This window comes from Arachis stenosperma, chromosome 3 (assembly GCF_014773155.1).
Source record: "Arachis stenosperma cultivar V10309 chromosome 3, arast.V10309.gnm1.PFL2, whole genome shotgun sequence".
Taxonomy (NCBI): domain Eukaryota; kingdom Viridiplantae; phylum Streptophyta; class Magnoliopsida; order Fabales; family Fabaceae; genus Arachis; species Arachis stenosperma.
Genome location: NC_080379.1, coordinates 80,707,302 through 80,779,390, shown reverse-complemented (window position 1 = coordinate 80,779,390; position 72,089 = coordinate 80,707,302). Strand labels below are relative to the sequence as shown.

Genomic DNA, 72,089 nt, shown 5'->3' with positions numbered 1-72,089 from the left:
CTCTATACTGTGACATAGAGGATTCCATATTTTCTTGTTCTCTTCTCTTTCATATGAGCAGGAGCAAAAACAAAAGCATTCTTGTTGAGGCTGACCTTGAACCTGAAAGGACCTTGAAGTGAAAGCTAAGAGAAGCTAAGGCACAACTCTCTGTAGAGGACCTAACAGAAATCTTCAAAGAAGAAGAACCCATGGCAGCCGAAAACAACAACAATGCCAACAATGCAAGGAAGGTGCTAGGTGACTTTACTGCACCTACTCCCGACTTCTATGGGAGAAGCATCTCTATCCCTGCCATTGGAGCAAACAACTTTGAGCTTAAGCCTCAATTAGTTTCTCTAATGCAACAAAATTGCAAGTTCCATGGACTTCCATTGGAAGATCCTCATCAGTTTTTAGCTGAATTCTTGCAAATCTGTGACACTGTCAAGACTAATGGGGTTGACCCTGAGGTCTACAGACTTATGCTATTCCCTTTTGCTGTAAGAGACAGAGCTAGGATATGGTTGGACTCACAACCTAAAGAAAGTCTGAACTCTTGGGAAAAGCTAGTCAATGCCTTCTTGGTAGAGTTCTTTCCACCTCAAAAATTGAGTAAGCTTAGAGTGGAAGTCCAAACCTTCAGACAGAAGGATGGAGAATCCCTCTATGAAGCTTGGGAAAGATACAAACAATTGATCAGAAAGTGTCCTTCTGATATGCTTTCTGAATGGAGCATCATAGGTATTTTCTATGATGGTCTGTCTGAACTGTCCAAGATGTCTTTGGATAGCTCTGCTGGAGGATCTCTTCATCTGAAGAAGACGCCTACAGAAGCTCAAGAACTAATTGAAATGGTTGCAAATAACCAATTCATGTACACTTCTGAAAGGAATCCTGTGAACAATGGGATAAATCAGAAGAAAGGAGTTCTTGAGATTGATACTCTGAATGCCATATTGGCTCAAAACAAAATATTGACTCAGCAAGTCAATTTGATTTCTCAAAGTCTGGCTGGAATGCAAAATGCACCAGGCAGTACTAAGGATGCTTCATCTGAAGAAGAAGCTTATGATCCTGAGAACCCTTCAATTGAAGAGGTGAATTACATGGGAGAACCCTATGGAAACACCTATAATTCTTCATGGAGAAATCATCCAAATTTCTCATGGAAGGATCAACAGAGACCTCAACAAGGTTTCAACAACAATAATGGTGAAAGAAATAGGTTTAGCAATGGCAAGCCTTTTCCATCATCTTCTCAGCAACAGACAGAGAATCCTAAGCAAAACCACTCAAAGTTTCATGACTGAGACAAGGTCCTCCATTAGAAACTTGGAGGCACAAGTGGGACAGCTGAGCAAGAAAATTACTGAACTCCCTCCTAGTACTCTTCCAATCAATACAGAAGAAAATCCAAAAGGAGAGTGCAAGGCCATCAACATGGCCGAATTTGGAGAGGAGGGAGAGGCAATGAACGCCACTGAGGAAGACCTCAATGGACGTCCACTAGTCTCCAATGAGTTTCCCAATGAGGAACCATGGGAATCTGAGGCTCACACTGAGACCATAGAGATTCCAATAGATTTACTTCTGCCATTCATGAGCTCTGATGAGTATTCTTCCTCTGGAGAGGATGAGTATGTCACTGAAGAGCAAGTTGCTAAATGCCTTGGAGCAATCATGAAGCTAAATGACAAGTTATTTAGTAATGAGACTTGGGAGAACGAACCTCCTTTGCTCACCAAAGAACTGGATGACTTGTCTAGGCAGAGATTACCTCAAAAGAGACAAGATCCTGGGAAGTTTTCAATACCTTGCACCATAGGCACCATGACCTTTAAGAAGGCTCTGTGTGACTTAGGGGTCAAGTGTAAACCTCATGCCTCTCTCTGTAATGGAGAAGCTAGGGATCTTTGAGGTACAAGCTGCAAGAATCTCACTAGAGATGGCGGACAATTCAAGAAAACAAGCTTATGGACTTGTAGAGGGTGTTCTGGTAAAGGTTGAAAACCATTACATCCCTGCTGATTTCATAGTCCTAGAGACTGGGAAATGCATGGATGAATCCATCATCCTTGGCAGACCCTTCCTAGCCACAGCAAAGGCTGTGATTGATGTTGACAGAGGAGAATTGATCATTCAAGTGAATGAAAAATCCTTTGTGTTTAAGGCTCAAGTATACCCCTCTGTCACCATGGAGAGGAAGCATGAAGAGCTTCTCTCAAAACAGAGCCAAACAGAGCCCCCACAGTCAAACTCTAAGTTTGGTGTTGGGAGGCCATAACCAAATTCTAAGTTTGGTGTTGAACCCCCACATTCAAACTCTAAGTTTGGTGTTGGGAGGTTCCAACATTGCTCTGAGCATTTGTGAGGCTCCATGAGAGCCCACTGTCAAGCTACTGACATTAAAGAAGCGCTTGTTGGAAGGCAACCCAATGTTATATTTTATCTATTTTTCCTTTGTTATTTTATGTTTTTTGTAGGTTGATGATCATGGGAAGTCACAAAATCATTTGAAAAAGCAAAAACAGAATGAAAAACAGAAAGAAAACCAGCACACCCTGGAGGAAGATCCTGATGGCGTTTAAACGCCAATAAGGGTAGCAAATGGGCGTTTAACGCCCAGTCTGGCACCATTCTGGGCGTTTAACGCCAGAAAGGGGCACCAGACTGGCGTTAAACGCCAGGAAAGGGCGAGAAGCTGGCGTTAAACGCCAGAAATGGGCACTAGCCCGGCGTTTAACGCCAGAATTGGCACATAAGGCAATTTTGCACGCCACTTGGTGCAGGGTTGAATTTTCCTTGACACCTAAGGATCTGTGGACCCCACAGGATCCCCACCTACCCCACCACCCTCTCTCTTCTTCTTCACCCATTCACCAATCACCTCAACACCTCTTCCCCAAAAACCCTTCACCTATCAAATCCCATCTTTCTCTTCACCACTCACATCCATCCTTCATAAAACCTCACCTACCTCACCATTCAAATTTAAACCACTTTCCCTCCCAAAAATCACCCTCCCATAGCCGAACCCTACCCCTCTCTCCACCCCTATATAAACCCATCTTCACTCCTTCATTTTCACACAACCTAAACACTACTTCTCCCCCTTTGGCCGAACCATAAGCCATCTCCATCTCCTCTATTTCTTCTTTTTCTACTCTCTTCTTTCTTCTTTTGCTCGAGGACGAGCAAACCTTTTAAGTTTGGTGTGGTAAAAGTATTTCTTTTTGTTTTTCCATAACCATTTATGGCATCCAAGGCCGGAGAAACCTCTAGAAAGAGGAAAGGGAAGGCAAAAGCTTCCACCTCCGAGTCATGGGAGATGGAGAGATTCATCTCATGGGTGCATCAAGACCACTTCTATGAAGTTGTGGCCTTGAAGAAAGTGATCCCCGAGGTCCCTTTCAAACTCAAAAAGGGTCAACTTTGATCAAAGGTTGGACCAAGTCCTCACAGTCATTTGTGAAGAGGGCGCCCAATGGAAGAAAGATTCAAGAGGGAAGCCGGTTCAATTGAGAAGGCATGACCTCAAGCCCGTAGCTAGGGGATGGTTGGAGTTTATCCAACGCTCAATCATTCCCACTAGCAACCGGTCCGAAGTTACTATAGACCGGGCCATCATGATTCATAGTATCTTGATTGGAGAGGAAGTGGAAGTTCATGAGGTTATAGCCCAAGAACTCTATAAGGTGGCGGACAAGTCCTCTACCTTGGCAAGGTTAGCCTTTCCTCATCTCATTTGTCACCTCTGTTATTCAGTTGGAGTGGACATAGAAGGAGACATCCTCATTGATGAGGACAAGCCCATCACTAAGAAAAGGATGGAGCAAACAAGAGATCCCACTCATCATGAAATCCCTGAGATGCCTCAAGGGATGCACTTTCCTCCACAAAACTATTGGGAGCAATTCAACACCTCCCTAGGAGAATTGAGTTCCAACATGGGACAGCTAAGGGTGGAGCACCAAGAACATTCCATCCTCCTCCATGAAATTAGAGAAGATCAAAGAATCATGAGAGAGGAGCAACAAAGGCAAGGAAGAGACATTGAGGAGCTCAAGCACTCCATAAGACCTTCAAGAGGAAGAACAAGTCGCCATCACTAAGGTGGACCCGTTCTTTAATTTCCTTGTTCTTTATTTTCCTGTTTTTCGAAATTTCATGCTTATGTTTATCTATGTTTGTGTCTTGTGATCATTAGTGTCTTAGTGTCTATGCCTTAAAGTTATGAATGTCCTATGAATCCATCACCTTTCTTAAATGAAACATGTTCTTAATTGAAAAAAAAAAGAATTGCATGAATTTTAAATTTTATAACAGATTAATTATTTTGATGTGGTGGCAATACTTTTGTTTTCTGAATGTATGCTTGAACAGTGCATATGTCTTTTGAATTTGTGGTTCATGAATGTTGGCTCTTGAAAGAATGATGAAAAAGGAGACATGTTACTGAGGATCTGAAAAATCATAAAAATGATTCTTGAAGCAAGAAAAAGCAGTGAATACAAAAAAAAACGAAAAAAAAGGGAGAAAGAGAAAAAGAAAGAAAAGAAAGAAATAAAGTTGTGATCCAAGGCAAAAAGAGTGTGCTTAAGAACCCTGGACACCTCTAATTAGGGACTCTAGCAAAGCTGAGTCACAATCTGAAAAGTTTCACCCAATTATGTGTCTGTGGCATGTATGTATCCGGTGGTAATACTGGAAGACAGAGTGCTTTGGGCCACGGCCAAGACTCATAAAGTAGCTGTGTTCAAGAATCATCATACTTAACTAGGAGAATCAATAACACTATCTGGATTCTGAGTTCCTAAAGAAGCCAATCATTCTGAATTTCAAAGGATAGAGTGAGATGCCAAAACTGTTCAGAGGCAAAAAGCTAAAGCCCCGCTCATCTAATTAATACTGATCTTCATAGATGTTTTTGGAGTTCATTGCATATTCTCTTCTTTTTATCTTATTTGATTTTCAGTTGCTTGGGGACAAGCAACAATTTAAGTTTGGTGTTGTGATGAGCGGATAATTTATACGCTTTTTGGCATTGTTTTTAGTATTTTTTTGTATGTTTTAGTTAGTTTTTATTATATTTTTATTAGTTTTTAGTTAAAATTCACTTTTCTGGACTTTACTATGAGTTTGTGTGTTTTTCTGTGATTTCAGGTATTTTCTGGCTGAAATTGAGGGACCTGAGCAAAAATTTGATTCAGAGACTGAAAAGGACTGCAAATGCTGTTGGATTCTGACCTCCCTGCACTCGATATGAATTTTCTGGAGCTACAGAAGCCCAATTGGCGCGCTCTTAACGTTGTTGGAAAGTATACATCCTGGGCTTTCCAGCAATGTATAATAGTCCATACTTTGCCCAAGATTTGATGGCCCAAACCGGCGTTCCAAATCAGCTCAAAATTGCCCAGTGTTTAACGCCGGAACTGGCACAAGAATGGGAGTTAAACGCCCAAACTGGCACAAAAGCTGGCGTTTAACTCCAAGAAGAGTCTCTACATGAAAATTCTTCAATGCTCAGCCCAAGCACACACCAAGTGGGCCCGGAAGTGGATTTTTATGTCTTTTACTCATCTTTGTAATTCTTAAGCTACTAGTTCCCTATAAGTAGGACCTTTTACTCTTGTATTTGGAGACATATCTTGGTAGTTATCTTTAGTCTTATGCTATCTTAGATCATTTGGGGGCTGGCCTCACGGCCATGCCTAGACTTTATTCTTATGTATTTTCAACGGTGGAGTTTCTACACACCATAGATTAAGGTGTGGAGCTCTGCTGTACCTCGAGTATTAATACAATTACTATTGTTCTTCTATTCAATTCAGCTTGTTCTTATTCCAAGATATTCATTCATACTCAAGAACTTGATGAATGTGATGATTATGTGACTCTCATCATCATTCTCACTTATGAACGCATGACTGACAACCACCTCCGTTCTACAAGCAAACAAGGCTATAATGTTTATCTCTTGGATTCTTTAATCAGAATCTTCGTGGTATAAGCTAGAATTGATGGCGGCATTCAAGAGAATCCGGAAGGTCTAAACCTTGTCTGTGGTATTCTGAGTAGGATTCAATGATTGAATGACTGTGACGAGCTTCAAACTTGCGATTGTGGGGCGTTAGTGACAGACGCAAAAGAATCACTGGATTCTATTCCGACATGATCGAGAATCGACAGCTGGATAGCCGTGCCGTGACAGGGTGCGTTGAACATTTCCACTGAGAGGACGGGACTGTAGCCATTGACAACAGTGATGCCCAACATACAGCTTGCCATGGAAAGGAGTAAGAAGGATTGGATGAAGACAGTAGGAAAGTAGAGAGACGGAAGGGACAAAGCATCTCCATTCGCTTATCTGAAATTCTCACCAATGAAATACATAAGTATCTCTATCTTTATCTTTTATTCATATATCATCCATAACCATTTGAGTCTGCCTGACTGAGATTTACAAGGTGACCATAGCTTGCTTCATACCAATAATCTCCGTGGGATCGACCCTTACTCGCGTAAGGTTTATTACTTGGACGACCCAGTGCACTTGCTGGTTAGTTGTGCGAAGTTGTGATAAAGAGTTGAGATTGCAATTAAGCGTACCATGTTGATGGCACCATTGATGATCACAATTTTGTGCACCAATCTTCATCCTTTCATAATAAGGGTCAACTTTGATCAAAGGTTGGACCAAGTCATCATGGACATCTGTATGGAAGGAGCCTAAAGGAAGAGAGACTCCAAAGGCAAGCCGGTTCAACTAAAAAGGCTTAACCTTAAGCCTGTGGCTAGAGGATGGTTGGAGTTCATCCAACGCTCTATCATTCCTACTAGTAACCGATCCGAAGTAACTGTGGATCGGGCTATCATGATCCATAGCATCATGATTGGAGAGAAAGTGGAAGTTCATGAGATCATACCTCTAGAACTGTACAAAGTGGCTGACAAGCCCTCTACTTTGGCAAGGTTAGCCTTTCCTCATCTCATTTGTCACCTATGCAGTTTAGCTGGAATTGTCATAGAGAAAGACACCATCATTGAAGAGGACAAGCCCATCACCAAAAAGAGGATGGAGCAAACAAGAGAGCCCACTCATGGACCTCAACAAATGCATGAGGAAGTCCCTCGTCAAGAAATCCCTGAGATACCTCAAGGGATGCATTTTCCTCCACACAACTATTAAGAGCAACTCAACACCTCCTTAGGAGATTTGAGTTCTAACATGGAGAAAATAAGGATGGAGCACCAAGAGCATTCCATTATCATCCATGAAATTAGAGAGGACCAAAGAGCCATGAGGGAAGAGCAACGAAGGCAAGGAAGAGACATTGAGGAGCTCAAGCACTCCATAAGATCTTCAAGAGGAAGAACTAGCCGCCATCACTAAGGTGGACCCGTTCTTTAATTTTCTTGTTCTTATTTTTCTATTTTTCGATTTTTATGCTTTATATTTGACTATGTTTTAGCTTCATTACATGATCATTAGTGTCTAGTGTCTATGTATTAAAGCTATGAATAATTCCATGAATCCTTCACCTTTCTTAAATGAAAAATGTTCCTAATTACAAAAGAACAAGAAGTACATGAATTTCAAATTTTATCTTGAAATTAGTTTAATTATTTTGATGTGGTGGCCATACTTTTTGTTTTCTGAATAAATACTTGAACAGTGTATATTTTTTATAGTGAAGTTTATGAATGTTAAATTTGTTGGCTCTTGAAAGAATAATGAAAAAAAGAGAAATGTTATTGATGATCTGAAAAATCATAAAATTGATTCTTGAAGCAAGAAAAAGCAGTGAATAACAAAGCTTGCAGAAAAAAAAAAGAAAAAAAAAGAAAAAGAAAAAGAAAGCAGAAAAAGCCAATAGCCCTTAAAACCAAAAGGCAAGGGTAAAAAGGATCCAAGGCTTTGAGCATGAATGGATAGGAGGGCCCAAAGGAACAAAATCCTGGCCTAAGCGGCTAAATCAAGCTGTCCCTAACCATGTGCTTGTGGCATGAAGGTCCAAGTGAAAAGCTTGAGACTGAATGGTTAAAGTCGTGATCCAAAGCAAAAAGAGTGTGCTCAAGAACTCTGGACACCTCTAACTGGGGACTTAAGCAGAGCTGAGTCACAATCTGAAAAGGTTCACCCAGTTATGTGTCTGTGGCATTTATATATCCGGTGGTAATACTGGAAAACAAAGTGCTTAGGGCCACGGCCAAGACTCATAAAGTAGCTGTGTTCAAGAATCAACATACTAAACTTGGAGAGTCAATAACACTATCTTAATTCTGAGTTCTTGTAGATGCCAATCATTCTGAACTTCACAGGATAAAGTGAGATGCCGAAATTGTTCAAAAGCAAAAAGCTACTAGCCCCTCTCATCTAATTTGAACTAAGCTTCATTGATACTTTGGGATTTATAGTATATTCTCTTCTTTGTATCCTATTTTGTTTTCAGTTGCTTGGGGACAAGCAACAATTCAAGTTTGGTGTTGTGATGAGCGGATAATTTATACGCTTTTTGGCATTGTTTTTACATAGTTTTTAATATCTTTTAGTTACTTTTTAGTATATTTTTATTAGTTTTTATGCAAAAATCGCATTTCTAGACTTTACTATGAGTTTGTGTGTTTTTCTATGATTTCAGGTATTTTCTGGCTGAAATTGAGGGACCTGAGCAAAAATCTGATTCAGAGGGTGAGAAAGGACTGAAGATGCTGTTGGATTCTGACCACCCTGCACTCGAAGTAGATTCTTTTGAGCTACAGAAGCCCAATTAGCGCGCTCTCAATTGCGTTGGAAAGTAGACATCTTGTGCTTTCCAGCAATATATAATAGTCCATAGTTTGCTCGATATTTGATGGCCCAAACTGGCGTCCAAACGCCCACTAGAGACCCTTTTTCTAGCGTAAAACGCCAGAACTGGCACCAAAGCTGGAGTTAAATGCCCAAACTGGCACCAAAACTGGCGTTTAAACTCCAAGAAGAGCCTATGCACATGAAAGCTTCAATGCTCAGCCCAAACACACACCAAGTAGGCCCCGGAAGTGGATTTCTGCACTATCTACACTTAGTTACTCATTTTCTGTAAACCTAGTTTACTAGTTTAGTATAAATAGCACTTTTTACTATTGTATTGATATCTTTAGATCATTTTTGAGACTATCTTTGGATCACTTTTGATCTCTTGATCATGTTTTGGGGGCTGGCCATTCGGCCATGCCTGGACCTTCATCACTTATGTATTTTCAACGGTGGAGTTTCTACACCTCATAAATTAAGGTGTGGAGCTCTGCTGTTCCTCATAAATTAATGCAAAGTACTATTATTTTTCTATTCAATTCACGCTTATTCTTGTTCTAAGATATTCACTCGTACTTCAACCTGATGGATGTTATGATCCGTGACACTCATCATCATCCTCCCTTATGAACGCATGCCTGACAACCACCTCCGTTCTATCTGGGAGAGCTTGAGTGTGTATCTCTTGGCCTCCTGGTTCATGATGCATGGTTGCCTCTCCTAACAATAGAGCCTTCCATTCCGTGAGATCAAAGTCTTCGTGGTATAAGCTAGAATCAATTGGCAGTATTCTTGAGACACGGAAAGTCTAAACCTTGTCTGTGGTATTTCGAGTAGGATCTGGGATGGGATGACTGTGACAAGCTTCAAACTCGTGACTGTTGGTCGAAGTGTCAGTGTGCAAAAGGAAGGGTAGCCATGCGGGAAACCGTAGCGGGCATGCTTTCACTGAGATGACGGATGGTAGCCATTGATAACGGTGATCCACCAACAAACAACTTGCCATGAAAGGGAGTACGCATGATTGGATAAGGACAATAGAAAAGCAGAGTCTCAGAGGGAACAAAGCATCTCCATACGTTTATCTGAAATTCCTACCAATGAATTGCATAAGTATCTCTATCCTATTTTATGTTTTATTTCTCTTTTAATTATCAAAACCTCATAACCATTTGAATCCGTCTGACTGAGATTTACAAGATGACCATAGCTTGCTTCAAGCCGACAATCTCTGTGGGATCGACCCTTACTCACGTAAGATATTACTTGGACGACCCAGTACACTTGCTGGTCAACTGCGCGGAGTTGTGAGAGAAGTGTGAACTCACGATTTCGTGTACCACCTTGACTTCTAAGTGTTTTATTTTCAAGCTTTTTGCCTGATACAAAAACACCAGAAGTGCTTAACAACTTAATTGTCATTGGCACTTAGAGCCTTCAGATTTCTCATTCTTTCCCTTTTTTCTTTCTTGCCTTAATTTGCAATTGCTTATTCAAGGTTTTCATGATTTCTAAAGATTTCACAAAATGTCCTAGATGAAAACTTCAATTAAATACAATCTAATGCAATTGAGCAACAATTAATCATACTAGCCTTCCAATACTTGTATGCACATGCTAAGTTCTTCTTAAATTCCTTGTTTGTTTATGATCATGATACTTTATTGCATATGAATTCACAAAACTCAAGTTGGTAGTCATACTGGCACAGCAACATGTTAGAAATCAGTAATCAAACTATGCTTATTCATAACACACATGCATACAGAGAGGATAAAGACAATCATGCAATTTGCAGTGCTGGAAACAAACGAAAGAAAAAGGAACTTTACAACCTTGTAATTCATCTTCTCTATTGTTGTCATTTTCCTCCCATTCTTCTCCTTTTCCCTTGCCAAACACAGAATGCTTGCTTATCCTCAAGCAACAATTAGAACAATGGCTATGGGGCTAAGATGGATCATGAATGTCTTATACAACGAAATGTTAGTAGTACATGTGTTTTAAGCAACCAAAATTAAAGATAACAATCAAGGCACGGGAAATAGAGACATTGTGATTGCAGAAATAAGAGGGTGTGCACAATACAATGCATAAAAGATAAGTGGCACACCAAACTTAGTGTGACACTTTCACTTGGAACTGATGTAAGTATCCAGTAAAGATTAGACGCAAATTTTGTTGCATAGCAACAGCAAACTTAGAATGCAATCCTATGTCAAGTTATTTGAACTAAAACTAAACAAAGGGAGCTGTTACATGTTAAATACAATCACCAAGCCAAGAATCTGTCATGAGTAAGAATTTCTTGGTGAGGTATTTAACAAAACCACAAGCATTAAAAATAAAGAAATAACTAAAGTAAATAGAATAACAAAGTGTCAAACCAAAAGAAAAATAACACTGCAAAGGTATTATGATTATGCAGACAAGTGGTGTTGTTGGATTTATTTGCACAGAAAATTAAGTGGCACACCAAACTTAGAAACTTAGTGTGGCACTTCCATGTAGAATTGATGCAATCATCCATAGAGATTGAAACAGATTGTTGCCGGGCAACACCAAACTTAGAATGTAACCATATGCCAATTTATTGAATTTAAACAAAGCAAAGAAAGAAAACAAAGCAGAGAAATGAAATGTTACCTAAGGTTGGGTTGCCTCCCAACAAGCACTCTTTTAGTGTCATTAGCTTGACATGTTGTTCTTCACTTTCTTCCTCTTCTTCGAGTTTGTTAAGAGTAATGACCTCAAGGGGGGAGAAGATTCAGCTAGTGTCCTTGTCTTGGCCTCTCCTCAACAAGCTTCCTTTTGTTAATGGCTTGATTGAGCTTGCTTGCTGGATCAGGGACAGGATTGGTTCTCTTGTTAGTTGCCTTCACTTCTTGGATATCAATACTTGGTGGTTGTGTGATGGTTATAGCATTATTTTCATCAAAAGCCCTTTGAATTGGTGGTTCAATGAGCCCTTCATCTATGTAATTCACTACTTCACTTGAGTTTGGATTTTGTTGATTGTCCTCCTCACTTTCTTGTTCTTCCACTTCCTCTTTTACATTCAATATTTGTGTTAATAGCACTTTCATAGAAGAGGTTTGTTGTTCTTCCCATGATTTCTTCATCTCTTCTTCATATCTTTCAATCATAGATTCAAGTGTCGAGCATCTTTGGTTCAGGAAAGTTTGTGAGGGTTGTGAGTTTTCATGTTTCCTTGTCATCTCAAGTGGCTTCGGTGGATATGCAGGTTTAGGTTCAAATATTTCCACCACCTCTTCCTTCTTCACTGAAAATTCACTTGACACAGTAGCCTCTTCCTCTTGCTCTTCTACTTCCTCTTTCGCATCCACCCAGTGGTCTTTATCTTCCTTGCTTACCAGTTCTGAGTGTTTCCTTATTTTCTCCAAGTGCTCATCCATCTTATTGCAGAGGGTTTCTTGTTCTTTCCAAGAGTCTATGGATGTTTGTAGGTATTGTTCAAATGCTAGCTCAAGAGATGAAGATTGAGAGTGATTTTGCTGACATGGATATATTATGGTGAAGTTGTGTTAAGGGGTGTAGAATGAATTTTGTGATTGGTGGCTGAGTTGTATGGATCATGGAGAAAATTTTGTGTTGAGGCAAAATCAAGTGATGAAGAATTTTCAAATGAGAAACTAGAAGGTGAGGTTGGACAATTTAGTATGAATGAACTGAAGGTTTGCTCAAGTGATGATGGCTCTTGATTAATGGAGTATGACATATTGGATGCTCTCTGATTTTTATCCTTCCAAGCACAACTTGAGGAATTGTGGAACTCATCACAGTATGGATCATCTTGTTGCCTTGGTAGACAATTTTGCATGAATTTTTTGAGAGTATACTCCAGTGAAGATGTCTCTTGATGAAAAAAGTATGGATCATCAAGATTCCTTTGATTTTGACTTTCCCAGCCACAATATGAGTGGTTGTTATAGCAGTACGAGTCATCTTATGGTTCTGGGAGGTGTTCATACTCTTTCAATTCTTGGTGATACTCTCAACCACCATCAGAATAATGACTTGAATCATTTTGTGGTGGTGGAAAGTATCCCATATGATTCTCTTGCTCATCTTGTGGTTCTGAGACATATCTCCATGGATTGGAGTGTTCAGGATCTGTAATTTGTTGGTGATATTCCCAGCCATCATTAGAAATTGGTGATGATGGGTAATATCCCGTAAAATTTGTTTGATCACAAGAAGAGTTGAACTCCATTTACATTTTGTAAAACATAACACCAGTGAAAATTAAAGTTCATGTCTCAGAGAAGAATTTCTTAGTGAGGCAATAATTCAAACACCTTGGTGTCAACTTAATACAGAAAACAAAAACAAAGAAAATGCTTAATCTAGACTTCTCACCCACTTAATCATTGAAGTTCTAAATCAATCCCCGGCAACGGCGCCAAAAATTGATGGATGGAAATTTGATTTCCACACAAACTCACCGGCAAGTGTACCGGGTCACATCAAGTAGTAATAACTCACAAGAGTGAGGTCGATCCCACAGAGATTTATGGATCAAGCAATTTTAGTGGGTGATATGTCTAGTCAAGCTAACAGTAATGAATTGGATGGAATTGAAGCAACACAAAGTAAATTGACTGAAAATTGTAAATGGCAGAATGTAAATTGAACAGAAGCTTAAATGACAAAAAATGTAAATTGCAGTAAATGTAAAGGGGATTGGGCGCTAAAAAATTAAAGAGGAAGTAAATCTAAGCTTGGAACAAGTGACAGAATCTTAAATGACAAGGAAAGTAAATTGCATCAATAGAAAAGGGAATTGAGGTGCAGGAAAATTTAAATTGCTTAGAAATGTAAATCAAGCTCACAGCAAACTCATGTAAAATTTCTGAAAGGAAATTAGCAAGGAGGTAGAGAATTTAAATTGCATAGAAAGCAAACTCAGCTCAAGAAAATTGTAAAAGTACAGAAAAAGAAATTGCAGAAGAGAATTGTAGAGATTGAAAGTGCATAAGCGAAATTGAATTCAGTGCACAAAAATAAAAGTGTTTACAAGAGCTTTCTATTCTACTCCTACTCCTACTGCTCTCTAGCAGAGCCAGCCTTCTTAATGAAATGAAATTGATGCCTTTATATAGGCTTTACAAAAATGAAAATGAAATTGAAATTGAAATCAAATTACAAATTAAATGAAATTCCTAATCTAGTTTGTTCTTATGCCTTTGAATCATGTCAATGGGCTTTGCTTGCTTTGGGATTTCAATGAAATGGATTGATTTGGATTTGACTTTGAATGAATATGGATCCGGATTGGTACTTGATGGCATGGGTTAGAGTGGCTTGGTTCACTCCCAGGGGAGCGCTCAGTTTGGAAAGTGAACGTTGCGTTCACTTCCTTTGGGCGTGCCATTTTGTGCGTGCTTGGCCTCTATGAGCGTTCACAATTTTGAGCGCTGCGCTCCCTCAATTGAGCGCTAGGCTCTTTATCCCTTGGAGCGTGCTTTCTTTCCCTTGGTGAATGCCCGAAAATGCTTGCTTTTGTGAACGCTAGCGTTTATTTAATTGAACGCTCTTCCTTGTCTTGCGTTCATGGCATTACTAATAAGTGCTTTCATTAATGCCTTAGTATTAATAATATTATATGCATGCTTCCATGGTTTTAATAATAATACTAATGCATTAACGTTGCATTCATTCAATTCATTCTCAATTAAATGCATGCATGCTTTATTAGTTAGTACTGCCATTTTAGCGTTCATTCATGGATTGGCTTTGCATGCTTTTAACGCCTTTGGCAAAGAAGATTTAATAATGCATGCATTCATTGGCTTTGTTAATTAATACCGCCAATTATGCATTAACGTAAGCTTTCATCCATTGGCATTAATAATTATATGCTTCATGCATGCATTATATTACTTAGTAATGCATGATTTGCCAATTGCATTTCATTCATTAATAATGCCATTGCATTGATATTGCATGGTTCATGGTGGCATTATTAATTAAATCCATGCATAAGGCATTAATGCATGCCATGGCTTCATGGCCATGGGCCACGCTTTTTAAAAGCGTAGCCTAAGATTTCAAAGCGTGCTCAATCTTTAAAGCTTGTCCAAAATTCCTCTTTTCTTCTTTTTAGTTTATTTTGTGCTTTTTTTTTTTTGCTTTTTTTCTTCTTATATCCTACAAAGTTTATAAAATCAAAAGATCAAAGAAATATACCATTTGAGTACAAAAGAATGCAATATTTAAGCACTAATTATCAATTTCTTGTATGAAAAAGCATAGAAAAACATGACATGATGACATGTCATCACAAAGTATACACAATTATATATTGCTGGAAAGCTCTGGAAGTCAGCTTTTTATAGCCCTTGAGAGCGCTTCATTTGGACTTCTGTAGCTCCAGAAAAGCTTTTCTGAATGCAAGGAGGTTAGATCCGGACAGCATCTACAGTGTTTTCTCTGTCTTTGAATCAGAGTTCTGCTCCACCTCCTCAATTTTGCCTAAAATTGTACATAAACACAAAAAGTTATAGTAGAATCTAAAAATGTGATTTTAACATTAAAACCTACAAAAACATAATAAAAACTAAATAAAAACTACTAAAAACTATATGAAAATGATGTCAAAAAGCGTATAAAATATTCGCTCATCAGAACACCAATCTTAAACTGTTGCTTGTCCCCAAGCAACTAAAAAAAAGTAGGATAAAAAGAAGAATAAGATACAATAAATTTTAGAGTTTCCACCGAAGCTCAGTTTCAATTAGATGAGCGGGACTTAGTAGCTTTCTGCTTCTGAATAGTTTTGGCATCTCACTATATATTGAAACTCATAAGTGTTGGTCTGTTTAGGAACTTAGAATCCATATGATATTATTGACTCTCCTAGTTTAGTTCTTTTTTACTCTTGAACACAGCTTTTAGAGTCTTGGTCGTGACCCTAAGCACATTGTTTTCCAGTATTACCACCGGATACATAAATACCACAAACACTTTAATTGGGTAAACCCTTTCGGATTGTGATTCAACTTTGCTAGAATCCCAGGTAGAGGTGTCCAGAGTTCTTAAGCACACTCTTTTAGCTTTGGACCATGACTTTAACTGCTCAGTCTCAAGCTATTCACTTGGCACCTTCACACCACAAGCTTATGGTTAGGGATAGCTTGGTTGAGCCGCTTAGGCCAGAATTTCATTCCTTATAGGCTCTCTTAACCATTGATTCTCAAAGCCTTAGACCCTTTTACTCTTGCTTTTTGCTTTAAAGGGTTATTGGCTTTTTGCCCTTGCCTTTTGGTTTCAAGAGCTATTGGCTTTTTTTTCTTTTTTTTTTCACATGTATATATATATATTTTTTTTCTTTTGCAACATGCTTTTTCTTTTTCTTTTTGTTGTTTTTTCTTGCTTCAAGAATCAATTTTTAGATTTTTCAAATTACCAACAATACTTTTCCTTTTTCATCATTCTTTCAAGAGCCAACATTCTTAATTTCAATTTCAAATATGCAATGTTTATTCATACATTCAAAAAATTAAAGCAATGCCACCACATCAAAATAATTGAACTATTCTTGTTATATAACTTGAAATTCATGTATCTCTCAATTCTTTTTAAATAAAATTTTCTTTTAAGTAATGGTGAGAGATATATGGAACATTTTATAGCTTAAAGAAACAGAAGGAAATGATCATGCAATAAGAACAAGAGAACAAACAATACAACATAACAGAAAATAGAAAAATAACATAAGAAAAGGAGATTAAGAGAACGAATCCACCTTTAATGATGGCGGCTAGTACTCCTCCTTGAGGACACAATGTAGTGCTTGGTCTCTTCAATGACACTCCTTTGTTTTTGTTGTTCTTTCCTCATAGCCCTTTGGTCTTCCCTTATTTCATTGAGGATGGTGGAATGCTCTTGATGCTCCAACCTCAATTGCTCCATATTAGTGTTTAATTCTCCAAGAGAATTATGCAATTGGTCCCAATAGCCTTGAGGATGGAAATACATCCCTTGAAGTATCTCAGGGATCTCATGTTGAGGCAGGTGCACAGGCTCTTGTGCATGCTCTCTAGTTTGCTCCATCCTCTTCTTAGTGATGGGATTGTCCTCCTCAATCGAGATATCTCCCTCTATGACAATTCCAGCTGAATTCCATAGATGATAGATGAGGTATAGGAATGCCAACCTTGCTTTGGTGGAAGACTTCTCAGCTATCTTGTACAATTCTTGAGGGATCACCTCATGTACTTTCACCTCACTTCCAATCATGATGCAATAGATCATGATGGCTCTTTCAATAGTAACTTCTGACTGGTTGCTAGTGGGGATGATAGAGCGTTGGATGAAATCCAACCATCCTCTAGCTATGGGCTTGAGGTCAAGCCTTCTTAGTTGAATGGGCTTGCCTTGGGAATCCCTTTTCTACTATGCTCCTTCCACACAGATGTCTAAGAGCACTTAATCCAGTCTCTGATCAAAGTTGACTCTTCTAGTGTAAGGATGTGGGTCTCCTTGCATCAAGGGCAAGTTAAATGCCAACCTCACAGTTTTCGGGCTAAAATCTAAGATTCTCCCTCGGACCATAGTGCTCCAATTCTTGGGATTTGGGTTCACACTAATGTCATGGTTTTTCGTGACCCATGCATTAGCATAGAACTTCTGCACCATTAAGATCCCAACCTCTTGAATGGGATTGGTTAGGACTTCCCAACCTCTTCTCCGAACCTCTCTTTGGATTTTTAGATACTCATTCTTCATGAGCTTAAAAGGGACCTCAGGGATCACCTTCTTCTCTGCCACTTCTTCAGATAGACTTGCAAGAAGAAGATAGCTCATGAAAGTCGGGAACAAAGAATCGAGCATCGAACCCTCACCGAAAGTGTATACACTCTAATCGCTCATGTGTTTAAGGGTTGATTCTCTCAATTCTCTGCTAATCTTGCTTTCTAAGGCTTGCTCTTCATCTAACAATCAACAAAGATTTAATGCATAAATACACATATCAAGAGGTCTTTTAAGGGTTGTAATGGGGTTAGGGTCAAGGTAGGACTGTATTCGGTCAAGTGGACTAAAATCTGAATCTTTGGTTAACCTAAACTTCCCACCTAACTTAAGACAATCCATGTAATCAGAATATAAAGTCTAACTACCCATTAACTATGTTTTCCACATATTCATGCATCCCAAATTGAGTACAACTCTTATGCATTGCTACCAATATTTACTTTGGGGCATTTTGTTCCCTTTTTATTATTTACTCTTTTCCTTTTCTTTTTCTCTTATTTATTTTGTTTTCTTTGTATTTTTTTTCTTTTCTTTTATTTTTCTCAATAGATATGATTAAGGCATTGAATGCATAAACATGTCCTCAACATTCTTTGCACATTTTTACAAAAAGTATACAACACCCAATTCTCAAACCGAATGTTCCTAACCCAATTTCTCCACACTCAATTCATGAGCACTCTCACTAGTCTAAGCTAACCAAGGATTTAAATTAAGGACATTATTGTTTTCTTCTTAGAGTTAATGATGTGCTAAAGTAAAGAACAAAAGGGGTAAAATAGGCTCAACATTCGTTTGCAAAGGATAATGAAAGAGTAAGGCCATATGGGTATGTAAGCTCAGTGAAACAAAGGCCTCAATCACATGCGTGCATGCATACATCAAACAATGGAAATATAGAATCGAGCAAGACAAATATCACAATTTTAGAGAGAACAACACACATCAAAATAAAATATTGGTTGATAAGATGCAACCAATCAAATAGGCTCAAAATCTCACTGGTTTTGTGTATTCGACCTCTAAAACCATGTTCCAAAATAAATTTCTTCAGGCAAGTTTAGCAAAAATTTTAATTCAAATTTGAGAAATGCTATAAAAAGTTTCTTGAAAAAGAATTCATCACTTGAACCAAGTAGTACATACATGCAAGCAATTAACTACACATTCAATATATCATGCAATGCAACAACTCATTTAGCAAAGAAAATTAAACATTGGTATTGAGACAGGAAAGTAACTAACCCATGGAGATCGGTATCGACCTCCCCACACATAGAGATTGCACCGTCCTTGGTGCATGCTAAGATGTGCAAGTGGATAGGTTGCTACAACTGATGCTTTTCTCCAAAGATTGTGCAGATGGACTCGTCTGTTGCCCCATTGAGAAGCTTTTCCTTTCCCCTCTTGGTGGCCGTCCTGAGGGAGGAAGAAAGAGAAGTAGTCTCAAATGCAGATAGCTAAAAATCAGAAGGAAGACAGTCCAAGTGATAATGAATGCCAAAGGAAATAAACAATATCTTGAATGCATGGTAGCTACAACTTGCACATGGGACACCAGTTAAAATCATGGTGGCATATGATAACAACTCGATGCAAGATGGTTAAAAAAAGCAAGTAACAGCATGAGAAGCATAGTTCAAGCATCAGGAGCATCATGAATAGTCACATGCAACAAAATAATGAGCACCTTTATGTGGACAATTGATGACTAATATACTCAATATACATATATTTCAAGGGTTGTGAAAAAGAGGCATTAAGGTGCAAGAATTAAATAGAAATAATTCAAAATGTAATGAGAGCTTTTTCACAATCACTTGGTGTGCAATTTAAAAATAGGAAGTGAAGAAATTAATCCAAGCATATATGAGACCCAAATTAAAATGTCAATTGTCAAATCAGACCTCATAATATCCACAAGCTAAAATATAGCAAAATAATGACCCAAATAAAGCTCCAACACAAACATAAAAATGCAAGAGAAAATAATAAAAAAAGGAATTAAAAATAACAAAGCTAATATAAAATTAAAAATAAATAAAATAGTCAAATGCAATAAAGATAATAATAATAAAAGAGTAAAAGGGAAGAAGAAAAAGAAACCTTAAAAAAATAGGAGAAGAGGAGTAAAAAGGGGAGAAGAAAAGGAAGGAAATTGTAGCTGCCGGAGTTGGGGTCTTTGGTAGTAGTCCGCCGGTGGTGGTGAGAAAAGGGAGGAGGTAAGAGGAAAGAAGTAGAAAGAATGAAGAAGAAAGATGGAAGAAGAAAGGAGGAAGAATTAGGGTTTGAAAAAGAAAAGAAGAGTGAAAGAAGAAGATTCTGGGCGGCACGCTGGGTTTAGTGATGCGGCACATATGACGCGCATGCGTCGCCCACACATACGCGTGGGAGGGTCAAAATCCAGGTGACGCGTAAGCGTCAGTCACGCGTACGCGTGACCACTAGTTGTGCTAAACGCACAACACCAGCACCAAGGCAGCACAACTCTCGGTCAAATCACCCATTGACGCCGATTTTTACCCCACGCGTACGCGTGGGTTGGCTTGTGCGTGAGGCACCGTTCCTGCGTAGTTCCAGCGCAACTATCTGCCTATTTTTTAATTTTTACGCACCTACATATGACACGTACGCGTCATAGACACTCACGCGTGGATGCATTCTTTTTTTTTTATAACATGAAATAACAGGCTAGCTAAGTAAAACCAGACTTTATTAAATAAGTAAAACCACAACATAATTGAATAAACCTAACTAAAAAATATAACTTATTAGCAATATAAATAAAAGATAACATAGGAAGAGTTTACGATGGTGGGGTATCTCCCACCTAGCACTTTTAGGTAAAGTCCTTAAGTTGGACATTCGGCGAGCTCCTTGTCATGGTGGCTTGTGTTTGAACGCATCTCGAAACTCGTACCAATGCTTGGACTTCCAATAAGCTCCAATATTTTCAAGTGAATTCACCAAGCCTTGATGAGATCCTTCACAAGCTTTGAGCTCCCAAAGTTGATCTTCTTGTATGCCGGGATCCCAAATCTTGTTCCTACACCCGTCTTGAAGTGCATCATCATTGTTCCAACCGGGTGGCAAGCAGTCTGAATTCTCAATGAAATACCAAACTCTTCTCTTTGATCTAACCAATGGATCACTAGCCCAACCCTTGCATCTAGCTCTTGAAATCTCAACCTTGATGAGCCTTGATTTGCAACTCCAACCACTAAATATCCTTCTCTTGCGCTTAATTCCACAAAGCTTCCTAAGTTGTCCATCCGTTTCAAGCATACCATACTCAAGTGGGATAATAAAGCTAATAGAGATAAGTTTTACCCACTCAATTGAAGGAGTAGATGGCACCCTAGGTAGAGAAGTCTCCAACGATCTTGACAAAGCATATTCTACTCCCATCCAACCTTTTCGAACGGCTTCCATCTCCACATCATTCTTCAACTCAATCGGAGAGGGTTCTTCAAACTCACGGAGTTCATTTGCGGATGTACATTCATCACTATGAGGGCTTGCTTCATGATCATTATCACCAAGGGAACTTCCTTCTTGATCTATTCTATCCAATTCTTCATAAGGAACATGCCTTGGAGGTTGTGCACTACCCTCCTCAACATCGATTTCAAGCTTCTTGGAGGAACACTCTACAACTCTAGATTCCCATGGAGGTTCAACATCTCCTAAGTCTTCGACCACTTCTTCCTCTTCAACAAGTACGGCTTCCTCCAATTGTTCTAATACAAAGTCACATTCCTTACTTACCACCGGAATTTCTAGTTTCTCTTTCATGCTACGTTCTTCATTAGATTCGCCACATGTAGCCAATGAAGTTCCTTGAGTGTTGAAATGCATTGAAGATAAATTATCACCTACCTCAGTCAAGGTAGCTATGAACTCTAATGTCGTCCTTTGCATCTCACTTTGCTCTTGAGGAAGAACACCAAGAGTGTCATCCATTGGAGATTGGGGTGGATATGAGGGTTCACTACTTGGGAGGAAAGGTTCATGATAAGAGGATAGTTCATCTTGATAAGGATGTGGCGGTTCAACACTCTCCATCTTTTCCACTTGTTGCACAACATAATCCAGTCCCTTATTCTCAAGTTGAGATTTGTAAGCCATGAGAGCTTCGTGTGCTTTTTGGCTTCCTTCTCGCTCCATTTGATGGATGGTTTCTTGAAGTCGATCCATTGCCTCCTTAAAATGATCCTGTGGCTCTTGTCCCGCTTGGCTAACATAATTAGGATCATATGGCTCTTGGATTTATGGATATAGACATGGTGTATATGGAGGTGGTGGCTCTTGGGAGTAACTGTATTGGAATTGGGGTGGTTCTGTGTATGGCTCGTATGGCTCATAAGGCTCTTGGTATGATGGGTAGGGATCAGGGTCATATGGGGGTGTTTGGTAACACGGGGCTTATGAGTAAGGTAGTTCAAAACTATGTTGAGGAGGGAGTTCATAGGTATATTGTGGTGGGTATTGATTGTGACGAAGAGGTCCACCATAACCATTGTCTTGGTATGCATCATAGAACGGTTGTTGATAGTACATTGGATGTGGTTGTTGCCAAGAGGGTTGATCAAATCCTTGTGGCTCCTCCTATCTTTGACTGTCTCATCCTTGCTGCAAGCCCTCATTGTAATCTACACTTTCTACAACATGATTATAACCAAACTCATAGCCAAAAGAGTGAGAATTCATAGTAACAAAAGAAAATAAAAACAAAAACTAATAAGAAATAATGAAAATAAACTCCTAAACCAGAAACAACTAACAAAGAAACAAAAAGGAAAAAATATTCACAATAACAAATAATAAGGTACACATTTGCAAGTCCCCGACAACGGCGCCAAAAATTGATGGGAGAAAAATGTCGGTAAAGATTTTTCACAATAAAATCGTGTTGCAGGTATAGTTCTAAACCAACAAATCAACCTTAATCAAATTTAAAATGTTTTTCACTTAAGCAAACCCAATAAAATTAACCGAAGTATTAAACCTCGGGTCATCTCTCAAGGAATTGCAGGGAAGGGTTTATTATTCGTTATGATCAAGTATATTTTTGGGTTTTTTGAAATAAGGAACAAGAAAATATAATGGCAAGAAATTAAATTAATAACTAAGAAAACTCTTAACTAAGATTGAAAATTAAAAGTCATGTCCTCGTTATCGTCATCAATTGTGATGGTAATTGTATTTTGCTTTCACTTAGTTAACCTCTACAATGAAGGTAAGTCAAGTGAGGAAAATCAACTAAGGTTCACAAGTCCTAATCAAAGACTAGATTTAGTAAAGACTAAGCCAATCATCTATTTTCAATTATCCTTCAACAAGAGAATTTGATAACTCTATAGTCTCAACTACTCAATCTAAGTCAAGAATATAAAAAACTAATTTAAAATCCAACCAAGCATTTTATCAAACACTTGGAAGGCATAACATAAAAACATAGAAGAGTAACAAGGAATATTAAATTTAGACAACCAATTACAAACATCAATAACACAAATTAAAGAAAGCAATAATAACCATAGAAAATATAAATTGCATTAATATGGAAATTGAATCTAACATGAAACATTCATAAACTAAATTGTCAACATAAAGTTATCAACAAGGAAAATAAATAAACTAGAATGCTAGAACAAATAAAAGTAGAAAAGAAACTAAATTAAAGGAACATTGAACCTGAAATTGAGAAGATATTGAAAAGAAAATCCTAAAACCTAGAGAGAGAGAGAGAGAGAGCTCTAGAAAACTACATCTAAACCCTAAAGTGTGAATAATGAGAAGTGAATGAATGATTCCCCCACTCTGCAGTCTCTAATCTTCATTTTCGGGATTGAAACTAGGCCAAAAATAGCCCAGAAATCACCCCCAGCGTTTCCTGATATGTGCAGCACGTGGCTCTGTCACGCGTACGCGTCGCTCACGCGTATGCGTCGCTAAACTTTCGCAAGGTCACTGATATACCCATATTTCATGGTTTATCTTGTGCTCAATTGAGTAGTTTTTATCAACTCTTTACCCACTTATTCATACTATTTGCATGGTTTTACATTTGCCTTCCTAATTATGTGCTTTGATTGAAAACATGTTTCTTTGGACTTATATTTGCTTATTATTATTCCTCTCTTATTACCATTAGATGCCTTGATATGTGTGTTAAGTGTTTTCAGATATTATAAGGCAGGAATGGCTTGGAGGATGAGAAGGAAGCATGCAAAAGTGGAAGGAATACAATAAGTTGGAGAAATTGCTAAAGCTGTCCAGCCTGACCTCTTCACACTCAAACGGCTATAACTTTAGCTACAGAGGTCCAAACGACGCGGTTCTAGTTGCATTGGAAAGCTAACGTTCGGGGCTTCGATTTGATATATAATTTGCTATAGCTGCCTCGACGCCAGATGACGCGAACGCGTGAGTCACGCGGACGCGTGACCTGGCAGGAACGCAACCCGCGCGGCCGCGTGAGCCATGCGGCCGCGTTACTTTTCCGCGACCTGTACGGACCAGAAAGCGCTGGAAGTGACTTCTGGACTGCTTTTGACCCAGTTTTCAGCCCAGAACACACAGATTAGAGGCTATAAAGTGGGGGAATGCATGTATTCATAATTATTCACTCATAATTCACTTTCCATGATTTAGATTTAGTTTTGAGAGAGGTTCTCTCCTCTCTCTCTTAGGATTAGGATTAGGATTAGAAATCAGGATTTTTAGAAACTAGGATTTAGGACTTCTCTTGATTTTTAAGAGTGACTCTCGATTCAGGTTCAATGTTCTTTTTTATTTATTTTTCCAATTAAATTTATGAACTTTTCCATGTTATGATTTGAATATTTTATTTAATATAATTGAGGTATTTCAGAATTGTGCTTGCTTTCTTTTTATTATTCCCAATCTGAAGATATTGTTATTCTAGTAGATACAATTTTCTTTCCTTTTGGTCTTGGTTAAATAATTGGTGACTCTTGAGTTATCAAACTCATTGTTAGTTGAGAATTAGAATTAATTCATCCACTTAACTTACCTCCATAGTTAGAGGTTAACAAAGTGGAAGAAAAATCCAATTCTCATCACAATTGATAAGGATAACTAGGATAGGACTTCTAGTTCTTGTACCTTGCCAAAGGTTTATTTTACAGTTATTATTATTTTATTTTACTTGTCATATAACATATTCCCACCTTACTTCCATAACCCCAATTTTACCTTTTTCATAACCAATAATAAGAACATACCTCCCTGCAATTCCTTGAGAAGATGACCCGAAGTTTAAATACTCGGTTATCAATTTTAAAAAGGGGTTTGTTACTTGTGACAACCAAAACGTTTGTATGAAGGGATTTCTGTTGGTTTAGAGACTATATCTACAACACGACTGTTTTTATGAAATTCTTTACTGGCAAAAATCCCAACGTCAGTCACGCATACGCGTGATCCACGCGTGCGCATCACCTAACTGCATGGCAACTATGGCAAACTTTATGTCATTTTGAAGCGCCAGATGTTAGCTTTCTAACGGAACTAGAACCGCCTCATTTGAACTTCTGTAGCTCAAGTTATGGTCGATTAAGTACGAAGAGGTCAGGATTGACAACTTTGCAATTCCTTCATTTCTTCATGAGTTCTCCATTTTCACATGCTTTTTCTTCAATCCCTCAATCCAATCTTTGTCTTTTAAATCTAAAATCACTTAAAAAATATATCAAAGCATTGAATAGAATCAAGGTGAATTAAATTTAGCTATTTTAAGGCCTAAGAAGCATGTTTTCAATCATAGCACAAAATTAGGAAGGAAAATGTAAAACATGTGAATTACATGAATAAGTGTGAGAATGATAGGTAAAATCCACTAAATTAAGCACAAGATAAACCATAAAATAGCAGTTTATCAAACCTCCTTCCTGGCATTGAACGCCTAGTGAGGGCTTCCTCATTGGCGTTCAGCGCCAGTCTCTTGGCCAGTTTGGTCGTTGAACGCCCAGTGAGGTCTTCCTTATTGGCGTTCAACGCCATCCCATTCTCTCTAGATTCGGCCTCATCCTCTATGGTGATGGCCTTGCACTCTTCTCTTGGGTTTACTTCAATGTTACTAGAAAGAGTGTCAGAAGGTGTCTCAGGGATTCTCTTGCTCAGTTGACCAACTTGTATCTCCAAATTTCTAATGGAGGACCTTGTCTCAATTATGAAACTATGAGTGGTTTCAGAGAGGCTGGAGACTAGAATGGCTAAGTAAGAAAGACTTTGCTTAGGAGTCTCCATATTCCCTTGGGAAGATAGGAATGGTAGCCTGTTGTTGAACCTATCCTGGGTTATTCCACCTTAATTGTTATTGAAACCTTGCTGAGGTTTCTGTTGGTCCTTCCATGAGAGGTTAGGATGATTCCTCCATGAAGAGTTGTAGGTGTTTCCATAGAGTTTTCCCATGTAATTCACCTCCTCCATGGTGGGTTGATCAGGATCATAAGCTTCTACTTCAGAGCAAGCTTCCTGAGTGCTGCCAGCTGCAGCTTGCATTCCAGTCAAATACTGAGAGATCAAACTGACCTGCTATGTCAAGATCTTGTTCTGAGCCAAGATGGCATTCAAAGTGTCAACTTCAAGAATTCCTTTCTTCTAAGAGATTTCATTGTTCATAGAATTTCTCTCAGATGTGTACATGAATTGGTTATTTGCAACCATCTTAATGAGTTCTCTTGCTTCTGCAGGCATTTTCTTCAAGTGTAGTGATCCAACTGTAGAGCTTTCCAATGATATTTTGGACATCTCAGACAGACCATCATAGAAAATTCTTAGGATAGACCATTCTGAGAGCATGCCAAGAAGACACCTCCTGATCAGTTGCTTGTATCTTTTCCAAGCTTCATAGAGGGATTCACCTTCTTTTTGTCAAAAGTTTTGAACTTCCACTTTGATTTTGCTCATCCTTTGAGGAAGAAAGAATTTGGCCAAGAAAGCATTGACCAGCTTTTTCCAAGAGTCTAAGCTCTCTTTTGGTTGAGAATCCAATCATATTTTAGTTCTGTCTCTAACAGCAAAGAGAAAGAGCATAAGTCTGTAGACCTCAGGATCCACTCCATTGGTCTTAACCATGTCATAAATTTGCAAGAATTCAGATAGGAATTAATGTGGATCTTCTAGTGGAAGTCCATAGAACTTGTAATTATGTTACAAAAGAGAGACTAACTGAGGCTTAAGCTCAAAATTATTAGCTCCAATGGCAGATACAGAGATGCTTCTGCCATAAAAATCAGAGGTAAGCATGGTGAAGTCACCAAGAACCTTTCTTGCCTTTCCTTCATGATTAGGCTCGGCTGCCATGTCTTCACCTTCCTGTTCAAAATTTTTTGAAAGGTTTCTTCCGGAGTAGTGTGCTTTAACTTATTGTAAGCTCCTCCTTAAAGTCCTCCGAGGTTCAGGATCAAGATTAAAGAGAGGCTTTTATCCCTATACCTGGTCATAAATAAGAAAACACAGATACAACAAGAAAGGAAGCTTCTATGCCAGAGGACAGAGAATTTCCAGTGGAATGTGAGGGATAAAAGAAAGAAGAATGAAGATAGAAGAATGAGAAGAAGAATTTCGAATAAGAGAGAAGAAGAATTTGAAAATTAGAAGTAAAAAGATAAACAAGAATTAAAATATTTTTGTTTTTATTTTATTTATTAATGCAATTCGAAAATAGAAGCTAATTAATTAAAAAGATTTAAAAATTAATTGATGAATTTTTGAAAATATAAGAGAGAGATAGAAGAGAATTTTTAAAAATAGGAGAGAGAAAAATTAGTTAGGAAGTTTTGAAAAAGAAAAAAGAGAAAACAAGTAACTAAATACAAAAAGATTTGAAGACAAGATAAGATAGAAATTAGAAACGATTCGAATTTAAAATTTGAAATTTGAAATTAATTTTGAATTTTGAATTTGAAATTCGAATTTTGAAATTTGAATTTTAAATTTTAAATTTTATATTTTAAATTTTGAAATTTTAAATTTTGAGTTTTGAATTTGAAAAAAGATAAGATAAAGATTTGAAATATAGTTGATTTTTGAAAAGGTTTGATTTAGAAATTTGAAATTTGAAATTTAAATTTTTGAATTTTGAAATTTGAATTTTAAAATTTGAATTTGAAATAAGATAAGATAAGATTTTGAATTTTAAAGAAAGATAAAAAGATAAGATAAGATTTTGAAAAAGATATGATTTTTGAAAAGATTTGATTTTGAAAAGATTTGAATTTTGAAATTTAAAACTAAGATAAGATAAGATAAGATAATGATTTTTTTAAAATTAAAATTTAAAAAATTGGTTGTAATTTTCGAAATTGCAATTAAAGATAAGAAAAGATATTTTATGTTTTTTTACTTTTTAATTTAATGAAAAAAGAGAAAAACAACAAAAAGACACCAAAACTTAAAATTTTTAGATCTAAGACACCTATTATGCGAAACTTTTAAAGAAAAACACAAAGGGACACCAAACTTAAAAATTTTAAAATCAAAACAAAAAGAAAAACAAGAACACTTTGAAAATCAAGAAGAACACTAAGAACAAAACTCAAAGAATTCAAAGAAAATAAGAAAATGCAAAGGACACCAAACTTAAAAATTTTGAAAACCAAAGACTCTAAATTTGAAAATTTTAAAGAAAAGACTCAAGAAGACACCAAACTTAATGATTGACACTAGATTCAAACAAAAAACACTATTTTTAAAAATTAAAAAAAAACTCAAGGAAATTTGAAAATTCAACAAGAACAAAACCAAGAGACTCAAACTAAAAAGAAAGATTAATAAAGAAAAGAAAAGATTTTTGAGAAATTTTTTTTGAAATTTTTGAAAAAAAAAAGAAGAAAATAAAAGACTCAAACAAAATTAAAAACAATACCTAATCTAAGTAACAAGATAATCCGTCAGTTGTCCAAACTCGAGCAATCCCCGGCAACAGCGCCAAAAACTTTGTGGCACGAATTCTCACACTTCGTACAACTGAACCAGCAAGTACATTGGGTCATCCAAGTAATAGCTGAGCGAGTCAAGGTCGATCCCACGAGGATTGTGGCTTGAAGCAAGCTATGGTTATCTTGAAGATCTTAGTCAGGCAGATAGAAGAAGAAGGTATTTTGTTTAATCGCATCAAAGGAAATAAAGAGAACTTAACTAGGTTGATATATTTGCAATGATAAGAAGATGGTTAAGGCTTGGAGATGCTTTGTTCTTCTGGTTTTACTGTCTGCTTCAACTGTGAAAAATTTCTTCTATGGCAAGCTATATGTGATCAACGCCGGTTGAGAGGTCGCCAATGCTCTTTCAGATCTGAACCCCAAGATTAGTGTGGATCCATTCTGATTGAGGGTGAAGCTTCTGCAGTCCATTCTCCTTAATGATCCTACTCAAAATTCCATAAACAATGTCGAATCTTCCGAATCAGAGAATGTTGCGCCTTTATGTTCTAATCTCTACCACAAAGACTCTAATCTTCCCATACCTCGGCTGAACTGATGTCTCGAGAAGTCCCCCAATGAAGTTATGGATTAGCCGTCTAAGAGATGTATAATCAAGCTAGTGGTTCATCATTGTCTGATGAAAGACGCACTCTAAACCCATGTAGAATGAGATAACCTTGTTCCAGTTCAACGCATTCATAATGATGAAGAACGAAGATACATCTTAGAATCGAGAATCAAACACGAAATGAAAAGAAACAGTAATACTTTTATTAATTCATAAAACTCAGCAGGGATCCTCCCCTCAACCTAGGAGGTTTAGAAACGCATACTGATAGAGAATACAATATGAAAAATGTGTAAAGTGTATATGTTCCCCAAATAGTTTAAAAATTCTCAAATAAATACTAGACTAATGACTAAGGATTACATAAGAAAGGTAAAACAATCTTTTAGTGTCAAAATCCACTTCTGGGTTCCACTTGGTAAGTGTTTGGGCTAAACTTTGATGATATCCACATGCTAGGAGGCCTCTAGGGCGTTGAACGCTGGCTAGGGGGTCTTTTATGAGCATTCGACGCTGGTCTTTTCTCCTTTGGGCGCAGGATGCCAAAATAAGGTGGGAGGCTGGCGTTGGACACTAGTTTTGGGCCTTCAATTCTGAAGCAAAGTATAGACTATTATACATTTCTAGAAAGCTCTGGATGTTAACTTTCCAAAGCCATTAAGAACGTTCCCTTTGGACTTTTGTAGCTCCAGAAAAGCTCTTTCGAATGCAAGGAGGTTAGATCCAGACAACATCTGCAGTGCTTTCTCTGCCTCTGAATCAGACTTTTACTCCAGCTCCTCAATTTTAGCCAAAAATTACCTGAAATTGCATAAAAACACAAAAAGTCAAAGTAGAATCCAAAAATGTGAATTTTGCACTAAAACCTATAAAACTTAATAAAACTTAGACAAAACATACTAAAAACTATATGAAAATGATGGCAAAAAGCGTATAAAATATTCGCTCATCAGTGACCTTAAGGCTGCTGAGTCAACTATTCAAGTTATAAATATCTTATACAGATAACTATGAAAGCTAGATATATTAAAACACAAGTAATAATATATATAGGAATAAATATATATGAGTTACTAATATAAATGATATTAGTACCATAATGATTAAAGATATACAATGAAGCATTAGCAAAGTTAAGTTCACCAAAAAATACCGATATTTACTCATACCGGCAATTTTTAAACTTAATAATAACATTAATTAAACTTTATTTTAATCAAAGCGGGTAATAATAATAATAATAATAATAATAATAATAATAATAATAATAATAATAATAATAATAATAATAATTTTATCTTTTTTCGAAATATCTCATATAATAAAAATTATATAAAACTTCTAATTAATTTAAACTCTAGTTATCATAAAATCGATTATGTATAATACCTTGTTATAACAAAATTATATAATAATCTTAATTAATCCAAATTCAAATAATAATAATAATTTTAAAAATTAATTTAATATTTTCTTATTAAAATAGTTTCTAATAAATAGTTCAAACTAATTGAATAAATCATAATTCGTTTAAATTTCAATAATCATAAAATTAATGTAATTACTTTTTAAATAGTTTTTAAAATATAAAATTTAAAACTTAATAAGATAAACAAAAATTTATTCATATTTTAATTTTAAAAAAAATACGGGAAGTTACAAATTGCATCGGACTCGTCAGCCAAGTACATCCGACTTTTAAAATTGTTGAGGTGGTGTCTCAAGTCGGTTGTTCCGTCATAGAGGTCCATGTTGGGACATTTGAAGTTCTTAGAAATCTTAGCTCGCATGATCTCATCAATGAACGGATCTTCTCCTCCAAGAGGGCTTTCCTTCCAATCCATCCAATTAATCCGACTTTGAAGGTCGACCTCTAGTTTCGAGAGCTTTTCTTCCTGCTCTCTTTGTCGTTGTACCTCTTTTTGCAAATATCTTTCAACTTCTCTTTGTCACTCAATCTCCTTCTCAAGTTGCTTTAATCAGTCATGGTGCTCGTGCACAAGTTTCATGATCTCTATTGAATGAGGGGCTTTTCATTCTCGGGTGGATGAACGTCCGAATGGATTCTCCACGGTAGAGGATTTCCTAATGTACCCTCTCCGTGTGGACTACTCGCTCTTTCATGTCGTGGAGGTATCATGAGTGCTCGATTATCATTGTGAGGTTCTGGTTCTGACTCAGACGCCGTGTGGCCATCTTCGAACTGATTGTCCACCATGATTGGGTGTAGACTTTCAGGTCCCCGACAATGGCGCTAATATTTTGGGAGTTACCTGAAATGGTAACTTGGGTCTAAACGTGAGGTTCACAATACCTTTAAGGTTGAGTCCGACGTCTTCGGATGCTAAGGTGCCACCATCCAACGTCGTAATGAAGGTGGGGGTGGTACCTGCAAGGGACTCTGATACTTAAGTTAGTAAGGGTTTAGCAGGAGTTTAGTAAATTGGGTTCTGAATATACCTGAAGGTGTTAGTGTATTTATAGTAGAAAAGATATCTACCTTTTACAAGAGTTCCACTTTTGATGGTGAATGGCCATTCTCCTTTTTTTAAGAAAGTTATTTAGATCTCCCTTCTAAATAAATAAAAGATATCTTAAAAGTTAGTTACTTATTTAAATAAGTAAAACTGAATTGTTGTTGTTGCGCCCGACCTTTATGAGGTCAGATAGGTATAAATAAGGCTAGCTTTCTTGGGTGAACTTTTATTCATTTTGGGTCTGACTATATTTTTGGATCAGGTATAAACAAAAGATTTGCATGATTATGATTATAGAAAATACCATAGTCAACATGCCTAAAAAAAGCGGTATATTTAATGTGCACAAATTGGTTCAGATCGGTATAATGCATAATCATGTTTGTGAAACATGAATTATAAGTGGTGGTGGTATATTTTATTATCATTGGATAAAAATCATAAATATTTTTTACTAATAAACAAATAATTTACAATGGCTTATAAGAACTCCTTTTAATAATATGTATATAATCAATTTTATTTATTGAAAGAGTTCTTGATCTTAAAATAAATATGTATAAATTTTTAGAGTTGTATCACATTGTGTAAGTTGTCAAAAAAATCATTTTATGGTAATAATTTTATTTTTGGAGAATAAGAGTTTTTTTATTTCAACTTTTAAGTACAAATTGAATGAGAATTTAGTTGTTCAAAAATAATTTCTTTCCTTCCGAGTTGGTATTTGTATTTATTTAATGTTTCATGCTCTAATTATTTTGCAAAAAGGTTCAACAACTCATATGGAGGATACTATTTAGAGTGGCATAAAGTGAAAGTTATAAACAACACTAATTAAACAATTGATATGGAGGATATTATTTAGAGTGGCACAATATATTGTTATTACTTTTATAGGCAGTATTATTGTCTTTCTATTTTTAAATATTATATAAAAATTTTTCATTAAATAATTAAATAAATACATAAAATTTATTGTCTTAATTATTATCATGACAAATAATAAATTAAATATTTTTTATTTTAATTCAAAATTTTGGTGGTGAAAAATATATTACCATAAAAGATAAGATATATTTATGAATTTATTAGTAACGTTGCTGTGTCCTATACGGGATAAGGATAATACATAAAATTATATAAATTTTTTATTAAATTTAAATAAAAAATATACATAGTAATTATTATTATAAATATTTTACAACTTAAAAATATTAAAAATAATAAATATTTATTTTAATCAATTTAAATTTATTGAATGGTCATCTCATTTGTCCGCTTAAGTAAGTATTTGGAGTTTGAATCTCGCCTTGTGTGTATTACAATCCATTAGTTAGGCTGCATTTGTTTACAGAGACAGGACACTGAGACATGGACACAAAGACACACAATCATGTTTGGCAAAGGAGACATGGACAGAGACAGTGTATCCAGAGACACTGAATTAGTGTATTTTGTGTCCATCCTGACAGAAAGGACACAGGGATACTAACAACGGATACAACTTATTTTTCATTCTTTCTTTCATTATTTTTGTTAATTTTTCATAATTATATTTTTTTATTATTATATTTTTCATCTCAAATTTTTCGAATGAAAAAAAATGAGAATAAATTAGATTTTTATAATTTGTTCTAGTTTATCACCAAACAGAATATAAGAACACAAAATTTTGTGTTTCTGTCCATCAACGTCTTGTCCTGTTCTCAGAAACAAACGCAACCTTAGCGACAGACCCTTAATAAATAGAGCATCAATATGTGGTGGATTAATTATCGACTTGCCAAGTTAGGAAATCCATAGAAAAAAATTGTATTTGTCTTTAAAATAGATTAATTTTTCATTAATAAAAATACTTATGAATTTTTGTCTTTGCTGAAATTTACTTGGGACAATTTTATTTATTGCTATCGTATTCATTCTTGAAATCAAAATAATATGATCAACATTCTTGAAATCAAAATCATTTTATGAAATAATTTTTAAATTTTCAAATTCATAAACTTATGTCATTACAAAAGTTATTAGATCGATTAATATTTTTTGGTAATATGGTGTATCGAAACACCATCATTGAGTATTAGTTAGTGTGAAAAGAAACTGATAGCAACTTTTGTTATTCAATATATAATTTATTCAATTGAAAAATAAATTAATATGATAATGAGGACTCAGGGGAGCGTGAGATTCCTATTTAAAAAAAATGTCCCCGTTCTTTCTCCATCATTGCAAGTTCCTGTTTAATTACCCCTTAGAGAACGTAGATCTCTTCGGGTATCTACGAATATTCTTTGAAAATTTTTAAAAAAATTAACACAAAAAGACATAATATAATAAATCATAAAATAATCAATTCAATATAATTCAACACAATTTATAACATATTCGTTATGAAAAATAACATTTCAAAAGGAGAAAACATAAAAAAAATAATCTAACATAATAACATAACATAATTTTTTAGGACGATACTGAGTGACATAGTGACGGACTTGATGAGAGGTAGAGAAAGTGAGTTAGAGAGAGAGGATCAAGGCTGAGAATGAGTCTGAAAGAAAAAGAAAAAATTCGAATTGGAGACAGAAATTAGGATTACTAAATTCAAGAAATAGATTTACGTATATATAAATTAGAATAAATTAATAATTTTATATTCGCGAGTATTTAATAAGTTTCATGGGGCGGGTACTTATGTCCGTTCTCCTATTAGGAGTGACAAACGGAAAAGTCCGTCCTGTCTCGCCAAAAGCCCGTCCCGCCTAGTAAGACGGTCCTGAATTTTTTCCCCGCCCGCCTAATGGTAGGCTAGCGGGATCTCCTTTTTTTATAAGGCATTAAATATTAAACAATATATATAATTTCACAACAATTTCAATAAATTTATAATTTCTAAAAACATAAAAAAATTATAATTTTTAAATTCATGTACATTAACGTCTTTATAATTATAAATGTGTAATAAATATAATTATAAATAAATTTTTTTTGAAACAAAATAATAAAACCAGCATTGTTCAAAGCAAAACAAATATTATCCAAAATATAATTTAGAACTTCTTCAATTATCATCTTCATCATTTTGTATATTAATAACATCATAGAAATTTGTAAAAAAATGGCTCTACCAAAATAAAAGTTTGGCCCAGCAGGAAAGCCTGCCCCACCCCGGCAAAGTCCGCCAAATCCCGTGGATTAGGCGGTGCAGGGTAGGCGAGATTTTTAAGTTTGATGGCCATAAATTTCCAGCCCAACCCGCATTTTTTAGCGGGTTATACGACCAGCTCGACAGATTTCGACCCGTTTGCCACCCCTAGTCCCCATTCATTTTCGCATGGCAGGTCGTGAGGATTTCAGGAGTCCTCATCTAGCTCCAAAATGCGAGTAATCACTGCAAATACCCGTTTCGGCTGTTTTTGTGATCATCCTTATTGCTAGCATTCATTGGTTCGTGACGTGGAGCTATTCTAGCCACTCAATAAATTCTTAGATAATCAAAGTTTAGGTTATCTCATTTTTATAAAGTTACATGTATCCTTGTTATAACAATATTAATAAAAGATAAATGGATAAACACTAAACTATTGTTTGGATATAAGATAAAAAATAAAAGGAAAGAAAATGGAAAGAAAAGTATATTTTTTTGTGTGCTGTTTAGATGAAAAAAAATGAATAAAAAAAAATAGAAGAAAAAATTTCTTTTGCTTGAATGGAAGGAAAAGTAAGAAGAGAAAAAATTAAAATAGAGAAAAATTATATTAATGTTTTTATATATTATATATAAATTATATTTCAAATGGTAACTCTGTATTTTTATCCATGTTTGCACTTTTGAATTAGTTTTCTTCGCAACTTTGAAGAGAAAAAATTTTACGTGAGTTTCATATACACTTTTATGTTTTTCATTCAATTTCTTTGTTGAACTAAATAATGAAAAATTGATTTTTCCATCCATTTTCTTCCCAACATGTTATTTCTCTACAAATTCTTCTAATCTAAACAATGCATAAATATGTCACATTTTTTATATATATAACAATAACTAATATCACATATTAGGCTAATTTACGTTGATAAATCAAAGTCTCCCTAAAATTATCTGAATCCCCTAAATCCAATAACGTTGCCTAGTTGTCTCCATTTAAATCGAATTTAATGAATTCGAATTAGGATAATAAGTAATAAATCTAATTTATATTTAATAATTTACCTCTAACTTATGGTAAAAATGTAAGATATGATGCCAAAAAAACCAAAGCGTCGTAAATTTTTTACTAACAAAAAAATATATTTTTTATTTTTTAGACATGTATCTATATTTTTAAGTTATACATTTTAATTTATATAAATTAAAGATAATTAAATGTAAAAAAAAATACTGATTAATAAAGGAATAAAATTTAAGATAAATATGTCATGAACAAATTGAAATAAAATAAAGACTTTTAATTATGATCATTAATTATAATTACATATATTTACTTCAAGATTTATGCTTCAAAAACACAGTATATTAATATTTTGTATTTTTATTTTTTAATTTTATACTATCACAAACATTAGTTACTCTCCAATAATGATAATACTTTTAAAAAAAATAAACATAACTAAATTATCTTAGAATTATATAATAATTTTCAACATAATAAAAAAATATACAATTACCTAAAATATAATATTTGTGTAGTAACTGAAATTTAATTCTCAATATAAAATAATATATAATATCATTTCATAATCAAATAAGTGTTTAATCGAAGAATTTAATATTTATATAATAATATGACAAAATAAATTAAAGTTTGAGTTTAATCATAACAAGCGTTCAAGTTTAAATTTTTATAAATTAATTTATTTGTGTTAAAGTGAAGTGCGCAATAAAAAATTCATAAAAATTTCATATATTGAAGTAGACAATAATTTATTTGTAAATACAAAAAGTGTATTGAATAAGTAAGAAATTATTTTATTTTAATTTGGTCCATAATTCACATGATTTGAATTTAGCTCAATATATATGATTTGATTTGATTTGATTTAATTATTAGTTGAAAATATCTCAGTTGCCTATTTTATTCATAAATTTATTATTTTAATGACTAATAAATTAATCAAATTAATTAATTAGTACACACAATGAATTTGGATTAATAAATTTAAAAAAATAAATTAAAAATACTAACAGAATATTAAAATAAATAAATTAGAAAATACTACAAAATCAAATTGATATAAATTATAATAAATTATATAATATTTAAATATTTAATCAAATTAATTAGTTGATATAGTTAATTTATCGTAATAACTTATAGTTAATGAGTTAAAAGAAATAAATCAGAAAACATTCTCAGAAGCATGCTACATCAGGTTCATCATTAAGTACAAAAGTTCGATTTTTATATAATAGAATAGATAAATTTAAATGCGTAATATTATTCTTATTAAAATTATCTAATTATATTTATGCAACTTAAACTTTTAGAGAAGATTATTAATGACATCTTATTGGTCAAAAAACTTATTAATGACTCTAGAGTCTAGATAACTTGATATGAATTTTTTTTATATTTTACATTAACTTTAGATAAAAAAATTAGTTCTGACATATAATTGAAAACTTAAAATGCAATTAATAAAAATTTTTTATCTATAATTATTAATAAGATATAATCTAGATATAATGAGAAATAAATCATATAAATAGAGATTTTGTATAATAGGTAGAGTTAAATTCAAGAATAACGATGTTTTTTAATTAATTTTTTTAATTTATTCAATAATAATAATAATAATAATAATAATAATAATAATAATAATAATAATAATATATTTGTCTAACTTAATTTAATTTTTTCGTAAACAATTCCTAATATATTTTATATTCATCTACATTTAAAAGAAAGAAAGAAATGAAGGATATATAACCTTTAACACGGTGCTCTTTTAGGTATTTAGAAATCTGAAAAAAAAAAAGCCTTGAAAAACCAAATAGTCATCACCTAACTTTTCTTGCCCTCAATTCTATGATCTCGCTCCCAAAATCTGAGGAGAGTAGAATATTGCTTGACTTGCTTTCGAATGCAATAGAGAAGAATATACAACTTTCATCTCGTTGCCGTTATTCCACCTGTCCAGTCACTACTGTTGTCGTGTCTGCTCTGTCGCCGTGTGCGTTGCTATGCGTCATCTAATTTAATGAATTTAATTAGAATAAATAATAAATTATTTATTTTATTTTAGATTTTATAAATGAAAAAAACCAATTCACTGATATAATGAATTACAATTAACGTAGTCTAATTAATTAAGTAATATAAATTTTAATAAATTATATTAATATTTAAATATCCAATCAAATCAATTAGTTAATATAATTAAGTCATTGTAATAAATCGTATTTAATGAGTTAAAATAATTAAATCGAGAAACACTTTTTGGAGCATGCTACGTAAGTTCTATCATTAAGTGCAGAAACTCAATATTTATATAATAGAATAAATAAATAGAATAAATAAGTAAGTAAGTATTTGCACTATTATACTTTTTGTTCTATATGATGATTTAAGATATTTGTTTTGTATGTTAAATAATATTTTGTATCTTATATTCATTAAATATTGATATTAAGATGAGAAAATTATGTAATAAATTTTATAAATAGTAATTATAAAAAATAAATAATTATTTATTATATATAATAATTCTTGGTATACATAGGATCGGATCATGTATATATTAGGATATCTATTTTAATTATGTAAGTAATTATTGTTATTTTTAATTTTTTATTACATTAGTAAATAATATTTAAAACTAAAAGAAAAAAATAACTAAAAATAAAATTTTCTTAATTTGAATAAAAACTCTCTTATAAATATAGTAAAAATATAAGATGTGATATAGAAAAAAAAGTTAAAGCGACATAAATTTTTACTAAAAATAAAAATATTTTTTGTTCACTTTTTTTAGACACACAACTATTTTATTCAAGGTATAAATTTTAATTGATATTTTATAAAAAAGAGCAATCAATACAAAAATAAAACTTAAATAAGACAAATATGTTCTGAAAAAAATTAGAATAAAAGAAAAACTCCAATTATAACCATTAATCATAATCATATATATTTATTTTAAAATTTATACTTCAAAATTTTAGAATATTAATATTTTGTACTTTTTATTTTTTTAATTTTAAACTATTATAAATATTCGTTGTTCTCTAATAATAGTAATCCTTTTAAAAGAATAAACATAATTAAATAATTTTAAAAATATATAATAATTTTTAAAATAACAAAAAATGGACAATTACCTAAAATATATTATTTTTATGTAGGTGTCGGCATTGTCAATGTCATCTTCAAGCTGCAACCAAGTACGGCTGCCTTGTAGTCAACGCCCCCACCGCCAACACCATTGCGGCTGCTAAGCATGGCAGTGCTCTCCTTGCGGCAATAGCAAGGAACATTGCCCAAGCCGATGCCTCCATTAAAGTTGGTATTCATCTATCCATGCTGTTGCTTTACCTTCCATTGTTGTTCATAATCATGCAAATATGTATAGGTATGTGTATGTGCTGCATGTGTAGGGAAACGGCAAAGAAACGAGTATGTGGGAGTATCAATGGTTGGGAAGACATTAGCGGTGATGGTGATAAGGAAAATTAAAAACAAAAGGATAGATAAGGGGGTTTTCCTACTAGACCTCTAAGATACCTGTTCTTAGCAACTTAGGTCACTGGAAGGGTTTTCCCTACTAGACTTTCAAAGAACCTGTCCTTGACAACCTAGATCAGAGGGATAAAAATTGAATCACTCAATTTTCTCCATGCAACAAGCGAAGTAAATCACTCACCTCACTTAATCACACAATAAAAACGTGCGTAGAGCACTAAGGAAATTTTATTCATCAAAAGTTATTCCAAATTGTTTCACCAAAGGTGTTTAAATAGACCTCTAACAAATCAACTAAAAGATAAGATAACTAATTTAAATCAGATTTGATGTTATTAGATTAGATCAGATTTGATTTAAATTTTAACATTCTAAAGCTATGATAACTAATTAAAATCAGATTTGATCTTAATTGATTAGATCAGATTTGATTTAAATTTAAAATTTCTAAAAATACTACTAAGCAAATCAGAAGTAAATCAAATCTTCCAACAAACTCTAACAGCAAAACAAATTAAAATAAATTATTAAAAAATTCGAAAATAATAATAATTTATGCCTCCCACAGAATTTGAAAAGCATTATTGGATTTCTTGCTGTCCTGATATAACCCAATGGGCCTTATGAGTTGTCGCCCTTTCAGCATCACTGTTTTTGAGACGGACTCTTGGTCTTCTTGATGTCCAAGACTGGCATGGTACAATTCTTCTAGTATTCAGATCCTTGAATATGACAAGATTACCATTCCGTCCCTTAGCTCTAAGATGATGAAAATGCCCTCCTGACCACGTATCAGATGGGGTTTGAAAAAGTTGGATCTGAGATGGCGAGGCGAGCGAAAGGGTTGAAAATGAATGTGATTGCACATGATCCTTATGCCCCGGTGAATAGGGCTTGTGCTGTTGGGGTGAAATTGGTATCATTTGATGTAAACCTGGTTAATTAACGGCTAATTAACCCATAAATGAGAATTTATTCTAGAAAGCCTAAAATGTGATTTTTATGGCTAAATGTGATAGAGGAGACTGAGACGAGAATTTTGGTACAAATTTTATAGAATTCGGACCAAGATTGGACCGAACGGGCCAAACCGGGCCAACCGGACCCAAAGTGGGCCCTTGGCCCAACATAACTTAACCAAAACCCTAGTTTTCAGCACTCTCTCTCCTCATTTGTTACACACACAAGCTGAAATTAGAGAGAAAGGGAGGAAGAACACTCTCTCAAGTTCTCTCCCTTGGTTGATCTTCAAACCATCATAACTTTTGATCTAGAGCTCCGATTGCCGCCCCGTTTGCGGCCACACGTTTACCGCGGAGAGCTCTACAAAACCCATATAATCAATCTTGAGGTAAGCCACGTGTTGCTGTTCGAAATCTCAGCCCTTATTTTCGAGTTTCATGGGTGAAATGTTGAGATTGTGGGTTCTTTGATGTTATAGGACCAAACTCTCTTGAAGGAGAAGGTTAATCTTGTCTCCTTGGATCTTGGGTGTGGTAAGATTCTCAACCCTAGTGTATTTTGTTGTTTTATGATGCTTGGGTTTTGAGATGTTGTGTATGGGTATGATGGTTGTGGCTTAGGTTGTGTATGTGTGGATATTGGAGCTTGATTGGTGATTTTGAAAAGCTTGGAAAGGGTTTGGTGGTGAAAAATCTGTTCTTGGAGGTATTGAGGCCTTGAGAGCTTGTGGATATTTGGTTTGGAAGTGCTCCGGTGGAGCTTGGGAAATCGGCTAAGGTATGGTTTCGGTTTCCCGTATCTAATATGTAATGTGGTAGGAAATACTTAGGCTAGAGGCCCTAAGATAGGCATTGAATTGTTGATGTTGTTGAATGATTGAGATATATGATGTGGTCATATATGTGATGATGATTATTGATGCCTTGGTGGTGTGATGTATGAGAAATATGCATGTTGTGATATATGCTTGATGAATGGTTATGGTTGAATTGTGGGTTGAACCATGTTGATGGTGAATATGATGTTGATTGTGTGCAATAATAATTTATTGGAATTGGTGTTGTTGAGAATTGGCATGAGGAATAGTATATGATATGTCAATATGTTTGAGTTTGAGCCACTTGGGTGAAGTGGGCTAAAATGATGAGATAGTGATTTTGCATATTGTGGTAATGTGTCAAGGTGTGAGTTGAGGAGGCTTGATGTTGAATTTGATACATTTTGATTGATTTCAAAGAAAAGGGATGAAATTGGCATGTTTTGATTGATTTTGAAAAGAGTTGAAAATGGTTTGTTTTGAAAATGGCATATTGTGGTTTTGTATGAAAATATGGTTTTTTGGGCATACTTTGACGGGACATAACTTGGACTACGGATCTCCGTTTTGTACCAAATCTATTTAGAAATGAAATTGGATCCGGGATGTCCATACCGTTCGAAGAACGGGTGAAAAACGATTTAAAATGAGGAAGTTATGTCCGTTGGAAGATTGGGGTGTAAATCTGTGAATTCTGCAGCTTTTAACTTAGAAAATTTTTAGCAGAATGACTTTAACTTAGAAAATTTTTAGCAGAATGACCCCTTGCGCGTGGGCGCACCTGGCGCGTGCGCGCCGATCTTCCGAGAAGTGCCATCCACGCGTACGCGTGATGTGCGCGGGCGCGCCGATTGTGCTGCACCCAATGCCCAGCCATTTTCCAGAGAGTTATGCCAGAACTGTGCCAGTGTTGTGCCTGGGGCACGAGAACACCCGCGCGTACGCGTGGTTGACGCGTGCGCGTCGATTGGCAAAGTTGTAATCCACGCGTCAGCGTGCATGACGCTTGCGCGTTGATGACTTTTTGAGGCCATCCACGTGTGCGCGTGGAGTGCGCGTACGCGTGGCCCTGTTTTCATCCCAAAGTTGATTTTTGAGTTTTAAAAGCCAAATCTCATACTTCTAAGTCTCCAATCTCACCATTTATGTCTTAAATCATTATGACATGCCTAGCTATTAGAAAGGGGCTAGTGAATGAGGTAACTTGCGAGTGAAGCAAGGGAAAAATGAATGATCAATGAGGATCAAGATGATTATGTGAGATGCGGAGGATGGTGGTGGAAGTGCTTGTTATGCCATGGGCCGAAAGGCTGTAATTGTTAATGAAATGGCTGGTTATGGATTTAACCGTGAGCCGGAATAGCTGTGTATGCTATGAATATTGGCTGGTTATGGATTTAACCATGAGCCGAATGGCTGTTATGGATGTTGATCCATGGATGAGAATTCATGCATGTTTATGCTGAATTATTGATAATTGTGATTTGCACTTCCACTATCTGAGATACGAGTTTCCTTGGGTAGTAGCAGTGGCTAGCCACCACGTGCTCCAGGTTGAGACTTGATACTCTGTTTACCCTATGTCGTCAGGGTGGCCGGGCACTGTGAAATTCCCGGACGAGCTCACTCCCAAATATTCACCTGTGATGGTGATGGATAAATATTCACCTGTGATGGTGATGGATAAATATTCACCTGTGATGGTGATGGATAAATATTCACCAGTGATGGTGATGGATATGGATCATGATTATGATCAAGCTCATATTGAGCATACTCAAGTTGGGGAGACACGACAGAGGGACAGTCCAATGGTTAGCTACCAGGACTTGTCGGGTTGGCTCTATAACCGACAGATGATATCATCGGCCACTAGGGACAGGCATTCATCATATGCATACTATGTGAACTGTTTGAGATTGCCTATTTGACTGTATATTACTTGCTAATTGTCTAAATGTCTTAACTGCTCCTATTTGTATATTCTTTGTCTGATATAACTGTGTTTTCTATAATATACTCCTGCTGGTGGTTGGGAGGTTTGAAGGAATTGGAAAGGGAAGTATTAGTTAGACTGAAGAATCTTTAGTCAGATGCCCTTATATAGTTTAGCTTGTTTATAAGCTTTGATATTATCTGGAGGAAGTTCTAGGATTGCCTTTGGCTTTCCTCTATTATTATGTATTATATATGTGGAAGCTGTTACCATGCTAGGGACCTCTGGTTCTCACCCATGCGGATTTTGTGGTTTTCAGATGCAGGACGCGAGGTTTCCCGCTGAGGCATGCTGGAGACTTCTAGATTTGCGAAGATTTTTTGTGCTTGGGGACTATGTTTTGGTTTATATGTTTTGCTTAGATACTCTTATCTCCATTAAATAATACAAACTGTGATGACTCCTCTTATGGGAGATTTTGGAGAATAGGTTTTATGTATTTGTGTCCCTTTGGGTTTCCTTTGGGGTTTTCCTTATTTTATCATATGTATATATTGTTATGCTCAGACCGGTTATCTTCGCAGCCGGATTTTGAGTCTTGATATTCCTGTTTTGGACACTCTTTTGTATATATATAATCTCGCGTTGGTTTATCCTTGTTCGTTGCGTTATCGATCGGAGTGTTGCGCCTTTGAGTTGCGGTTTTTGTTTACCCCTTTTTCTACAAAGGCTCCTAGTTATAATCAATCATTCATACTACTATACGTACTAAATTTTTATTTTAGAGGTCGTAATACCTTGCCATCTCTGAATTATGACTTAAGCATAAGACTCTGTATGGTAGGGTGTTACATTATGGTATCAGAGCAGTTCGTTCCTGTAGAGCCTGAGGGATGGACTGACTATGCTTCTGTGCATTCTCTGTATGTGTGTTATGTGCTATTAGTATATCTGCTTGATATAATTGGCATAAACGTTCATGAGCATGCATTTGGGACTTTGAAGCACTAGACTCCCGATATTGAGACTGATCAACTTAATATCGATTGTTGGGTGTGTATAGGAACCAGATGGCGCCTCGTGGACGCGGTAGAGGTAGTGCGAGAGGTCGTACGAATGCTCGTGCACCGGAGAATAACCCTAATGACCCAGTGAACTTTATGGCTGCGTTGGAGAACATGGCTGCTGCTATGCAAGCCACTGCTGAGGCTCTTGGTCAACAGATGAACAACCATGGTAATGATGGAGGTGGAGTTCAGGGCCCGATGACCTTGGCAAACTTTTTGAAGGTTAATCCGCCTAAGTTCAAGGGAACTACTAGCCCGACTGAGGCTGATACATGGTTTCAGGCTATAGAGCGAGCATTACAAGCACAAGTGGTACCTGAAGGACAGCGTGTCGAGTTTGCCACTTATATGCTCACCGGTGAGGCGTCGCATTGGTGGCAAGGCATCCGACGTCTTCTGCAGCAGGGTGATGACTATATCACCTGGAATGTCTTTCAAGAAGAGTTCTATAAGAAGTACTTTCCGACTTCTGCTAGGACGGCTAAGGAACTTGAATTGTTACAACTGAAGCAGGGTACCATGTCCATATCAGAGTATACTGACAAGTTTGAGGAGCTGTTCAGGTTCTCTCGTATGTGCCAAGGGACTCCGGTGGAATATGAGGAATGGAAGTGTGTTAAGTATGAAGGAGGACTCCGGAGTGATATCTTCAGTTCAGTAGGGCCAATGGAGATTAGGACTTTCTCCGAATTGGTGAACAAGTGTAGGGTGGCTGAAGAGTGTGTGAGAAGGGCAACCGCTGAGAAAGGGAGTCACAAAGGATCATTCCCACAGAACCGAGGAAAGAGCTTTGCACCTAGAGGTCCGTCTTTCAAGAGGGGAAGCTCTTTCAAGAGGCCCAACAACAACTCCCAAGGAAAGAAGTTTGGGAAGCAGCCTCAGAATGATCAAGCTTGTATTAGGTGTGGAAGTCACCATCCGGGAGCACCATGCAAGGCCGGATGGGGTTTGTGCTACAATTGTGGAAAGGCGGGGCATAAAGCCGCCAACTGTCCGGAAAAGCAGAAACAAGGTGCTGGGAAGGCACAACAGACTGGTCGGGTGTTCACCACTTCAGCTGTAGGAGCTGAGGGATCTGAGACACTCATTCGAGGTAACTGTGAATTAGCTGGTCAAACTTTAAATGCTTTATTTGATTCGGGAGCATCACATTCATTCATTGCATTTGAGAAAGCCCATGAGTTAGGGTTGAAGATTGTAACTTTAGGTTATGATCTAAGGGTGTACAATGCTACCCATGAAGCTACGGTAACTAGGCTAGGATGCCCGGAAGTTTCCTTTAGGTTCAAGCAGCGTGATTTTGTTCATAATTTAGTCTGCTTGCCGATGGTCGGTCTTGATCTTATCTTGGGATTGGACTGGTTTTCTAAGAACCATGTTCTGCTTGAATGTTCTACAAAGTCGGTGTACTTTATGCCGGAAGATACAGAAGGGCCGGTCGTGGTGAATAATTATTACTTGAACTCGATGATGGTGAACTGTTCTGGAATCGAATGTCAGGGTATCATGTTGTTAACCGCGGGCGTTTCGGGTGATGATCAAAGGTTGGAGCAGATTCCGGTTGTGTGTGAGTTTCCGGAAGTGTTTCCCGATGATATTGATGAGTTTCCACCTAACCGAGAGGTTGAGTTTGCTATTGAGTTGGTGCCCGGGGCGGGACCAATCTCAAGTGCTCCTTATAGGATGTCACCGTTAGAGATGAACGAGCTAAAGTCTCAGTTAGAGGATTTGTTGGGAAAGAATTTTATACGGCCAAGTGTCTCTCCGTGGGGTGCTCCAGTGCTACTAGTAAAGAAGAAAGATGGGAGTATGCGGCTCTGTGTGGATTACAGGCAGTTGAACAAGGTTACAATAAAGAATAAGTACCCATTGCCGAGAAATGATGATCTCATGGATCAGTTACAAGGATCTGGAGTTTTCTCCAAGATTGATTTGCGATCCGGTTATCACCAGATAAGGGTGAGGGGTGAGGATATCCCTAAGACCGCTTTCAGAACTCGTTATGGTCATTACGAGTACACTGTGATGTCCTTTGGGTTGACGAACGCTCCTGCGGTATTCATGGATTACATGAATAAAGTTTTCCGTCCGTTTCTGGATAAATTCGTTGTTGTCTTCATTGATGACATACTAATTTATTCCAAGACCGAGGAAGAGCATGCGGAACACTTGAGGACCGTGTTGCAGATTCTAAAGGAGAAGAAACTTTATGCAAAACTGTCTAAGTGTGAATTTTGGAAGAGTGAGGTGAAGTTTTTGGGCCATGTGGTGAGTAAGAAAGGAATAGCCGTAGACCCAACTAAGGTGGAGGCTGTGATGGATTGGAAACAACCAACCACCGTAACAGAGATAAGGAGTTTTCTGGGTTTAGCTGGCTATTACCGAAGGTTTATCAAGGGCTTTTCACAGATAGCTTTGCCAATGACAAAGTTAACCCGCAAAGACACTCCGTTTGTTTGGACTCCTGAGTGCGAGGAGAGCTTTCAGACATTGAAGAAAAAGTTGACTACTGCACCTGTGTTGGTGTTACCCGAGCCGAACGAGCCTTTTGAGGTGTATTGTGATGCCTCATTGAAGGGTCTAGGGTGCGTGCTGATGCAGCACCATAATGTGGTGGCGTATGCCTCACGACAGTTGAGACCTCATGAAGTTAGTTACCCTACGCACGATTTGGAACTCGCTGCGGTTGTGTTTGCCTTGAAGGTGTGGAGGCATTATCTCTATGGGGTTAAGTTCCAAGTTTTCTCTGATCATAAGAGCTTGAAGTACCTCTTTGATCAGAAAGAGCTTAATATGAGGCAGAGAAGGTGGATGGAATTGCTGAAGGACTACGACTTTGAGTTGCATTACCATCCGGGAAAGGCAAACGTAGTGGCAGACGCGTTAAGTCGAAAGTCATTATATGTGGCTTGGATGATGCTTCAAGAAGAGAAGTTGCTCAAGGGATTCGAGAGTCTGAAAATTGGTACTCAAGAAGTATCCGGAACCTTGTGTTTGAGCCGATTAGAAATCTCAAGTGACTTTAAGTCCGAACTCCTGAAGGCTCATCAAAATGATGAAGCGTTATGGAAAGTGTTACCGGCCATTGAGCAAGGAAAACAGTGGAGAGTGTCGGAAGAAAAAGATGGGTTATGGAGATTCAAGGGTAGGATTATTGTGCCGGATGTTGGCACTTTGAGGCAAGATATTTTGAAGGAGGCACACAAAAGCGGATTCTCCATTCACACGGGAAGTACTAAGATGTACCATGATTTAAATGTGATGTTTTGGTGGCCGGGTATGAAGAATGATGTGGCGGAGTATGTTTCAAAGTGCTTAACTTGTCAAAAGGTAAAGATTGAACATCAAAAGCCCGCCGGTATGTTGCAACCTCTAGAGATTCCACAATGGAAGTGGGAGAGTATTGCAATGGACTTTGTGTCGGGATTGCCAAGGACTAGAGCTGGTTTTGATGCTATTTGGGTGATTGTGGACCGACTGACGAAGTCAGCTCACTTTTTGCCCATTCGTATGACTTACACCCTTGAGGAGCTAGCACGGTTATACATAAAGGAGATTGTGAGACTTCATGGTGTACCTGCTACTATAATCTCTGATAGAGATCCTCGTTTTACTTCAAGGTTTTGGGGTGCATTTCAGAAAGCTTTTGGAACCCGATTAAGCTTGAGCACGGCTTACCATCCTCAAACAGATGGTCAATCTGAGAGGACAATCCAAACACTAGAGGATATGTTGAGAGCTTGTGTTTTGGACCAACCGGCGAGTTGGGATCGGTATATGCCATTGGTGGAGTTTGCATACAATAATAGTTATCATGCGAGCATCGGAATGGCTCCGTATGAGGCCTTGTATGGGAGGAAATGTCAATCTCCGCTATGTTGGTATGAAGCTGGAGAGAAAAGCTTGTTGGGGCCAGAAATGATAGCTGAGACTACTGAACAAGTCAAGAAAATCCGTGATAGGATGCTTACGGCGCAGAGTCGTCAAAAGAGTTACGCCGATCAAAGGCGAAAGCCCTTAGAATTTGAGGAAGGAGACCATGTTTTCCTTAAGGTTACTCCGACTACAGGAGTAGGTAGGGTGATTAAGGCAAAAAAGTTGAATCCTCGATACATTGGTCCATTCCAGATCCTAGAGAGGATTGGACCGTTGGCGTATCGGATGGCTCTACCACCTCATCTTTCGAACCTGCACGACGTGTTTCACGTGTCGCAGCTTCGGAAGTACACCCCTGATGCTAGCCATGTGTTGGAACCTGAGTCGGTTCAGTTAAGGGAAGATTTGACGCTTCCAGTGGCTCCAGTCAGAATTGATGATACTAGTATTAAACGGTTGCGTGGAAAAGATGTTTCCTTAGTCAAAGTGGCATGGAGTCGAGGCGGTGTTGAGGAACACACTTGGGAACTTGAGTCGGAGATGCGAACGGATTATCCGCATTTATTCTCAGGTAATTGCATTTGAATTTTGTGGGCAAAATTCCCAATTAGGTGGGTAGAATGTAAAACCTGGTTAATTAACGGCTAATTAACCCATAAATGAGAATTTATTCTAGAAAGCCTAAAATGTGATTTTTATGGCTAAATGTGATAGAGGAGACTGAGACGAGAATTTTGGTACAAATTTTATAGAATTCGGACCAAGATTGGACCGAACGGGCCAAACCGGGCCAACCGGACCCAAAGTGGGCCCTTGGCCCAACATAACTTAACCAAAACCCTAGTTTTCAGCACTCTCTCTCCTCATTTGTTACACACACAAGCTGAAATTAGAGAGAAAGGGAGGAAGAACACTCTCTCAAGTTCTCTCCCTTGGTTGATCTTCAAACCATCATAACTTTTGATCTAGAGCTCCGATTGCCGCCCCGTTTATGGCCACGCGTTCACCGCGGAGAGCTCTACAAAACCCATATAATCAATCTTGAGGTAAGCCACGTGTTGCTGTTCGAAATCTCAGCCCTTATTTTCGAGTTTCATGGGTGAAATGTTGAGATTGTGGGTTCTTTGATGTTATAGGACCAAACTCTCTTGAAGGAGAAGGTTAATCTTGTCTCCTTGGACCTTGGGTGTGGTAAGATTCTCAACCCTAGTGTATTTGTGTGTTTTATGATGCTTGGGTTTTGAGATGTTGTGTATGGGTATGATGGTTGTGGCTTAGGTGTGTATGTGTGGATATTGGAGCTTGATTGGTGATTTGAAAAGCTTGGAAAGGGTTTGGTGGTGAAAAATCTGTTCTTGGAGGTATTGAGGCCTTGAGAGCTTGTGGATATTTGGTTTGGAAGTGCTCCGGTGGAGCTTGGGAAATCGGCTAAGGTATGGTTTCGGTTTCCCGTATCTAATATGTAATGTGGTAGGAAATACTTAGGCTAGAGGCCCTAAGATAGGCATTGAATTGTTAATGTTGTTGAATGATTGAGATATATGATGTGGTCATATATGTGATGATGATTATTGATGCCTTGGTGGTGTGATGTATGAGAAATATGCATGTTGTGATATATGCTTGATGAATGGTTATGGTTGAATTGTGGGTTGAACCATGTTGATGGTGAATATGATGTTGATTGTGCAATAATAATTTATTGGAATTGGTGTTGTTGAGAATTGGCATGAGGAATAGTATATGATATGTCAATATGTTTGAGTTTGAGCCACTTGGGTGAAGTGGGCTAAAATGATGAGATAGTGATTTTGCATATTGTGGTAATGTGTCAAGGTGTGAGTTGAGGAGGCTTGATGTTGAATTTGATACATTTTGATTGATTTCAAAGAAAAGGGATGAAATTGGCATGTTTTGATTGATTTTGAAAAGAGTTGAAAATGGTTTGTTTTGAAAATGGCATATTGTGGTTTTGTATGAAAATATGGTTTTTGGACATACTTTGACGGGACATAACTTGGACTACGGATCTCCGTTTTGTACCAAATCTATTTAAAAATGAAATTGGATCCGGGATGTCCATACCGTTCGAAGAACGGGTGAAAAACGATTTAAAATGAGAAAGTTATGTCCGTTGGAAGATTGGGGTGTAAATCTGTGAAATTCTGCAGCTTTTAACTTAGAAAATTTTTAGCAGAATGACCCCTTGCGCGTGGGCGCACCTGGCGCGTGCGCGCCGATCTTCCGAGAAGTGCCATCCACGCGTACGCGTGATGTGCGCGGGCGCGCCGATTGTGCTGCACCCAATGCCCAGCCATTTTCCAGAGAGTTATGCCAGAACTGTGCCAGTGTTGTGCCTGGGGCACGAGAACACCCGCGCGTACGCGTGGTTGACGCGTGCGCGTCGATTGGCAAAGTTGTAATCCACGCGTCAGCGTGCATGACGCTTGCGCGTCGATGAGTTTTTGAGGCCATCCACGCGTGCGCGTGGAGTGCGCGTACGCGTGGCCCTATTTTCATCCCAAAGTTGATTTTTGAGTTTTAAAAGCCAAATCTCATACTTCTAAGTCTCCGATCTCACCATTTATGTCTTAAATCATTATGACATGCCTAGCTATTAGAAAGGGGCTAGTGAATGAGGTAACTTGCGAGTGAAGCAAAGGAAAAATGAATGATCAATGAGGATCAAGATGATTATGTGAGATGCGGAGGATGGTGGTGGAAGTGCTTGTTATGCCATGGGCCGAAAGGCTGTAATTGTTAATGAAATGGCTGGTTATGGATTTAACCGTGAGCCGGAATAGCTGTGTATGCTATGAATATTGGCTGGTTATGGATTTAACCATGAGCCGAATGGCTGTTATGGATGTTGATCCATGGATGAGAATTCATGCATGTTTATGCTGAATTATTGATAATTGTGATTTGCACTTCCACTATCTGAGATACGAGTTTCCCTGGGTAGTAGCAGTGGCTAGCCACCACGTGCTCCAGGTTGAGACTTGATACTCTGTTTACCCTATGTCGTCAGGGTGGCCGGGCACTGTGAAATTCCCGGACGAGCTCACTCCCAAATATTCACCTGTGATGGTGATGGATATATTCACCGGTGATGGTGATGGATAATATTCACCAGTGATGGTGATGGATATGGATCATGATTATGATCAAGCTCATATTGAGCATACTCGAGTTGGGGAGACACGACAGAGGGACAGTCCAATGGTTAGCTACCAGGACTTGTCGGGTTGGCTCTATAACCGACAGATGATATCATCGGCCACTAGGGACAGGCATTCATCATATGCATACTATGTGAACTGTTTGAGATTGCCTATTTGACTGCATATTACTTGCTAATTGTCTAAATGTCTTAACTGCTCCTATTTGTATATTCTTTGTCTGATATAACTGTGTTTTCTATAATATACTCCTGCTGGTGGTTGGGAGGTTTGAAGGAATTGGAAAGGGAAGTATTAGTTAGACTGAAGAATCTTTAGTCAGATGCCCTTATATGGTTTAGCTTGTTATAAGCTTTGATATTATCTGGAGGAAGTTCTAGGATTGCCTTTGGCTTTCCTCTATTATTATGTATTATATATGTGGAAGCTGTTACCATGCTGGGGACCTCTGGTTCTCACCCATGCGGATTTTGTGGTTTTCAGATGCAGGACGCGAGGTTTCCCGCTGAGGCATGCTGGAGACTTCTAGATTTGCGAAGATTCCTTGTGCTTGGGGACTATGTTTTGGTTTATATGTTTTGCTTAGATACTCTTATCTCCATTAAATAATACAAACTGTGATGACTCCTCTTATGGGAGATTTTGGAGAATAGGTTTTATGTATTGTGTCCCTTTGGGTTTCCTTTGGGGTTTTCCTTATTTTATCATATGTATATATTGTTATGCTCAGACCGGTTATCTTCGCAGCCGGATTTTGAGTCTTGATATTCCTGTTTTGGACACTCTTTTGTATATATATAATCTCGCGTTGGTTTATCCTTGTTCGTTGCGTTATCGATCGGAGTGTTGCGCCTTTGAGTTGCGGTTTTTGTTTACCCCTTTTTCTACAAAGGCTCCTAGTTATAATCAATCATTCATACTACTATACGTACTAAATTTTTATTTTAGAGGTCGTAATACCTTGCCATCTCTGAATTATGACTTAAGCATAAGACTCTGTATGGTAGGGTGTTACATTTGATATGGCCATCGCCGCCGCAGACTTCATCTCTCTGCACATGTCGCTTACTGCAACTACTAAGAAGATCTTCAATGACGCCAATTTTGCAAAGATGAAGAAAGGAGTCCGCATCATCAATGTTGCTAGAGGTGGTGTAATCGATGAAGATGCCTTGGTCAAAGCCCTTGACGCTGGAGCAGTTGTCCATGCCGCACTCGACGTCTTCGCGGAGGATCCCCCACCGAGAGATAACATGCTAGTGAAACACGAAACGTAGTGGTGACGTCTCATTTGGAATCCAGCACAAAAGAGGTACAGGAGGGTGTGGCAATCGAGATAGTAGAGGTTGTTGTTGGAGCACTGAGGGGGGAGCTGTCAGCAACTGCAATGAATGCTCCCATAGTTGCTCCTAAGGTGTTGTTAGAGCTGGCTCCATATCAAAATCAATTGTCAACATTGTGAATGCGGACTTCACCGCCAAGGAGAAGGGGCTCCGCATAAGCGAGGAGAGGATAGCGGTTGACTCATTGCGGAGCTGCCCCTGGATTCCATTCCGGTTCAGATCTCAAATGTCGAGTCCAAATTCGGTAGACAGTGAGATTAGCATTGAAGAGCAGGGGAAGGAGAGGCTCGGGTTTTGTTTTTAAAATAAATATAAAATTACGTCGTTTTAGTTCTCTTTAATGATAAGGATGGATGTAAATTATTTTAGAGACTATTATGAATCTTGGAAGATAATTTTGGGAACGAAATTGAATAATTATTAACTTCAAAAATAACTTTGAGTTTTGAGTGCCAAGTTCCGGAACTATTTTAAAATTTAACTCGCTTTTTAACTACCCAAAAGCTGCAAAAAGACAAACAATTAACTAAGAGGCTTGCTACACATACAAGCCTTTTTGCCTTACAAGCTATACAAGTTGCTCCAAGTCCAAGAAAAAAACGCGCGCCCCTTCAACAACACGTTCACTCTTCGTCTTCTTCCTCAATCAAAACGCAACTCATCAAGAAAAAAACATGCGCCCCTTCCACAACACGTTCACTCTTCTTCTTCTTCCTCAATCAAAACACAGACCATCAAGATTCAAGGGACATTCGAAACAAACTACTATGATTCTGCAGAAACGTTCCAACTCCTCGCGAAGAATAGAAGAAATCAAGAAGAAAAGATATAAATCTCCATAAAAAATCACCAGAAAAAGGAAGAAACATTATTCAAGGTACTGTTTTACTGTTCTTCTAGGTTTTTCTTCTAGATTATCTCTGCTATGTGCCTCATCCTTAACCAGCAAAACATTAAAAGATTTCAAGAAGAAATATACTGCCTCCCCCTATTTTGGGTATATTTCTTAAATCCTTTGGGTGTATTCTATAACCGTTTGGGAGTATTTCTGTAATTCTTTCTGTAACCGTTTGGGTGTATTTCTGTAATCGTTTGGGTGTGTTTATGTAATCGTTTGGGTGTATTTCTGAAGTTCTATTATCTTCAAAACGATTTCAAAACTTGATTTCAAAAACCATGAAAATCGAAAAAACGAAGCAAAGAGAGAACGCACGAAGGAGATCTAACAAATTTGGTAAGAAACTCGAAAAAAGAAACGAAATCTTTTGAAAAATAGAAGTTATATATTTGTGCGTTAATTGATTTGAATTGATTTAAAATTCTATTAAAAAGGCACGTAATATAAACAGCGCGTTTAATGAGTTGGTTTCGTTCAAACTTATAAAGTTTGTAAATGCAAAACACTGGAATGTGGAGATTAATCCATTAACTAATAGAGTGCTGTCAGCATATAGCACCACATTCCCCTTGAATCAAAATCAAACGGTTAAAATAGTGGGACACTACCAGTACACCAAACGTATTTTGTACGCACCGATAAGCATAACATAGCAGCCGCACCGAATCCTTACCCGAGAAAGAGTTCTCAAATTAAACGACCTAGGTGTTTTTGTATTATATATAAAATCATTCATATGCTTTTTCTGTCTAAATACAGACCTTGGAAAATATAGGATACATTGTATTTGGCTTTTACAGATTATTATATAATTCTATACGGCTTTTAGAAACTGTTATATAATTCTAGTATTCAATGAGTATATGATGAAAACAAAAACCACGGTAAGCCACTAGTTTTTTATTTTTTATTTTTTGTTTTTTTGTGTATACAAGTTTTATTCCTAACATTTTTTCTTATACACGAATTATCTCGGCTAAGTTTTTAACTCATTGGACAGTAGTATATACTTATAATTATATAATGTATAAAATATTCTTTTAGTATTTGACTTTTAGACTAAATTTTAATTTTATTTCAATATTTAATACGTTTTATTTTTTTACAAATATTTTATTTTATCATATTTTTATTTTAAATATTTTATTTTATTTTATTTTTATATTATAATCAAAAAAAATTTTTTTACTGCCAATTTTACTCTTTTAAGTTTATTGCAATTATCATTATGACCACCACAATTTTAATTATTGCAATTTCCAAGATGATAATGGAGGAAATTAGTATTTTTAAAGGAATATTGTTTACTGTAACAAAACGATAAAAGATGATGTAAAATGCAAGAAAAAAATATAATATTTTAAATATTAAAAACAAAATTAAAATTTAGTTCATTTTAATATTTTATCCTAATCGTCTCTAAAACCTAAAATATCATTTCTATATTTTTTAAGGTCTATTGTGTATTGCACATTACAAAATCGGAAACGAAGTCCTATATCTCGGTCACGTCAACTACGATAAGGACCAAAATGATCAACAGATTAGCACGATGACAATAACCTCCCCAGAATCTCAACTAACTCCGAGATTCCCTCTAACAAATCAAGCAACGGTATGAACTTGAAATCTATAAAAAAACCGCTGGGATGGATCACCAAGGGGGCATCTAAGCATTCATACCACTCTCTCACTCTTTCACATTTTTGATATCAAGAAATTATCATTACTAACTTGAGCGTCGGAGTCCTTTTTACAGGTCCCCCCCTCAGCTCGTGTTCAGGCAAGGTATTCCTCTGCCGCAGGACAAGCCAACCTGCCAGCAGCATCTGAGATCCGAACTATAGCACGGCAACGAGTATCCTTGCACGAACAATTGGCGCCCACCGTGGGGCCCCGCCTCACTTTTCTAGTTTTTCAGAACTAACAGCATTACCTTTGCATTGTATTCCCTCTTCTTTCAGGGGATGAACCATGACGGAACGGTCAGTAACACCTTCGACCAACCCGACCAATGGCGACCTGTTGGCCGCAAACGCCGCCTTGCTCGCAGAAAATGAGCGAATGGCCGAGCTATTGGCGGCCATGCAGAACAACGACAAACGGAAAGCTAACAAGAAGGCGAACACCGATCAACATGAAGAACATCAGTCTGAGTCGAATGCGAAGACGGCAGAGACCAACTCCGGGACAGCAAGACGACGAATTAGCCCCTTTTCAGAAGAAATAATGAGTTTTAAAATGCCTAAAAACTTTACCCTTCCAATGACCTTGACGCCGTACAAGGGGATCGGAGACCCTAAAATCCACATTACAAAATTTGAATCTATAATGTTATTAAACAGCGACTCCGATCCCATCTTGTGCCGGTCTTTTCCCACATTCTTAGATGGAGCTGCTTTATTATGGTTCTCTAACTTACCTGCAGGACCAATAACAGGCTTTGACGAGTTTGCCAAGCTGTTTATAAATCATTTTGCAGCGTCTAAGATCTACGTGCGAGACTCAGATTACCTCAGCACGATCAAACAAGGACAACACGAGAGCTTAAAGGACTACATAATGCGGTTCACAGAAGCGGCTATGCAAATTCCAGATCTTAACCCCGAGGTGCAACTCCATGCCATCAAAAGCGGCCTTCGCCCCGGAAAATTCCATGAGGCAATCGCAGTAGCAAAGCCGAAAACACTGGAGGAGTTCCAGGAAAAAGCCCAGGGTCAGATTGAGATTGAAGAGCTCAGGGAAGCCCGTAAAAGCGAAAAGCCGGTTAGAAAAGAAGAATAGAGGTCACAACGGTCCACAAGCAAATATCCGAGAAAACCGTTCAAGCTAGCACCGAAATATGATTCGTATACAAAATTCAATACGAAATGAGAAGATATAATCAAGGAGATTCTGCATAACAAACTGATTAGACCACCAGTCAGAGCAGGATCATACCAAGATCAGAAATATGTTGACAAAAGCAAGCACTGCGCCTTCCACCAGAAGTTTAGACATACAACAGACGAATGTGTAATGGCAACTGGAAAGATTGGCGAGACAGGGGCTCCTAGACAAGTACGTCTCAGCGAGAAAACAACATGAAACAGATAGGAAAAGCAAACAAAAGCAGGTCGAAACACCCCCATCCAAAGGCATAATTAACTACATTTCAGGAGGCTTTGCCGGCGGTAGGACTACCACCTCAGCCAGGAATAGGAGTTACAGGGCAATGATGACGATGGTAGGCTCCTGGCCAGCAAGACAAGCATCGATTCCGACCTCTCGCATTGACTTCAGCATGGCCGACTTCAAAACAAATTGCCCAAACCTAGACGACCCGGTCGTCATCTCAGTCCAAATGGGGGAGTTAACAGTGAAAAAAGTCCTACTCGACCCAGGAAGCAGCGCCGACGTCCTGTTCTATTCAACATTCAAGAAAATGCATTTCAGTGACAAGGCACTACAACCATCGCCCGGAGAATTGGTAGGCTTCTCCGGGGAAAAGGTATCGGTATCAGGGTATATCTGGTTAAGAACAACAATTGGAGAACCACCAAATAACAAAACACTAGACATCCAATTCTTAGTGGTTGACTGCCCTAGCCCTTATAACATCATTTTAGGGCGTCCATCGCTAAAGGCTTTTGGAGCAATTATTTCAACTGTTCATCTTTGTGTAAAATTTCCATTGCAGGATAACATAGTGGGAACAGTATACGCAGATCACAAAGAGGCAAGGCAGTGCTACAATGCAAGCCTCAAGTCAACAAAGAATGGGGAGACACCTCGGATCCATATGGTATATAACTCGGAAAATATACCAACCATGGACGAACTTGATCCCCGAAGTGACGATAGTCGACCTACACTAACAGACGACCTCGAAAAGGTAAGGCTAAATCAAGACGAACAATTTACTAACATAGGCTCTGCATTCACTACAGGACAGAAGGCCGACCTTGTCACGCTGTTAAAGGAAAATACCGACCTTTTTGCATGGATACCAGCAGATATGCCTGGCATCAATCCTAATTTCATCTGCCACAAATTGGCCGTCAACCCCAGCGTCCGACCTATACGACAAAAGAAGAGAAACTTAGGCAATGAAAGAAGAAAGGCTGCAGAAGCAGAGACCAAAAAACTCTTAGAAGCAGGATTCATTTGAGAGATTCGATTTTCAGCATGGCTGGCAAATGTCGTGATGGTACGAAAAAGCTCGGGAAAATGGCGCATGTGCGTAGACTTCACCGACTTAAACAAAGCATGCCCTAAAGATGGGTACCCACTCCCCAACATAGACAGGTTAGTAGACGACACATCAGGTTTCCCAATACTCAGTTTCATGGACACTTATTCAGGCTATAATCAAATTCTCATGCACCCCGGAGATGAGGAAAAGATAGCATTCGTTACCGATCAAGGAAGTTTTTGTTACAAAGTCATGCCTTTCGGACTAAAGAACGCAGGAGCAACATATCAACGCCTAATGGACAAAGTCTTCTAGAACCAGATTGGAAGAAACATCGAAATATACGTAGACAACATGGTGGTGAAATCAAACTCACAAGAACAACATAAAAACGACCTCAGCGAGATATTCGGACAACTCAGAAAGCATAACATAAGATTGAACCAGGAAAAATGTGCGTTCGGAGTACAAGGCGGGAAATTCCTCAGATTTTTACTAACCAACAGAGGAATAGAAGCAAATCCCAAAAAATGCCTCGCAGTAATCAATATGCAATCCCCTCAGAACAAGAAAGAAGTGCAACAGCTCACAGGTCGGTTAGCAGCCCTTTCTAGATTCTTACCAGTTGCAGCAGAAAAATCGTACCACTTCTTCAACACACTAAAGAAATCGAATCAATTCACTTGGACAGAGGAATGTGAAGAGGCCTTCAAAAGATTCAAAAATACCTTAGGATCACCACCTGTACTAAAAAAGCCGGAACAAGGTAAGCCATTACACCTATTTCTTTCAATTTCAACTAACGCAATAAGTTCGGTACTTGTAACAGAGAACGAAAAAGAACAACACCCAGTGTACTTTGTAAGCAAAGTCTTGCAGGGCGCTGAAACAAAGTACTCGATGATAGAAAAATTAGCATTTGGACTTATCATCACAGCTCAGAGATTGCGACACTATTTTCAAGGCAACCGAATTATAGTTCGGACCAATAAGCCACTCAGACAAATCCTAGCAAAACCCGACCAAGCAGGAAGACTCACAAAGTGGTCGGTAGAGCTATCAGAATTTGACATCACCTATAAATCCAGGGGATCCCCCAGGGCACAAGTCCTAGCCGATTTCATCTCAGAGTTCACAAGCACAATAGAGGAACCTGATTCATGGGAGCTATACGTAGACGGCGCATCCAATGATAACAGATGCGGAGCAGGCATACTACTAAAAGACAAAAAAGGAGTATATGCAAAACAATCGATCAAGTTCATGTTCCAAGCAACAAATAACCAAGCCGAGTACGAGGCCTTACTAGTAGGACTAAGACTAGCAAAAGAAATTCAGGTGCCAAACTTACAGGTATACTGTGATTCCTTACTCGTGGTACAACAAGTAACAGGTAATTTCCAAACCAAAGATCCCCTATTAGAAAAATATTTACATATGGTCCAAAACATGATAACATACTTTCATAAGTTCGAAATAGTCCATATACCACGGGAGAAAAATGGTAGGGCAGATATACTATCAAAATTAGCGACCTATAGGGAAGACCAACAATTAGAAAATTTGGCACATCTCACGCTAACAAAACCTAGTCTAGACATGCAGTATGTGTTGAGTATGTCGCAGGGAGAAGATTGGCGGACTCCCGTAATACAGTATCTAAGAACAGGGATAGTACCAGAAGGCGATCCGAGGTCTTTCAAAAGGAAAGCAACCAAGTTTACAATGATAAGAGACGAGCTATACAAACGTGGCTTCCCTAGACCTCTGCTCAAATGCCTTGCAGGAGAGGACACCAGAACAACAATAGATGAAGTCCACGAAGGCATCTGCGGGCATCACATAGGAAGCAGAAGCCTAACATCAAAAATCTTACGTGCAGGTTATTACTGGCCGACGTTGAGGTCGGACTGCATAAACAAAGTCCGAAATTGTGATTCATGCCAGAAGTGCTCACCCCTAATACACCGCCCCGCCGAAGCGCTACACATGTCCGACATCAGCTGGCCCTTCCACAGGTGGGGCATGGATATCCTCGGACCATTTCCCATATCATCGGGACAGGTAAAGTTCCTCTTAGTGGCCATCGATTACTTCACAAAATGGATAGAGGCACAACCACTCGCAAAGATAACCTCAGACAAGGTACAAAAGTTTATTTGGAAATTTATCATCTGTAGATATGGTTTACCAAGAGAAATCGTCTCCGATAACGGTAGGCAATTTAGTGATAAAAAAATTGCATCATTTTTAACTGACATGAATATCAAACACCATTTTTCTTCTGTCGAGCACCCACAAAGCAACGGGCTCGCAGAAGCAGCTAATAAAGTAATTTTGCAGGCCCTTAAAAAAAATTGGCCGAGGCCAAAGGTCGCTGGGCCGAGCTTATACCAGAAATACTTTGGAGTTATAACACAACTCCCCAGTCAACAACAAAAGAGACTCCCTTCCGCTTGGTGTATGGATCTGAATGTGTAATCCCATTGGAACTCAGCAAAGGTTCAACAAGGACCGAGCACTTCGACGACACTTCCAATGAACAAGCACGACATGCAGAACTTGACGTCATAGACGAAGACCGAAGTTATACAGAACTGAGGCAAAAGTCAATGCAATTAACCATAAAACGCCAATACGACAAAAGAGTCAAACCAAGAAAATTTAAAGAAGTAGACCTAGTGCTCAGACAACTAGAAGATATTCGAAAGCCACCAGGATAGGAAAAGTTAGCGGCAACATGGGAAGGACCATTCAGGATTACGAACGTAGTCGGGAGAGGAGCCTACCACTTAGAGACGCTGAGTGGAGTACAATTGCCAAACACATGGAACATCTCATCGCTCAAATACTATTATAGTTGATTACAATGTACAAAATAGAATGGCCAGGTACTCTTTTTCCTAACCACGAGGTTTTTTCCTAAGGAGGGTTTGCTCGGGTAGGTTTTAACGAGGCCGACCATCCTGCCTACCTCAAACATGAGGCACATTCCTATCTGAATGAAATTATACATTTTGCTATACTACACAGTTATGTTTCACACAAATCAAAAAACATCAAAGTCATATCATATGTTAACAAAACAAAGACCGAAACCATAGTTCGGAATAGCAGTTCAAAAGGCCGGAACAAAGGCTAAAAGCAGTATCTCAAAAACAAAATACAAACTTGAGATAATCAATATCAATTCAAACAGAAGGGGGCACACTCTCATCATGAACTTCACCGGCCTCATCCTGAACCAGTTCCCCATTAACAACTATCTTCGTCACATCAAGTCGACGAACATCAAATCCCGGATCAAACAACAGCACCTGAGCAACAGCTCGGTCAAACCCCGAGGTGAACATTTCAATCCCCTGGTTCTCCAGCTCACCAATGCGAGCAGTCATTTCGCCTTTCACCTTATCATTATCTCTAATCTCGGCCTAAAAAAGCCGAATCTGCTCTTGAAGGCGGGCAACTTCCCGCTCACTTTCCTCCAGTTTAGAAGAAATATCGGAAACAGCTTCTTCCTTTTCTTTCATCTTGGCAGTAACATCATTGATAACTCCCTCTTTTTCCTTCAACGAACACTCCAAAGCAGCAATCCTATCAACATTAATTTGTTGCTCAGCCCCAAGCAACTCAGTCATCCGGCCAACACATAACAGGTGAGCAGCAACAACCTGAAAGTAAATAATAAAACAACATCAAAAGCCCAAAAAAGAAAACAAACAAAGGAAAATATAAGCAAGCTACCTGAACGAATTTTCCTAGAGCCTCCAGCCCGGCACGCCGAGTAAGAGTCATGTCCCCAGGAAATTGTGAAGCCCTATCAGACAGCTCGGATAAAGGAAACTGATTGCTCCACAAAGAGTGAACATTCGCCCCAGGGATAAAACCGTGTAGATTGCGCTGACGATCAAAAGCAGTATTAGAAACTTCGGCAGTTTCCTTAACCTCTTCAGAAAACATTTCCAAAGAGTCATCAGACCTGTCTCGCTTCCTCTTTGAATGGGCTGGCTGCGCAGCAGAAAAAGCAATACCCTCCTCAACAATCTTCTGGACAGCAGAGGAACTTATGCATTTTTCCTTTTTCCTATCCAGAAAAGACTGAAGCCTAGACGAATTCAGATGTGGTACTCGCCCTCCTGCAGACAAATATGAGAAACAAACAACATTATTCCCTAAACAATAAACAAACACTGAAGATACGAGTATGTATTACCTATATAAGCCTGCAACCCCTCCATATCATTTTCTTTTTCAAAACTTAACATTTCAGGAATCGAAAGACATTCACCAACAACAAAATTCTTTACCAAAAAATCAATGACTAAGTCCTCCTCTTCAGTCCTATAAGCCTCAAGAACTTGCATAGGCTCAGAACACCAATAAAGTGGATGTCTCTCTATCAGCTCATCATCAAGATAAAAGGGTATTCCGCTTCTACAGATCGGACTTTTACAAAAAGGGATTTGAAATTTTTAAAGGAAGATTTATAAAGAAGGAACAAAGAGCGGCTAGGAAAACTACTCAAACAAACCCATAACCCCTTCCGAACCCCCTTAGATTGAAACAGAGAGAAGAAAACCCCGAGAGAAGGAGGATACGCAAGAAAATTCATCAAACACTGGTACGCTTTCAAGAACGCCCAAGAATTTGGGTGAAGTTGGGACGGGGCACAATTAAGCTGAGTTAAAACGTCACATTCGAAAGGGAAAAAAGGAAACCTAACATGCAGTTCAGAGAAGCAAGGGGTATACATATAGAAATACCCCCAGTCTCCCCTTCGCTCGCAAACCCTATCCTCAATTGAGCAGGGAAGAAGTTCAACAGTAACGTTAGAGTCACTCTTAGTCAACTTCATGGTACGAAACTCCTTGAGAGAATCAGAATTACAGTATGATGAAGCACGGGTTTTCACATCGTCGTAGACCCAGTGGTAAGGGTCCCCCTTCTTAAACTCAACAACCTTTAGTTTCTCTTTCGTCACTTCTTTCTCCATTTACAAAGACCACAAACCACGACAAAGACACCAGAGAAAGAGAACAGAAGAAGGAAGAAAAATCTAACCTTTGAAAGTCATTTTTCAGTCAAAGTTAGAGTATAAAGGAAGTGACTTTTCGAAGAAATTCCAAAAGGCAAGAACATATTACACCCCACTAACTAAGTGGGAAAGTAAAAAACAAGAACCGCTAAGGAACCAGGGCCGAAAACCGTTTCAGTTACAAACATTAAGGGAAATAATGACAACACGTTTCCCTAAAATTATGGGAAAACGGCACGTTACAATTAATTCTTTAATAACTTAAAAAACAGTGTATACATTTCAAAAAATCAAACGCAACGTTGAGCTTGGGGGCTACCAAGACCGAAACCGAGATATAGGTCGTCCTGAAGCTCAACTTGCCAAGAATAATCTCCCGAAGCAAGTCAAATTTGGGGGCTATGTATTGCAAATTACAAAATCGGAAAGGAAGCCCTATATCTCGGTCACGTCAACTACGATAAGGACCAAAATGATCAACAATTTAGCACGATGACAATAACCTCCCCAGAATCTCGACTAACTCCGAGATTCCCTCTAACAAATCAAGCAACGGTATGAACTTGAAATCTATAAAAAACCGTTGGGATGGATCACCAAGGGGGCATCTAAGCATTCATACCACTCTCTCACTCTTTCACGTTTTTTATATCAAGAAATTATCATTACTAACTTAGTGTCGGAGTCCTTTTTGCAGGTCCCCCGCTCGGCTCGTGTTCAGACAAGGTATTCCTCCACCGCAAGACAAGCCAACCTGCCAGCAGCATCTGAGATCCGAACTATAGCACGACAACGAATATCCTTACACGAACATATTGTAAGAAAAAGACGTAACCAATCACTAAATCAAACTTTTACAATAGAATAATCGAATGTTTTTGCAATATTATAATCGGTTTCTTTAATCAAACTTTTATAAACACTAAAAGCTCAACCGCCAATAAATTATCGCCCTGTTTTTGTATTTTTACTTTTATTTTGATTATGTTAGTATATGCAAACCAAGAACCATGAATTTGATCGAAGGGTTATTTAACTTGCCGAATGACATTCTTAAGCAACTTTGGAAACACCCATTACGCAACCTTTCACAAATATCCTTAAATAGATAGGGATCCGGCATCCCAAGGATTGTTTACGAATTTAATGGTCCAAGGTTATACACACTCATCATAATACCTACAAGGACCAACAGATTTATTTAGGTGGATATTTTAACGATAATAACTTTATACGAAACTGATATGATGAAGTACTAGATAAATTGATATATTTGTACTGATGGGCACAAAAAATTTATATTGAGAGACAAAAATAAATTTATTGAGAGAAATTTTAAAATATGTTTGTAGAAAATTATGTTTTCTTGGTTGATAAGTATTTTTTTGTAAATAAATTCGTCTAACTTTATCTCTGTCATAATCATAATTTGAAATTTTGAGTCGTTGTCTAAGATCAACTATCACACTTTTCACATTAAATTTTAAGAATTTTTTTTATTAGAAGAGACTAATAGAGTGACTTCAGATTTTACTGGTAGCTTTTTTTTAAAATATTTTTTATTACTATTTCTAAAAATAAAAAAATATATATTAAATTAGTAAATTGATCAATTCACTTTAAAAATTTATATGCAACACAATTACATATAATAGAATAAAATGAAAGATAAACAAATAAATAATAAAGATCACTAAATTGAGAATAAAATAAAATATATAAATTCATGAAGAGAATAAAAAATAGATTAATACCTAAATTATAATTGTTTGAATTAAAATTTGCACTTGAAAATATCAAAAAAAGAAACAATGAAATTAAAAGATAAATAGAGTTATAGAGAGTTATACAAAATAAAATAGAGAATTTAAAATTTACCTTTTGATGAAGAGAAGATGACCACTAGATAAGAAATAGAAAAAAATTGAAAATATGAAATTAAAAAGAAGATTTAAAAGAATAAATGAGTGACGGCTGAAATTTGAGAATGAGAGAAGACTAAATTTAATTAGGTTAATTAATAGTCAAAATGATAAAAAGATAAAATAAATTTAGGACTTTAAATAATTCAGATTAATTTATTTGTAGTAAAATCATTTAAAATTTAAAATGGGAATACATATATATATATATATATATATTAAAAATATCAGAATGGGTGCAAGTGCCCTCATGCCTCTGTGTAGGTCCGTGCCTGCATATTTGTAATATTATTTTTGTATAAAAATATTATCGTTAAAGTATCTACTATTTAGTTAACTCCTAAAAATTAAAGTATAGAATCAAACCAATTTTAAAAATATTATGTACATACATGAAATTAATTACTAAATCAGCTATTAAATATTTATGTATAAATTATAGTAGTAAAAATCAGACGAACTAATTCGACCGAAAAACAAGCGAATCAGATCCCAAAACGATTCAGTCTAATTCCAAAATCATTTAAGAATAAAAACCAGTCAAAGTCAGTAAAAACCGGTCAAACCGAATCGCTCGAGAGAAAATTTTAAAATTATGATGTGATTTAAACCTAGATCTTTCTTATACTTGATAAACCCCATTTTTAGGGTTTATCTTGTATTGAATTTAGAGTATTTTGATAACCTTTTCTCGCATTTAACCTATGAATTGGCATGGTTTTGTAATCTCTCCCGTATTTGTGCTTAAGTGTAAAAACATGCTTTTTAAGCCTTATTTTGATGAATTCTAGTTCCTCTTTGATTCCATAAGATGCCTTGATGTGTTTGCTAGTAATCTCAGGTTGAATCAGGCTAGTCATGGATCAAGGGAGCAAGAAAGGAAGCATGCAAGTGGAGAGAAGCACAAAAGCCAAAGAAATTGATCTCGACCAAGCACGCGCACGCACACAAGGCGCTCGCGCGCACATTGCAGAATTGGCCAGGGACGCGCACGCGTACCGTGCGCACACGCGTCAATGATAGCACATGACTTCATTAATGCAACACGTGCCTGGCGATTTGAGAGGGTTTCTGAACCCATTTTGGCGCCAATTGCTAGGAGAAAGGAATAAAAGGATGAAGGATTAAAGGGAAGGCATCATCTAAGTTTAGCATATAGTATACTTAGGATTAGTTTAGAATTTTAGAGAGAGAAGCTCTCACTTCTCTCTAGGCTTAGGGTTAGGGTTTGATTAATCTCTCTTCTTAGATCTAGGTTTAATTCTTGCCTCAATTTACTTCTCTTTCATCAAGTCTTAATCTTCTCCTCTTCCCCTTTCTAGTTATGCACTTTAATAATTGTAATTCTTCATTTTGTTTTGGATAGATTGTTGTTCATTTGTTTTCTTTCAATAATGCAATTTGAGGTAATTCATGATAATTGTGATTTCCTTGATTTGTTGTTGTTAATTCTTTGCAATAATTGTTGCTAGATTTCATTCTTGTTGTTGATTTGCTATGCTTTCCTTTTATGCCTTCCAAGTGTTTGATGAAATGCTTGGTTGGATTTTAGTGTAGGTTTTGCTCCTCTTGGCTTAGGTAGAGTAATTAGTGACACTTGAGTTATCTAATTCCTTTGTTGATTGATAATTAGAAGTTGCTAATTGGTTTGAATGTCTCTAAAGCTAGTCATTCCTTTAGGAGTTGATTAGGGCTTGAGGAATCAAATTGATTCATCCACTTGACTTACCTCCATGGTTAGAGGTTAACTAAGTGGGAGCAATGAACAATTCTCATCACAATTGAGAAGGATAACTAGGATAGGACTTCTAGTTCTCATATCTTGCCGAGAGCCTTTTATAGTTGTTAGTTTATTTTCATTGCCATTTACATTTCATGCTTCTTATCCAAAACCCCAAAATAACTCATAACCAATAACAAGACACTTTATTGTAATTCCTAAGGAGAACGACCCGAGGTTTGAATACTTCGGTTTATAAAATTAGGGGTTTGTTACTTGTGACAAACAATCTTTTGTATGAAAGGGTTATTGATTGGTTTAGAAACTATACTTTACAACGAGATTTTATTAGTGAAATTCTAAACCGTCAAAAATCCATTCATCAATACTACATGCTTCTCTTGTTACTCAGCTATTCCTTGTTATTTTATATACCAAATTAGTTATATAGTAAAATCACATAAGAATTTTTTTTAGATATTATTTTAATTTTATACTCATTTATATTTAAATTAATTATATTTTTTATTATTCATAATTATTAATATAAATATTAGAGGTAAATACCAAATCGGTATTCAAAAGATTCTGGTGCTGACAAAATGGTACTTAACTTTTGTTATTGATAAAATAGTCACTAAAAGATTTAAAATTTGACAAGCATATTCCTGAACTCGCCGGAGCAAACCTTCGAAAAGCACAATGCTGACATGGCTACCGTGTTTTGGTGACCTAGCAAACCACCCCCAAAGCCACCTCCCCAACGCACACTCCCTTCCCTTCTCTCTCCCTCTGCGTCGCAGCCCCCATCCCCAACGCACACTTCTCCCCCCCATCGCAGCCCTGCCCCATCACAACCCCTTCTCCAACGCACACTCCCCCCTTCCTCCCTCAACACCACCACTCGCAACAACAACAACCTTAACATCAACAGCAACAACCACCTCCACCACTCTCCCTCCTCAACGCACACTACCCCTCCCTCCTTAACCCCACCACTCACAACAACAACAACCTCAATATTAACAGCAACAACAATCTCCACCACTCTCCCTCCCTCAACACCACCACTCGCAGCAACAACAGCCTCAACATCAATAGTAACAACAACCGCAACCTCCATCACTCCCCTCCCCAACGCACACTTTTCCCTCACTCCCTCAACACCACCACTCGCAGCAACAACTTTAATATCAACAACAACAACAATAACCACAACCATCAAGGACCACTGCCACCACCATCGTAGCCACAACAAGGCTTGGCAACAAAAATCATAAATGAAGCAATGTTTTTAATTGGACAGCGAGATTTATAGATCCTTGCAACGAAGAACAGAAAACCGTTAGTGGAAGTGATAGCTTTGGCTTGAGGCTGAGCAGCGGCGGCATCCTGCGGCGTATGCAACGGGGAGGAAGGAGGAAAAGTGTGACAGAGAGGGATCAGGCAGATGAAGCCGATCTAGTGAGATCTGGTGTTGATGATGCGCGAATCACGGATTCGGACTAGGGAACCGGATTTTAGGTACTTGTGGAAGTTGTGGTGGTGTTGAGGGAGGGAGGGGGAGTGTGCGTTGGGGAGGGGGCTTCAATTGGGAGGGGGCTGTGATGGGAAGGGAGAGGAAAGGGTAGTGTGCGTTGGGGGCTGCGATCGGGAGGGAGAAGGAAAGGGTAGTGTGCATTGGGGAGGGGATTTTGGAGGTGGTTTGTCAGGTCACCAAAACACGGTGGCCATGTCAGCATTATGCTTGCCGGAGATTTGCTCCGGCGAACTCGGGGACATGCTTGTCAAATTTTAAAATCTTTTAGGTAGCGCTTGTTTTGAGGTACTGGAACAGAGACTAGAAGACTGAGACTCAGTATCATGTTTGTTGGCTTAGAGACTGGTACCAAAATTTCTGTCTCTGTCCCGAAAATTATAATATTTCAGTACCTCCAGAAAGTAGAGACACATGGTGTAGAACCTATGCACAATTACTCAAGAGGGGGGGGGTGAATTGAGTATTGCAACAACAATGAATCTTTTTGCGAAAGTTAAAGACAATATACAAAAGTGTTATTGTACTAGTATTTTTCCAAGAGCTTAACTCAATTGCTAAGCATTTATAAGGAGCTTTTACTTTCCAATAGACACCAACTCAAATAAATTGATCAAGCTTTTCACCAATCGGACTTAAGCTATTCCTTAAGTACTTACGAAGCTACTTTTCGATCACAATTTATTTGCTCAAAGGTAAAAGACAATAATATTGAAGAGATGAGTTTGGAGAGATGCAAACGCTATTTAGAGTGGTTCGGCACAATCCTTGTCCTACGTCCACTTTCTTTCTCAATCGCTATTGAGAAGTTCCACTATTGCCAAGCTTCAAGGTGCTCGCGCAAAACCTTTTACAATCCGAGTCCTTAGTTTCTAACACCTCACGGTATATGATCACCACTCGTATACTAACCCACTCCACTTAGAGATACCTTCTCTAAGATTTGCCTTGAGTACTTAGTATACCTCTTTGGTATCCTCACCGACTATAGTGTTTATAACTCTTGACTCAACCTTGGAGATCACACTCTAATTTACAAAGTGTACAAGAAAACAATTCTCAAAGAATTGTTGAGATGAAATGAGTACTCTCTAGAAGAGTGTATGATTACAAGTTTAGCACTATTGAACCAATTGATATTGCTCTCTCAAATTGTGTATTATAACACCTTAAAAAATGTGTAGAATGAAAGAATATGAACAAGATAGTTTTCAAATACTCAAGTTTTTTTGAAATAAGGCTTCAATCCATCTATTTATAGACTCCCCAAACCTTAGAAACGTTGGGGAGTTAGTGGGATGGAGCTTTTTTGTCAAAACTAGCCGTTTTTTTATGTTTTTGAATCATTTGCATCGATGCATAACACTTTGCATCGATGCAAATGTGTCTTTGAAGCTGAAATTTGAATTTTCAGCTAGGTTGCATCGATGCAAACATCTTTGCATCGATGCAACAAGTCGTTGCATGCTTTGCATCGATGCAAGATGAGTGTGCATCGATGCAAACCTTAAAGAATGGCTTAAAATCACTTCAAAATACTTAGGATTGATCTCAAACTTGTTGGAGTCAATTCCTATGCTTTTGTACCTTTGAAAACAAGTTTTAAACTATTTGGCTAGCATCGAATTGCAAGATGTGCATCAAAACATTTTGTGAGTGTGTGTTGAGAGATTTAGCAATTGGTTCTTAACAAGAAGTTACCTAAGTCCTAAGACACTATACTTGTCTTCAAATGTTGTGGACTTGAGTTTCTTGTTGTTGTTGTGTTGCTTTCAACTCTTCATTCCTCAACGTTGAATGTTGGTTGATCTTTCAACATGCTTGTTCATTCAAGTTGTTTGTTGGTTTGTCTTTCATGTCGTTTGTTGGTTTGTCATTCATCAAAACCTATGAATACAAACTTCGCATACAAGCAACATGATTTACAATTTCCCCCTTTTTGATAATGACAAACCAATTTTGAGGATATGCATTTATAAATGATTTTGAAAACAACAATAATGCACTTTGTTTTATAGAAAGCTTTGGAGAAGACTTCACAAAAAAAAAATTTTGCAGGAGTTCCCCCTAAATATGTGCATTTGTTCCCTTAAAGGGCGTTTATCAAAGAAAACGATTTAGATATCAAAGTTTTTGCTTAGCGGAAGTCTTTTTGAAATCATTGTTTCGCAAACTTATTTCTTCTTTTCAAATCCTCAAACTTCTTCTTTTTCAAAAGTTCAAAACTTCAAATATCCTCAAACTTCTCTTCCCCCTTTTGACATTATCAAAAAGAAAGGAGTTTGAAATGTGTCATAGAAGCATGCATAAAACAATGAATTTTTTTAAGTTCAATTTCTCTATTAATCTCAAGGATGAGATATTCCCCCTTTCAAAAAGAATTTGATTTCCTCTTTTTATATATAACAAGCATGCATAATTCCCCCTAAAGAAGTGAAATATATCAAAGCATGCACATTAACTTAAAATAGGGGTACCAAGCCTATTTTGAGTTATTCACCAAATAAGCATACAAGCATTAATCATTAAACAAAATTATGAAGGAAATATCAAAGTATTTAAACCATAATAGAAATCCTTAGCTTACTAGGAGTTAGTTTAACAATTCATATAATCAAATAAACATAAAGCAATAAAAAGTGACTTGATGAAGAGGAGACAATCAATCTTGGTCTTCATCATCATCATTATCCTCTTCATACGATAGGTGGATGCCGAAATGCTCATATAAGTCATCAATACGACGATCCAAGCGACCCGTGCGATGATCTACACGAGACACACGACGATTAAGTGCTTCAAGTTGCCTACCATGCTCTACTTCAATCCTTTGGATGTTTTGGTTGATGGATTGTAATTCTCTCATTACATCAACCAAGGAGGGTGGTTCTTGAGCTTGAGGTGCTTGTGGAGGAGCTTGCTCTTGAGGACCTTGTTCATCAACATTTCTTCTTCCCATTTTGTTGAGAATATGAGTGTTGATACAAGATTGAGGTGGTACTTCCTTGGCAATCTCATTTGATAAATCAATAACAACATAATCAAAGACTTTAGACCATAGGCAAAGGAATCCTAATCCACCATTCCTATCCTTCATCTTGAGCCTAATCATATGTTGTACTATAAAGTATGGCCAATTAATCTTAATCACATTCATCATAGCCCACATGACAATCAAATCTTCATCATTTACATTCGCATGCCCGGATATTCTAGGTTAAAATACATAGGTGACTAGATATAATAAAGTTCTATGTTCCGCACTCATTGAATTGCAACTAATTTTGGAGTGAGCTCCTTGTACAAGGTTGAACAAATGCATGGCATTGTCCTTTGAATAACCCCATTCATCAATTGGGGTTTTACCACCTTGAAACAAGTCACCTTGATTTGGCAACTCCCAAATGGTGGCTAACTCATCACCATCCCTATAATCCTTTCTTCCTATCTTGAAGAATAATGTGAAATTTGATTCATCTTCCTCATCAATCTCAATCATGAGTGTACTATAGGCTATGGCAACTAAATCCGGATAATATTTACTCTTAATTTGAACAAAATCCATGAGGCCTTGATGAACTAGAATAGCCTTAAGAGTATCAAACTTATGAATGACAAGAAGGGTCAGATCCAAATACCTCGGAGGAATTTCCTTTCTTCCGGCGAGCCTTGCCTCATAGAATTGAAGATCTTCATTAGAAGCAAAGTACCTTGCCAAAGGATGATCATTTGGAGGTGGAACCACACTTGAAGAGCCTTTTGACTTCTTGATGGTTCTCTTGATTCTAGGCATTGAGGATGATTTTGTTTTATGGGTTTTGTAGAGGAGAATGTGGGGACTTCAAATATGTAATTTGTTTGTAGTGGGTATCTAAGTTTTGTGAGTTGTATGAAGCTATATGTGAGCTTGTTTTGGAGGTTATGGAGGTTTGAATGTGGGGATATGAGTTGTGAGGTTGAAGATGATGAAAAAGTGGGGTTTTGTTGCTCAAAAATGCCAAATTCACGTGTTTTTATGCAATTTGGTCGTGTTTGCATCGATGCAATAGGCTTTGCATCGATGCACATAGCACGTTGTGTGCTTTGCATCGATGCAAAGCTTGGTTGCATCGATGCAACATGCATTATTTTGCCCAAAATCACCAAATTTTCATCCTTTGGTGGTTCTTTCTTCAATCCTTTGAGTTCCATCATGTATATACTCACTTAAACCATTATAAACTTCAATTTGTTGATCCTCCATTGTTTATAATCTTCAAATTCTTCAATCTACCTCAAGATTAATCACTCATTCATCAACTCATAAACCTACAAAACAATGGCTAATTGGATATCTCCAATGCTTAAGTTAGTAAGAGATACAAAAATAGCAATATAAATACAATG

General features: G+C 37.2%; 1 protein-coding gene, 1 non-coding gene and 1 pseudogene across 2 annotated transcripts; 2 read left to right on the top strand and 1 right to left on the bottom strand.

Annotated features, from left to right (window-relative positions):
* Window positions 1-596: 596 nt before the first annotated feature.
* Window positions 597-704, bottom strand: LOC130972419 (small nucleolar RNA R71). Its single transcript, XR_009083588.1, has one exon. It is a non-coding gene; the product is annotated as a small nucleolar RNA R71 (small nucleolar RNA).
* A 21,136-nt stretch (window positions 705-21,840) lies between these two features.
* On the top strand, window positions 21,841-52,672 carry LOC130966310 (D-3-phosphoglycerate dehydrogenase 2, chloroplastic-like; annotated as a pseudogene).
* A 2,617-nt stretch (window positions 52,673-55,289) lies between these two features.
* On the top strand, window positions 55,290-56,402 carry LOC130966309 (uncharacterized). Its single transcript, XM_057891097.1, has 2 exons — window positions 55,290-56,064; window positions 56,194-56,402. Exons 1-2 carry the CDS (start codon window positions 55,290-55,292, stop codon window positions 56,400-56,402), a joined length of 984 nt encoding a protein of 327 aa, XP_057747080.1.
* The last annotated feature ends 15,687 nt before the right edge of the window (window positions 56,403-72,089 follow it).

Bases quoted from the DNA above. Each gene is read 5' to 3' on its own strand.
- LOC130966309 (XM_057891097.1), top strand. From the start codon at position 55,290: ATGACGGAACGGTCAGTAACACCTTCGACCAACCCGACCAATGGCGAC. The intron at 56,065-56,193 runs GTAAAAGCGAAA...CGAAATGAGAAG, and splicing joins TGAAGAGCTCAGGGAAGCCC to ATATAATCAAGGAGATTCTG.